Source organism: Eulemur rufifrons, chromosome 7 (assembly GCF_041146395.1).
Source record: "Eulemur rufifrons isolate Redbay chromosome 7, OSU_ERuf_1, whole genome shotgun sequence".
Classification (NCBI taxonomy): Eukaryota; Metazoa; Chordata; class Mammalia; order Primates; family Lemuridae; genus Eulemur; species Eulemur rufifrons.
Genome location: NC_090989.1, coordinates 91,395,870 through 91,467,958, shown reverse-complemented (window position 1 = coordinate 91,467,958; position 72,089 = coordinate 91,395,870). Strand labels below are relative to the sequence as shown.

General features: G+C 38.1%; 3 protein-coding genes and 1 non-coding gene across 6 annotated transcripts; 2 read left to right on the top strand and 2 right to left on the bottom strand.

The window, feature by feature from the left end:
* Positions 1 to 28,719: 28,719 nt before the first annotated feature.
* ACTRT3 (actin related protein T3) lies at positions 28,720 to 30,983 on the bottom strand. Its single transcript, XM_069472950.1, has 2 exons — positions 30,744 to 30,983; positions 28,720 to 30,171 (listed from the first exon to the last, which is right to left on the bottom strand). Exons 1-2 carry the CDS (start codon positions 30,941 to 30,943, stop codon positions 29,253 to 29,255), a joined length of 1,119 nt encoding a protein of 372 aa, XP_069329051.1. The 5' UTR covers positions 30,944 to 30,983; the 3' UTR covers positions 28,720 to 29,252.
* Positions 30,984 to 32,330: 1,347 nt separating this feature from the next.
* TRNAV-AAC (transfer RNA valine (anticodon AAC)) lies at positions 32,331 to 32,403 on the top strand. The gene has a single exon. It is a non-coding gene; the product is annotated as a tRNA-Val (tRNA).
* A 975-nt stretch (positions 32,404 to 33,378) lies between these two features.
* MYNN (myoneurin) lies at positions 33,379 to 48,787 on the top strand. 2 transcript variants are annotated; one of them, XM_069472948.1, is made up of 8 exons: positions 33,379 to 34,053; positions 34,856 to 35,152; positions 39,628 to 40,421; positions 41,516 to 41,675; positions 43,456 to 43,634; positions 44,506 to 44,589; positions 45,669 to 45,755; positions 47,436 to 48,787. In XM_069472948.1, the coding sequence occupies exons 1-8, from the start codon at positions 33,929 to 33,931 to the stop codon at positions 47,696 to 47,698; spliced, it is 1,989 nt and encodes a 662-aa protein (XP_069329049.1). In that variant the 5' UTR covers positions 33,379 to 33,928; the 3' UTR covers positions 47,699 to 48,787. The 2 variants fall into 2 exon arrangements, with proteins under 2 accessions (XP_069329049.1, XP_069329050.1); XM_069472949.1 differs by lacking the exon at positions 44,506 to 44,589.
* A 5,626-nt stretch (positions 48,788 to 54,413) lies between these two features.
* Positions 54,414 to 68,803, bottom strand: LRRC34 (leucine rich repeat containing 34). 2 transcript variants are annotated; one of them, XM_069472946.1, is made up of 10 exons: positions 68,680 to 68,803; positions 68,007 to 68,128; positions 67,843 to 67,907; positions 67,280 to 67,363; positions 63,993 to 64,121; positions 60,527 to 60,622; positions 58,226 to 58,380; positions 57,683 to 57,838; positions 56,931 to 57,057; positions 54,414 to 55,254 (listed from the first exon to the last, which is right to left on the bottom strand). In XM_069472946.1, the coding sequence occupies exons 1-10, from the start codon at positions 68,751 to 68,753 to the stop codon at positions 55,051 to 55,053; spliced, it is 1,212 nt and encodes a 403-aa protein (XP_069329047.1). In that variant the 5' UTR covers positions 68,754 to 68,803; the 3' UTR covers positions 54,414 to 55,050. The 2 variants fall into 2 exon arrangements, with proteins under 2 accessions (XP_069329047.1, XP_069329048.1); XM_069472947.1 differs by lacking the exon at positions 60,527 to 60,622.
* Between the last annotated feature and the right edge of the window lie 3,286 nt (positions 68,804 to 72,089).

Sequence of the window (72,089 nt, the reverse complement as noted above, 5' to 3'; positions counted from 1 at the left end):
TATCAGCTGGGCAAAAACCAAAGTTTGACAGCACCCTTTTGGCATGACTGTGGGTAGACAGGAACTCTTATACAGTGGTTGAATATTATCATATTGCATGTATATTATAAATTAGTAACACTCCTATAAAGGACAATTACATAATATGTGTCAAAATTACAAATGCATGTATTCTTTGGTCCAGCAATTCCACTTCTCTACAAATATATATACTCACATATGTGCAAAATGACACAAGGTTAATTGTTGAAACACTGTTTAAAATAGCAGGAGATTCAAAACAAATGAAATATCCTTTAATTGGGTATTGATTAAATAAAGTATGGTACATCAATATAACTGAATATTATTCAGCTGAAAGAAAAGGAAAAAACTCTGTATGTATTAATATGGAAAAAGTTCCATGACATATTGTTAAGTAAAGAAAGTACAGCATATAAAAGTGTTTAAATATGCTACTATTTATGTACAAGATTGGGCAAATATGACTATATATTCAAATGCATATGAATATTTATAACCAGGATTACTTGGGAAAGGGGGATTTGGTTGTAGGAAATATGAGAGAAGATCACAGATGGGAAGGAGAAATTTTACTATACAGTATAACTTTGTATAACTTTGGATTTTTGAACAACATGAATATATTACCTGCTGAAAAAATGTAAACCAAATTTTAATTGGACATTTTTTCCTCTATGAATTTTTGAAAATAAACCTTTTTATGCCATGAAATGACTTTGTAAATGTATATTTGGCAATCCCTGTTTTTTAGTAGGACCATAGTTAAGGCAATTATATTTCAATTAGTAATATTAATTAGTCTCTCATATTTAACTTTACCACAAAGTTTATAATACAATTGTAATTTAACAAACAAAAAATTTCCAAGTAATTTGAATATACCAACCTCCCTTGACATTAGGGCAGCTATAGAAAAATAAAGAAGGAAATAGATTGATATATTATATTGTATACACATACATAATATAATACATATTTATAAAGGAACCAAGGTTAATACCTTATTATTGGCTTAAACTTGTCACACACAGCTAATTGATTCTTGCTCACATTTAAAGAAATGGTATGTGTTTAAATAGTGCAGTATTTACTGACTAGAAAAAAATAGCACATTGAAATCAGGGGACTTCTGCCCTTGGAGAAAGGTAATGAACTGCTCTATGGAGAAAAGTTACGTGGTAGCTGCCACTTTAGCCTAGTGGTGAAGGGTACAGGATTGTGGAGTAAACTCATATAGATTGAATCCACTGTGTATGTGACCTTGGGTGAGTTACTTCACAGGAGACTGTTTCCTATAGAACAATGGATTCCTCATAGTGTTGTTTAAATAATGCATATAAATAGTTTAGCACAGACATCTGCTTGAAATCAATGAAAGAGGGCTACTTTCATTTCGAATTCTTTGTTCTTTAAATGTCTTTTTCCACATCCGTGTAGATACACGTTTGCAGAGAAAAAAAATAAGAACACAAGATAGGTAGAAAAATGGAGAAACCAGTGGTCCCTGTGCAACAATTTGTGGGAGCTGAAAAGGCTTTCCTAGTCAGACATATCTCTCCAAAGGGGCCCACAAGTAGTCTAGAAGCCCTACTTAAAGAATTCAGTTTATTCCTCAGGCAGTCCCCTGTGAACAAGCAGATATTCTAGAAGGAGATTAATCCATTAACTATTAATATTTAGCATAGCACATTAAACAAATGCTAGTTTAATAGCTAGTGGCAGAATTCATCTTAGTGAACAGTCTCAGTTTGGTGAAAACCAGAATCCTGATGTACCGTTTTGGTTGTGGAAAAAGTCTTGGGGCACAGATAGAATGAGGCAGGAATAAGACAAAAAGAGCAAAACTTTTGCATAAGAGAAGAACAAGGATTTGTGGGGTTTGGGAGCATGAGCTAGCCAGGGAAGAACAGAATTGGAAGCAGGAAGAAAGGAAGCTCTGGGCCCCTCTCCGAGGCCAGAGAAGACTGCAGCTCCCCAGTGGCAGGAATAGCCAAAGGCTTTTCAGAACAAAAGTATCTGAGATGTAATTGTAAGCGGTTTGTGCAGCTTCATGACCCCAAACCTCAGGTAACATCCTAAACATAGCCTTGAGTTGTCAGGACATTGGGCTGTGGAGGGATTTGGGTAATGTCCAGGAAGAAGACACATGCACAAGTGGGCAGAAGATAAATGCACAGTGGAGAAGACTTCCAGAGACAGAAAGGTAGAATCCAGGGGCTTGGGTCTGGAGCACAAGCTCTCCCAAGCGTCCTCAGAGAGAGTGGGGTGGGGTGCGGCTGCGGGTGGGAGGGCAAGGGATGCCTTCTTTCCCACCACAGGTGGGATGAAGGATTGAGTCCATTTAACTAAATCCCAAAGGATGGAGTAACCCAGCTGCATGTTGGTTGTGCTAGCTCTCTCTCCTCTCAGCTCTCTAACAGCTGGGGGAAAGCTACACGGAGGACACAGGGCCAGGGTAACACACAAGAGGTTAGAGGAGGAAGCTTGGGAGGGATGATATGGGCATCAAATGGAGACACCTTAACAGAAGACAGTTGCTGTGAATAGAAAAGGGCACATGCAATTCGGGCAATTCCTGCACAGGTTACGAATTAATGTCTTAAATAGTATTCACCTAAATTTAAATTTGGATATATGTTATGTGGGTAAGTGATCAAATACCAGATTACCTGTGATAAATTACTGAGAGGAAATTAGTCAATCTATAACATGACAAATACAATGAAAAAATACCTGGAATTTTTAAAAAATGAAAATGGTACTTTTTCCTCCTGGAAGTTCGTTTAAAAGAGTTAAATTAAGACCTGAAACAATCATATTAACCCCAATTCTTCTCAGTTATTAATTGAACACCTTCTTGGAAACATGAAGATAAAAGTCCCACTTTGGAGAATGTGAGATAAGAGTGAAGGGAAAGGAAGAGAAATTAGCAGGCTTTCCCAGTTCACACTCACAACTATCATGCTCTGTTTGTTCAAAGCTGCCTACGAATGCATAATATTACATTAAACCTTTAATGTACTCTGCTGTCGTGAGCTTACAATCATAAGGCTTGTACTTAGGTTCACACTTATCTTTGTACATAGTAGGGGCCATAAAACCAGGTGAACAGCAAAAGAATGTTGTGAAACAAGATAAATGAGAGTTAAATGTGTTATAAAGAGATTCAAGCTGCTTCCTATGATGGAAAATACATAGATACACATACATACTGTAGATACCCCTAAATATAATAGATCCCATAATGTGTTCATTTACAGGCATATTAATATGATGAAAGGAATGATGAAATTTGGTACTTTGCCTGAAGAAAGACTTGTTATAAATAGTAAAACTGGCCAGATGTCCAGTGATCCTAAAAATAGGTAAGCTTCCACTGCGAAACCCATCACCTCACAGGAAATAATGAGAGAAACACAGCCTCACTCTATGGAAAACATCCACCAAGAAATAGCCCAAATAATTCCCTTCATTTGACCATAAACCCATCAAAACTTCATGGAATGTGGTTACTTTATTTATGCAGTACCTGTGTTCAGTAAACCACACATGCTGTAGCCTTCTTAAATAATGAGAAAGAGAGTCAGACAGACTGACTTTCATGGGACTTGTTCTCTAATAGAAATTCAAGTATCAATGTAAATCTTCAGAATCCTGCAGGATTCAGGAATTTTCTACTGAAATAAACAGTTGTCAACACAGACTGACCTAGAAATAGATTATATTTCATTCCTCTCTGACTACTCAAAACATTTATTTTTTAAATCCAGCTACTTAAAGTGAGTCACTTTATCCTTTAAAAAAAAAAAAAAGAATCTGAAAGGATTATAGTCAGATTCTGAAATTCTGATTCTGAGATACTGATCATCAAATAGAGGAACAAAGAAATAGTCATTTTTAATGAAAATTGGCCTCATATTAATGTGTGCCATAAAAACCTTTGAAGTCTTTATCAATATAATGTCATGGAAACTAAACCTATTTGATACAACCAGATACAAGCCACATTTTCTTTTTCTTTGTATTTTGTATATGGTTTGATGCTCGCTAATGCGTGGTAGATTCTTGCCATGCTTCCTAGCAGTTCTGTCTGAAAACAGCTGTTTTGCCATCCACAGTCCTCCAAAGAGCACATTTTCAATGGAACAATTTTGACAAATAGATGACTTGTTCCAAAATATAAAACCAAAAGTTATGGCTAATAAACAATCAATTTAGTACCAAATGTTATGTATAAAAGATAGATGTTAATGGAGAATAACACTCATTATGGAAATTCCTAAAAGCTAAAGATTTATAATATGTCAATGTTCTCTCATCATAGTGCACAGTATTATATAATTAGAGCTTTCAAAGGTCTAGATGATGTTAGATGTGAAGGATAAAACTATATATTATCCCTTTTTCGAAAAGCTTGTTTATTGTTGTGTCACAAAAGTGCAGCTGTTTAACCTGTAGAGCAGCCATCATTTTAGATCTTCAGATGTAATTTTTGAGGCTGTAGAGCCATCACTTCAAACCAACGCTAGAAACTACTAACGAAGCCTGACTGCTCTCGCGGAGGGGATCAGAAGGCAGATCCGATCTAAAAGAAACCTCTCCCACGTCCTAGTCTTGGCCCTTCCTGCACTACTCCCTTGAGAAGGAACGAGTAGATGTGGGCCTTGGATGCAAAATTGTCGTTGTTTTCTTTCTTATTTTATTTTTTTTTTAAGGCTGGTCAAGTGAACTTATTTTATTAATTAAAAATGTGTAAAGTTTAAAATTTTCCAGGCAAAACCATACTTTGGAATCTAAAAAATATATATATAGCAAAAAAAAAAAAAACCCTCTGTGGGTATGTAACAAGATCTGAGCATAAATTTTAAGACAGCAAACTAAAAATTGTTAGCCTCAGACCATCCACCTGTAGTTCTCTTTGTTCACCGCATCCAGCAGCCTTCCCTGGAGCCGCCTGCAAGGAGGCATAGTTTTCATCTACTCACAAACTTCTGTACTCCTTCAACCAAACTTTTAAAAGCAATATTGTACTAACATGCAAACTGTTTCTGTCTTCAATTTACAATGTTATATAGGCTGATTTCACTCTACAGGGCCAGAGGGAAAAAAATTTAAGTCTACAGTTACTCATGTGATTGGGCTTTTTGCTACAGGTGAACAGATATTGCCATCTACTGTTGAGAAAAAATAAAATGGTTAAGCCAAAAGTTTTCAGCCTTATTGAGGTTTTGACAGGTCATAAATTTAAAAGGGGGGAAAAATTCCTTTATGAAAGTAGTCAGGTTCTCTTCACTTACACAGCTCTTTAGTATTCATAAAGAAATTTGAGAACTAAAGAGAATTAAAAAAACAATAAACCAGAAGAATTTCTTCCCTAAATTCAGAAACACTGTTATGAGTAATTATTCTTACTTTTGATTAAAAGTTGAAAGCAAATAATGTTTTACTGGTTTCCATTTGGCCCACAATATTAGCTACTCCAGTGAAGGAGAAGAAATGTAAGGAATGTGTCCCTTTTTAATTACCTTAACTTCATTTCAAAATTTCACTTAAGACATAGGTTAATTTATTTTCTTTGTTTCCTCATAAAATCACTAGAAATACACATGAAAAAGTCAGTTTTTAACTTTAGATTGAGCTGTAAGTACGCTTTGGAAAATAGGGTAGTTACCACTTAGCTTTCTGGAGGCCTCTAGTAGTACATACTTAAGCTCAAATTTAGAGAAAAGCCCTTTAGGGCAAAGAGCTACCACAAAAGCAATGCATCTGAGTCAGAGCACCCAGCCACACTGAAACTCTCCCACTAGTAATGGGAGACAGAGTTCTGAGCCTCCAGATCCATCAATGTGAGGAATGACCTGTCTTTAGAGCAGGAGGAAATGATTTGATGGCAGAAATTCAGTTGTTTTTGCACATAAAAAAGTATTTTCCCCTTTAAAGAATATTTATTTAACTCTGTCAACAGCCAAGCACCACGACACGTCCTGTGTCAGCTATCTCGTAGCGGAGAGAAGCAGATGTGAAGGGTGATGTGTGGATGGTGCAGAACAAACCCCCAAGATGAATGTCTGTGAAGAGAGGGGAAAGAGACATTTAACCTTTGCAGCATGTTGGCCAAGTGTGAAAGCTAATTACACACTATGCACTGTGGATGGTGTGTACCTGTGTGCGTATGCATGAGTAGAGGAGTTATCTTTTAAAACCTGGTAACTGATTTTGCTGTATCAACAGTTCTGGTCCTAACAATTATGACTTTTCCTGTTGGTTTCATTAAGGTTTTTCCATCAAAACTAATACTGGTATAGCATGTGCTGTTTATAAAATGCCTTTATGCATAGCACAATTTATTTGCTCATTTAACAAACATGTACTAAACACCAACTATGTGCCTGGCTCTCATAAGCATCAGGAATAAAAGCTAAAACAGAAACCATCCCATGCTTCAAAAAGCTTCACAGTCTAGGGGAGGTGAGAGGGAAGCAAAACTCACAGCTGGAATTTTAAAAAATGTTAGAAGTTCCATGATAGAGGAACGAAGGGCACTACGTAAAATGAAAGACAGCAGACCTGTTTCTGTTTGGAGGGACACAGCAGGGATCTGGGAAAGGATAAGTGACAGAAAACTGAATAGCACATGATCCAGCAGAGAGGGACACTTCTGAAAACCACAGGTCATTGTTGGATACCATACGCTCAGTGGGCATCGGCAGGTGAGTCTGGTGAGGAAGTGTCATGTAGAGGTGTCCCAGGCATGTATGCCTAGTGACACACAGGGAAGATAAAAAACAAAGGCTATAGGTGGAAAGCTTACAAGCAGAGAAGTAGCAGAGTATCCACAATCCCTGAACTCTCATTATCCCACAGCTTGTGCCCTGTGTAGATGGGCCCCATGCCCACGGCTAACGTTTCAATAGAAAGGGGCTCTGCCTTACGACCCTCTAGTGAACAAGGAACATCTATGCACCTACGTTAACACGGACACCACTGGTCAGAGATGTGGCCTTCACAGCAAGGGAGGGCCTCTGGAGCCCAGGAGCTGGTGTCAGCCTGTTCTTCTGATGAGTTAACTCTGACTTGCTGAGCCAATTTCTACCAACCTACCAAAAATGAGAAGGAGATGAGCCTCTGGTACATCCAGATCTGTTGCTTCTAAGAGGAGTACAGAACAGGACCTGAAGGCTCTTGTTTGCTGCAGCAAGGAGTTGATTCAAAACTGTGGTGTCAGGGAGCCACTGACTGTTCTTGGGCAGAGAAACAATAGGATCCGATTTATATTTTAAAGAGGTCACCAGCATTATAAAAGATAGGTGGAGGATAGGAGTCGGGGAGCTACTGCAAGTCAGACTAGAGGGTCTGACCCAGAGCAGAAGTGGAGGTGGGGGTGGAGGGGTCAGACTGAAGAGATGCCACAGGGGGTGGGAGGGACAGGACTTCTAGACTGCTTAGATTGCAGGGTAAGGAAGAACAGAGTCTAACATTACCTGACCTCTGGCTGAGTCACAAGATGGACTGGGGAAGAAGGAGTAAGGAGGGATGATGGAAGAAAATAAGGCTTTTTTTTTAACTTTTTATTTTGAAATAACCATAGATTCACAGGAAGTTGCAAAGACAGCACAGAGAGGTTCCATATATCCTTCACCTAGTTTCCCCTAATGGAAACATCTTACATAATTACAGCACAATATCAAAAATCAGGGAATTGACACTGGTACTGTGTGTCTATGTGTTTAGTTCTTTCTCCTTTGGTCACATGCATACATGTGCAAACAGTTTTGCATACAAGATGCAAAACTATTTCATCACCGCAAAGATCTCCCACACGCTACCCCTTTATTCACCCCCTCTTCCCTCCACCACCCCTATTCTCTGGCAACTGCTAATCTATTCTCCATTGCCACTGTTTTGTCATTTTGAAGATGGAATCATACAGTATGTGACTTTGTGTGACTGGCTTGTTTCACTCATCATAATGGCTGAGATGTACCCAAGCTGTTGCATGTATCAATAGTTTGCTTCTTTTTATTGCCAAGTAATATTCCAAGGTATGGATGTGCCACAGTTTGTATAACCATTTACCTGCTAAAGGACATTTTGTTTTTTTCCAGTTTTTGGCTATTAAAAATAAAGCTGCTACGAACAATTGTGTGAAGATTTTTGCATGAACATAAGTTTTCATTTCTCTGGATAAATGCCCAGGAGTGTGGTTGGAGAGTCATATGGTAAGTATATGTTTAGTTTTTCAAGAAATGGAATAAGGCTAATCTTTCAAGTTAAGTATTATTTTATCCTCATTTTGAAAGCAATAAATGAGAAGTATGATGGTTAGCAGCCCAGGCTTTGGAAACACATAGTCTTGGGCTTGAATCTGGCAATGCCATCACCAACTATGGTATTTGACAAATTAATTAAACTTGCTATAGTTCTTTGTCATTTTATCTCACTTATAGATTTCTGTAAGCTTTCAATGGCTTCAGAATAGCACCACCATGATAATTTCCTGCTTTACTGTACAGTAGGATTCCAGCTATGAAATGCATAAGTAAAGGGAAGCTGGACTGAATGGAACTGAGAATGTAGAAGAAACTGGGGCAGTTTATACTTAGGTTAAGATGAGCAGGGGCTCTACTAGAGACTGAGATGGGAGAGGAGAATGAGACGTTGGCTAAGGCTCATGATGGGGCATCTGAGGGAGGATCTAGAATAAGCCAGTCTCAAGGCTCACACAAAAAATAGTGTGATGCTTGATTAATGAAAGACTCTTCGGTTTAGCAGGGTTCTGGTGGTGTTCTGAGCTACAACTGCTGTAAGAGATTCACAGGTGAAAGCAGAGGGAAGGATAAAACCTGTACATGACCAATTCAGCAAACATTATGACTCATCCTCTGTATACAGTTTAAGGGTAAGCTCAAAGATAAAGGTCTATCATGTAGGGGTGGGGATGGCAATGTCATAAGTCTTTTAAGAGAGGCCAGCTCTAGGTGAGAATCTGGACAAGCAGGAAAGGGAAAATAAAAGCAGAGATTTAGACAATATATGGCCAAGTTCAAGGAGGCCAATAGAAGAAACAAAGAGCAGAAATACACCTGAGTCCAGGCAACCAGAGTCAGCTATTGGAAGGTCAGTAGAAGGATGGTGGGGTGGATGAATTTCTAATTCCAGAACATAGCCTTTTTGCTTTTTATCTATTTTCTGCTGCCTGCTGCCTCTGTGAAGCCCTGGGCCTTTAAGTTCTAGCCAGGAAGAGATCAAAGACCTGCCATAAAATCCTATCTTTGGTGAGAATAAAGGATTGAGATTACTTCATGTAAGATTAGTAGAGGCTAGTGTATTGGTTAGGATGATTTGGGCTGCAAATAACAGTTAAACACAACTGAAGGAGCCTCACACAATAAAGAAATTTATAATCTGATATAACAAAGTCCAAGGGTAGAGGATTCCAGAGGAATCAAAATGGCAGCGTGACAATAGCAGCATAGTAAGCCAAGGACACCATCCATTCATATTTCCCTCTGCAATCTTCACACTTACCCCTCATGGCCACAGAGTGTGGATGAACAATACAGTAATCCCAGATAAAGCCAAGAAATTGCTTTGGGGGGTTTAGAATCAGAAAATGTAAAAATTAATCCTAATTAATTACAGGTCTTGGTTAGTTGAATTCTAACTGATAGAAATTCTTCTTTAGATCATTCTTTGTATTTCATATCTTGTCCAAGATTGCTCTCTAACATCAGGATCAGAAACTTTTCATGACTGTAGGTGAATTTCCTTTATTCTCATTCTCAGGATATGAAGAGATGACTCAAAATACTTCTTTTAAGGAAGAAAGTTCTATAACTTAAATTTGCAGAGCAGTGCACTTTCACATGGTTTGCCTAATCTAATCTTTACAAATATTTGTGAGTTAGAGAGAGCAGATATTAAGAACCTCATTTTAGAGACAAGGAAATAAAGGCTGAAGGTGAAGTGAATTGCCCAAGGTCACTGAGAAACTACTTGGCAAAACGGAGATTTAAGACTCAATTCAGTGTTCTTTCTACTTGTGGGGACAATCAATCAGATTTCTCTAGACCAGCACAGACTTCACATATCAAGTCACAGTGCCCCCATTACCACTCTCATATTTGTTGAAACATAAGAGTTGGTTTTTAAATTAATAAAATACAAGCACTATAATCAGAACTGTGGGAGGGCTCCCAAAGGAGGAATCAGGTCAGACACTTAAGTTAATATTCGAAATGTCAGTGCAATGAAAGGATGGCCGCCCTACCAGCAAAAGGGCAGGAAGGAGAGAAGTTTAATAAGTATTAATAACATGGCACAGGGGGAAGTTGGAAGAACAGAGGTAGTAGCATTGCTTAAGGAAGGGAGTCACAGATCTTGCTCACTCTCAATTTTATCCTATATAAAATTCAGATAATACTAGCTATAATACAGTGTTTTTGTACTGATAATATAATCACTTTTAAGCACTCAATAAAAGTAGTTTGAATATTATAAGAATGAAGGGCTTCTTGCACATGACCTAGGCTCTAACTTCATAGAGAAAAAAGAAGCCATAGGTATGAATCCCCTTAATTTTCCACCATCAAATCTCTTTTTTTTTTTTTTTTGAGATAGCGTCTGTCTCTGTTGCCTAGGCTGGAGTGCAATGGTGTCATCATAGCTCACTGAAATCTCAAACTCCTTGGATCAAGTGATCCTCCTGCCTTGGCCTCCTAAAGTGCTAGGATTTCGGGCGTGAGCCACCAGGCCCTGCCCTCACCATCAAGTCTTTAAACTAGCCTACATCTGATGGCCCCTTTCCTTTCTTCTTGTTCTGTTCTTTTCTGAAGTTAATCCTTCTTCTCTTACACTGCCTTCCTAGAAATCTCTCTCTCCAGTTCCAGTCATCAACATTTTTTGGTCTACAGGCTCTTCCTATCAGCACATGCAAAGCACCCTCCCTCAACCATAACTCTACTCTCCTCTCCTTCACAATTAAACTAAAGAACCGTCTACATCTACCATCTCTACATCAATTTCTACATCTACCGTCTCTACATCAATTCCTACAACTCAATTCTCAACTACTGCATTCTGGCCTTTTGCCTCCCCACTCCACCAAAACTACTCTGACCAGTAGACAGGATGACCATACAATATATTGTCCAAACCAAAATTTTTGAGAATGAAAAGGAGTATTATTAATTACTAATTACTCTGGGATGATAGGGGCAAACAGGGCCTGTCTCATATACAAACTGGGACTTAGGGTAACTCTATAATATTTCCACTTGGACGTTTCACATTTCATTCAACATAGAAACACTGAATCACTAATTTTCCTACAAAATCTGTTCTTCCTCATATTATTAAATCCCACATTTGCTCAAGCCAGAAACCTGGAAATCACTGTGGGAATCATTCCCCTGATTCTCTCATATCCATTCCATAAAATTTCTCTCATAGATCTATCTACAATGTATAACCCAAATATAGCCACTTCATTTCTCCTCCATCAGCTACCTAAGTCCTCCTCCCCTACCGTTCCATTCTGGCATAACACCCTGTTCATTCTCTTCACACTCTCTAATTATGTATTTAATAGTTTACTTGTCACCGTTTTCTCTAATTTACTGTCAAACTTCAGGGACCCTGAAATTTAGTCACCCCAGCGCTCAGCATTCCCAACTCCTAGCATAATGCTGACACATAGCAGGGGCTCAATAAATATTTATTGGATGAATGAAAACATGAATAAACACATAAAAAACAAATACCCTGAGGAACACCTTTGGAAAATAGTGGTGTTAATAGTGTAAACTGAGAATACTACAGCTGGGTCTTTGTGCCCTTTGTGCCCTCTGAATCTCTGAGGCAAAGACCAAACAACCAAGTAAGATCAGAGTTAGTGCCAAGAAAAGGTAAGAATGATAACAGGAATGGAGGGAAGTAGAGAGAACTGGTGAATTCAAACCATTCCCTCTAATCTTCTCCTTTGATATCTGTTTTCTATATAACCTTGTTTTAATTCCATATCTTGCATCAGCAGAGAAAATACACTCATCAACAGGTAAAAGCAATCTCTCTGGTTAAAGAACACCATTCTGTCTGATAGAGAAGGGAGACTTGTTAATATGGAAGTCAAACATTCAAAAGGATTGTCATCAGCAGTGCTATTTTTTGCTATAGTCGGGTTGTTGCAATAAATACTAAATGAAGTTTTATTTCCTAATAGGAATAACAAGTTGGATAGCCATCAAATAATATTTATTTAATTAAATTTAAAAAAAAATTCATTTTAGACATATTTAACTAGATAGAAATTCTCACATCAGTTATAACATCATTCATTTGAATCTCTCTGTAATAAACAATCAACCAAATAAAGTGAGAGCTAGTACTGGGAAAAAGAAAAAGGAGAGTGAGAGATGCAGAAGGGCAAGGAGAGCTGTGAGTTTTCATTATTGTATATCTCATTATTAAAAAGCTACACATTGGACACACACACACACACACACACACACACACGAGTCTTTCACCTCTAAGGATAAACATTCCAAGCAAACATTGTGGTCCCAACTTGCTAGTTTTGGAGCTTACATTCCTGAATACATATAGTTGTTGTCAAGATTAGTTCTGCCCCAGAACTATAGCCTCTGTGCCTTTGCTATTTGATATTATAAATAATCACAAACCACGTCCATGGTATTTGGTGCTTACAAAAATCTCAAATAGGAAGAAATTTACTTGTAAATATAGCATCTGAAAGTTGCATGTCCTGTCTTTAGAAATGGCAATGCCACCTGTCACTGTATCCAGGGAAGAGGAGAGGAATACAAAGTAGGAGAAGAGCAGGTCCCAGAAGTCTCTAAGGCAGGACTCCTGTGTTGTAGAGAACATTTCCTTCTAGGACAGAAACCACCCTAATCTCTCTTCTAGGACAGTGCCACAATACAATTACTTGGTAAGACAGCAATCACACTGCACTCATGTCACTCTTTCTGCATCAACTAAGGTGCTTTTGAGTGGAAACAACAAAACCACTCCCCTCTCCCCCACTCCAACTAGCTTAAACAATCAAGGTGATTTATCAGCTGGGGCAAGTTTTTAAGTTCAGTCCATTCAGAGCTCCACCTCTCTTTCTCTGTGTTTCCCTGAGCTTTGCCTTTCTTTGTGCGTTGACTCTGTTCTCGAACTTCCCTCTTAGTTGCAAGTGGCTGATAACAGGAACACTGGTTACTTCTTCTTTCCCATTAAAGGAGAGAGACACTTAACTTCATTCAACCATTGAACTGAAGTTCAGCTCTTTGTTATGACTGGACCATCCCAGAATCAATCATGGTGGCAAAGAGAGAGAGGATTAGAACCATCCTGGGATATAGGCAAGGGTAATCCATCCCACCCACAATGCAGGGCTGCAACTGAATGCAGGAGGTGGGTGTTGATGTAGAAGAGGCTTCATCATGTCCATATGCAGCCTCTGTACTGATACCCTTGACCCCTGACCCCATGACTTAGAATCACACACAAAAAAAATCTGAGAAATAGACTCAGTGGTTTTAGCCATTAACTCTCTCTTTCTCTTTCTCTCTGCTACCTTTACCTCCTGCTTTGTCAAAACTGTTGGCAGTGAAAGCAAGGCAGGAAAAAAGATGAGGAAAGATAAGACAGGGAAGATATGATGTGCCCATATTTTAGTAGTAGAAGGACTCTGGGAAAGATTGAATGATTCAATCTGCACAGATACTCAAGGTCAGAAGCTGTGGCCAGATCTAGTCCTTTGGACAACCAGATATATGTGGTGATCAAGATAAATTCTATTTTGGACATACTGAGACCCTGTCTCTACAGCCAGGTGTGGTGGCACACTCCTGTAGTCCTAGCTACTCAGGAGGCTGAGCTGGGAGAATTGCTTGAGCCCAGGAGCCCAAGCTTGCAGTAAGCTATGATGACGCCACTGCACTCCAGCCTGGGTGATAGAATGAGACCTCATCACTTTAATAAAAAGGCACTAATCTCATCATGAGGGCCCCATCCTAACAAAAGAAAAAAAGATGAATTCTATTTTGAAAAATTCTAGAAGAGAAAATAAAATAGGCAGATTACCCAGAGATACTATGCAAGTCTGGAAAATTCTCCTTCAAACCAAATACTACTCTTTGTGTTAGTCATGCATTCTTAGTAATTAAGTAAAGGAACAATCTAAAAACAGGAAATTTTGTGCATAGTAATTATTCACAATAGCAGTAAAAAAATTGAAAATAAGTCAAATATCCATCTGTAGGTGAAGTGTTACATAGATTATGGTACATCCATTCAATGGAACATTAGGCAACAATATTAAATAATGGTTCTGAAGGCTCTGTAATAACGTAGAATAATACTTACAATTTGTTACTATGTGAAAAAAGCAAAATTTGAAATGTAATTGTGTAAAATGTACATATCACATATAATTATGTAAAATATACATATAAAAAGAGACTGGAAAGAAACGTACCAATTGATAGCTTGAATTTTACTGAAATGTGATTGTTTTCTACTTGTCACCTTTTTTTTGTGATACTGTTGCATTAATTTTATAGCTGACAAAATTAGAAAACATTATTAATTATAGATATCTACTTAGCCCAGCCTGAGCAAGAGTAAGACCCTGTCTCTACTAAAATAGAAAAATTAGCTGGGCATTGTGGTGCATGCCTGTACCCAGCTACTCAGGAGGCTGAGAAAGGAGGATCACTTGAGCCCAGGAGTTTGAGGTTGCTGTGAGCTAGGCTGACGCCACAGCACTCTAGCCTAGGCGACAGAGTGAAACTCTGTGTCAAAAAACAAACAAACAAACAAACACAGATAGCTACTCAGCAGTTTGCCTCTGTGCTGGTAAAACAGCAGTTACAATTAGCTGGTCTGTTCTTCACCCCAACAGCATTTACTCATTCATTCAACAATTACTGAGCACCTGTTATGCACTAGGCATCAGGGATCTATCAGTGAGATAAATGACTTGGTCCCTGCCCCTATGTTTATAGCCCAGTGAAGAACACAGATAATAAGCAAATAATTTATTACAAATTAGGAGAACATGTTATGAAGATAATCAACAGAATGTCATAAGAGGAGGGGAGCCTGCTTAAAAGAGGGGTCTGAGAGGATTTTGAGGAGGTGGTATGGAAGTTGAGGCTTGAGGATGAGAAAGTGCCAGAGGCTGCGAGTGCAATTTAAGCAGAGGACCTTAAATGAGAAAAAACATGGTACATCCTGGGAACTGAGAGGAGGCTAGTGTGGCTAGAGCACAGTGCAGGAGGAGAAGAGGGCTTAAAAGGAGCTTGGAGAGGTAAGCAAGGACCAGATCATGCAAAGCTTTAATAAGAACTTTGGATTTTATTCCAAGTGCAATGTGAAATCATTGAAGTGTTACGTACAGAAGAAACATGGTTCAGTTTGTCTTTTAATAAGATTACTGGTTTCATCGTGAAGAATGATTTGGTGGTAGGTGGGAGGCAAGATAAGAAGTAGGGAAACTAGTCAAAAGGTTTTTGCAGAAGATAGTGAACTGGATTAGGGTAGTGGCAATGAAGATGAAAGAGACTAAGAGGCTTCTGGCTATGTTTTTGAAATAGACCAGAGGATATGGTGGGGTGAGAGAGGAGTGAAACATCAGGAAGTGTGAATAGATTACTGGCTTGAGCAACTGGATATGTGGCAGTGGCATTTACAGAGATAAGTGAGGAAAATACATATTTGGGGGATAAAATGAAGAAATTAGTAAAATTTAAATAATATAGGACTGCACCACATAATCTGTCTATATAATCTTTCTCTCCAGGAAGACATTTAAGAATGGGGAGTATGTTTTTTTTCACCTCTGAAGTCTCAACAACCTGAACAATACAGCAGGTTGCAGAGTAGGTATTTAGGAAATGTTTGTTAAATGGATATCACAGCTTTACAAATATTTCATTCATTACAGTATGATAAGATTCTAGTTATTGTGAAAAGCCTTTTAAACAGTTTTCCTTACCAAGGAAGACAAGGAAAAATTGATTGACCATTAATTATCCTTTTTTTTTTTTTTTGAGACACAGTCTCACTCTGTTGCCTGGGCTAGAGTGCAGTGGTATTATCATAGCTCACTACAACCTCAGACTCCTGGACTCAAGCGATCCTCCTGCCTCAGCCTCCCCGAGTGCTATAATTACAGGCACAAGCCACTGCGTCCAGCCAACCATTAATTACTCTCAACTTAAAAAGAGAATGAACTAGTATGGGATTCTTATTCTTTAAATTATTTTTTGTTTGTTTAGTTTTCTGTAGCTAAAGTAAAATAGGAGTTAAAAGCTTTAGTGTGTGTGTTTAAATTCTTGGGCCTGCTCCTGACCTTCCTCGAGTGATTTTACCTCCCAGTGTTTCAGTTTCTCCATTCGCAAAACGGAGATAATAGTAGTTGCCTTATCTCACAAGGATGTCATGAAAATAAGTCAGATAAATTGCTTTGCCCTCCTTGGAGAGACTCTAGAAAGTAAGCATTGTTAGATATGATGATGAACACGCACAACTTCAAAGATATTTTTAAATTGCCCCCCAAGTCTTTGAACATGTTAAGCCTACGAATAGGCACTGGGTTAGGTGTTTATACATTTCTGGCAAGCTTTCGCCTCTTGTTAAAGCAGTAAATGGTCTTTGAACAAATGTATTTCTCATTCTTTGATAACTATGCTTCCTTGTTTGTACACTTGAAAGATGATTATCATCTGGCACATGAGGTCAAGTTGAACTCCTTGCTGCCATTACAGTTCAATTGTTGCTTTAATTGACTTCTTCTTCCAAGGTTGAAAATAAGTCATTTTGTTCACTTTAGCAAGCTACTCACATTTTTTAAAAAGATTGTGGGGGAATATAACTATTTTTTGCAAATGGTATGTATAATGTTTTCATTTTAGCTATAATATCCTCATTGATCACAAGAAAAATTTAGTATTTATATTTCTTTATTGCTGCATTTTTTGTGACAGGTTTTCCTTAAATTGCTTTTAATAACTATAATTATTCCCTATAACACTTCTAACATAGACAGCCATGGTATACACATAAATATCACCAAAATAAAAATCTACATCCCTCAAGACAAAATACAGGATAGTCAAACCTCATCTAGGGCAACATTTTTATTACAGGTGTGCAATAAGTTCATAATTGGTGCTATTTTAAAATTTCACAAACCATTAACACTTCCACCCTTCTCCACGTATCCCTTACCTATATACCTAACACAAATCAAAATCACTTCCTGCTGGAGTAGCTGCAATGCACCCATCAGAGTGCTGTAAAATCACTACTTGCAAAGTACGAGAATAAAACAGACCACTCTCATTAATAATATCAGTTGCTCTTATATATGTTACTCATGTATTCTCTTTCAACCACCCTTCAAGGTAAGTCTTAATATATCCATTTAATACGTGTGGAATCTAAAGTAGGGTGAAGTTTCAATTACCAAGTTTAGATTCCCTGAGCTAGGTTAGAAGAGGGTAAGAGTGCTGGACCACAGTGATACCCTTATTTCCATTTCTTCCTGTTCCTCTTATCTCAAGGAGGAAATGAGAATTTGAGGCAACATAAATGAAGACCCTACACATTTTGCTACCTTCCTAGGAGAGAAGATAGAAACCAGTGTAACGGACAGGTATGGGGAAATTGGTGTCATTTCCACTGAGTGACGATCTGACAAAATGGACACGGAAGGACAGGCCAAACCTCCAGGCAGAGCCACTAGAACAAATGCCCTAGACCGCATATGTGGAGAAGGCGTATAATATTACTATTTTCAGAACATTATTAAAGTTTAATTTAAAAACTTCTGTCTTTAGTGATATCCCCAGAAACCTATAAAAGATACCAATAGTATAGACACCTCTCAAATATACTTCTTTTGGGTAGACCTTGAACAGGTAGGGTGGCCCAAACCCCCATGCTTCTAGGGAAGGCATTCTTGACTTCTGCTATCATCGAACCCGCCTAGGCCAAAGGTCACAAACTAGTAGCCTATAGTGGGCCAGATTTTACCTCAAAGGGTTTTTTGATTGGCCCATTGTAAAGACTTCAGATACCAACAACCCAAACTAGGCCAAACTTCACAGGTGAAGGACAAAGTCCTCCACAAAACTGCCCTTAGACACCAGCCCTAAGTTTGAGGGTCCTCAGCCCACCCTCACTTCTGACCAGCTGGCTACAAATTCAGGGGATATCACTGTCCCTTCAGGTCTGATAATTCACTTGAATAACTTATAGAACTCAGGAAAGTGCTACATTTATCATTCCTGTTTCAAAAGGATTCAAAGCAAAAGGATTCAAAGCAGAACTAGCCAAAGGGAGAGACACATAGGGTGAGGTCTGGAAGTGTTCCAAAGGTGAAGCTTCCATTGTCCCTTTCCTCATGTCCTCAGGAACACATTATGCTCTCAGAACATTTGTATGGGATATTACACATATCCAAACCTCGGTGTGTCCAGCGTTTTTATTGGGGCTTTGTTATAGGAATGATAGGTCATGTGACTCAGTCTCTACCCCCTCTCTCCTTTCCCAAGAGATTAGGCTGATATGGGACCCAAGGCCCCAACCCTCTAATCATATGGTAAGTCTTTCCCCACCCTGAGGCATCTAATAAGCATAAATTATTAGATCTAGTCCAAGGGAACCATCAGGAATAAGAAAGACACTCTTACCACTCTGGGGAAATCCCAGGGTTCCTGAACAAAGTCCAACCAAATTCTTTATTATGCACTCATATGATATTTAATTTTTTTTTTTTTTTTTTTTTTTTTGACAGAGTCTCACTCTGTTGCCCAGGCTAGAGTGAGTGCCGTGGCGTCAGCCTAGCTCACAGCAACCTCAAACTCCTGAGCTCAAGCGATCCTCCTGTCTCAGCCTCCCGAGTAGCTGGGACTACAGGCATGCGCCACCATGCCCGGCTAATTTTTTCTATATATATTTTTAGCTGTCCATATAATTTCTTTCTATTTTTAGTAGAGATGGGGTCTCGCTCTTGCTCAGGCTGGTCTCGAACTCCTGAGCTCAAACGATCCGCCCACCTCGGCCTCCCAGAGTGCTAGGATTACAGGCGTGAGCCACCGCGCCCGGCCTCATATGATATTTAAAATTAATTTCAAATTAGCTACCAACATTTTAAAATCAGTAGTGTTCACATAAAAATCTAAATTTCTGCCTTCCCTTGCAATATTGACAATTTTAGTTCTCTAGTCCCACAAGCCTGCTGCCCCCTTAAGAAGGGGCGCTCATTCTCCCAACTGTCTCCGTAATCTCTATTTTCTTATTTCTGGTAGGATTCACTCCTTCATTTCCTTCCTGTTCACTGCAGACATTTAAATTTGCAAACCCTGGCCTAAGCCTTGAGTATTTTTGTTTTTTTTACTTCCAACACACATGATTACCTTAAAAGAATGAACAGGGAAGGAATGGCAATTACCTTTTGTCATTGCATTTTCATCTTAATTTAAAAGCACTCCTCCTGCCACCCCTCAGGAGAAGACTGACTGCTGAGACGGCAGGTCCTAGGGCTCCCTGGGCCGGGCTGATCCCGGGGAGCCTCTGCTCCCCTCTCCACAGCCTCCAAGGGCAAGGTGGAGGAGAGCTTAGCCTGCCACTGACTCCCAGCAGGCCGCCAAGGTAAAGTATTTAAGAGTTCATCAAGGGCCAGGCGCAGTGGTTCATGCCTGTAATCCTAGCACTCTGGGAGGCCGAGGCGGGAGGATCCTTTGAGCTCAGGAGTTCGAGACCAGCCTGAGCAAGAGTGAGACCCTGTCTCTACTAAAAATAGAAAGAAAGTATAGGGACAACTAAAAAATATATATGTATATATTTAAAGTTAGCCGGGCATGGTGGCACATGCCTGTAGTCCCACCTACTCCGGAGGCTGAGGCAGGAGGATCCCTTGAGCCCAGGAGTTTGAAGTTGCTGTGAGCTAGGCTGAGGCCACGGAACTCTAGCCCAGGCAACAGAGTGAGACTCTGTATCAAAAAACAAAACAAACAAACAAAAAAAAAAACGAGTTCATCAAAAAAAGAAAGAGAGCAAAAATGGCAAAATGTGTGGCACATAGAGATGTTTATTCAACTATTCTTTCAAGTTATTCTATATGATGACATTTTTATAGTAAAAATTTGGAGAAAATAAAGATGATTTTTGAAACGAAGAAAGAGAAGAGATGTGCAGTGGCAGAAACTCTGGAGTCCTGTACACCGGGATCTAAATCTCATTGCTAAAAAAAATTAAGGGAGATCAATGCTTTGGATTGAGCTCCTGTACCAGGCCCCAGAAGACCAAACAAAAATGGAATCACTTGTGGTAAATGCCACATAATCAAACTGAAACTTTAAAGAAGCAGATAGATTTTCAACAGACCAGTTTTTCCTGTAAACAGATTCTAGTCTACCTGAGTCAGCCTGAGAAGGAAGTCCCCTCTGCTTTAAACCTTACAAAAAAAAAAAAGCAACCTGAAGTAACCTGACGTCAACCAATCAAGTTTTTTTCTATTGTTATGCTATTTGGTACCACCTTACAGAGCCTACTTTCCTGCCATTGTCTAGTGGGAGCTCAGTCTGTTTTGTAGAATGGAGGCTGCTCCATTCATGAACCTTGAATAAAATCCCATTAGATCTTAAAAAAATAAAAAAAAATAAAAAAAACACTCCTCCTTTACATTTTGTATGAGTATGGGTACCTGCACCATCCATTTGTCTCTTAAGTCTTGGCCAGGCTAATCTGGAATTTTTGACTGAAGAACCAGGACAAGCTGAATTGACCTCAATGTCATCCTCAGTCAAAAACCAGTCAACCCTTAGAAAGCGACCTTAGAAAAGAGGCCTCTCATTCTGAAGGACAAATTAAAATCCATGTTTCTCAATATTTTTAAAGCTATAGCTGCCTTCATGATCATAAAACTCTCACATCCTTCTTTATTATTTGGAATGCAACATAGGTAACTGAAAATAAATAAAGGGGACAAGTATTGTTATTTGCAAACTTCATATAGCCTTTCTCCTACTATGTCCCTTTGAGAATCACTGGTTTAAATCATATCAGAGGCACAAAACAAGCTTAAGTGCTTCAGGGGCCACATGGACACCGTAGTCTCTCAAGTACAGGTGTCACATAGACCTTGAAGTACAGTCAACGCTTAATATTCACAGATTCTGTACCTGCGAATTCACCTACTCATTAATGTAGAGCAGGAAGGAAAACAGGAGTAACTCCATGACAGACTGGACCTCCTAGGATAGGCCTAAGTTTCGGTTTCCCCGACGCAGGCCCTCCCCCTCCCTGGAATGCTGCTAGTAACAACTGAAAGCCCCGGCTTGCAAACTGGCCAATCAGGAGCCAAGGCCCTGGCTTGGAAACTGGCCAATCAGGAGCCAAGACCCTGGAAACTGGCCAATCAGGAGCCAAGGCCCCGGCTTGGAAACTGGCCAATCAGGAGCCAAAGCCCTGGCTTGGAAACTGGCCAATCAGGAGTCAACACTATCAGCCACTTTTGAAAGAGCAAATGAACTAAAAGGGGGGTGGGGGGATGGTGTGCCCAATACATGTAACCTACTGATGAGTATAAAAGCTTAATGCCCACCCTAGGGTGGGGTCCTGGCTCATGGAGAGACCACTGCGTTGGTGCTCTGAGCCTTGGACCCTAGCTCGGGCTAGAGAATAAACTCCTTTGTGTGTTGCAGCCTTGGTGACTCTGCCTATCTGTTCCTGGGGCTGAGGGAAACCGGTTCTAACAATTAAGATTTGTTGTAACCTCAAAATCAGTACAGGCAGGGCTTTCATGGTCATTCGTGGACATATACAGAGCAGTGAAAATTTTGATTCGCCCAACATGCAGGTTCTCAGCTATAAACGTGTGTCCTATTTGTGGTCTATTTAATGGCATGTTTTTCATATTTTTGGTTTTTGGTGATTTTGCTGTTTAAATGACCCCCAAGCAGCATACTGCTTAAGTTCTGTCTAGTGTTCCTAAGGACTAGAAGTCTACGATGTACCCTATAGAAAAAATACTTGTGTTAGCTAAGCTTCGTTCAGGCTTAAGTTATAGTGTTGTTGGACATAAGTACAATGCTAATGAATCAATAACATACATTAAATAAGGTGTCTTTAAATAGAAACACACATAAATCAAAATTATGTATTGATCGGTTGACAAAAATGTGACCAAAGTTTCCCAAGAACTAATCCTGTATTTCCTATAAGGAGCAATGGTTCACTATTCACTAATTTCAGTGTTCACAAAGACTTTATATACTTTATACACACATATATATAAACATATATACTTTTTTTTTAATATTAATGGTGAAAATGAGGTTCAATTCTTTTTTTTGAGACAGAGTCTCACTCTATCACCCTGGGTAGAGTGCAGTGGTGTCATCGTAGCTCACCGCAACCTCCTGGGCTCAAGCAACCATTCTGCCTCAGCCTCCACAGTAGCTGGGACTACAGGTGCACGCCATGATGCCCAGCTAATTTTTCTATTTTTTTTATAGAGACAGGGTCTCACTCTTGCTCAGGCTGGTCTCAAACTCCTGAGCTCAAGTGATCCTCCCACCTTGGCCTCTCAGAGAGCTAAAATTACAGGCGTGACCCACCACCACGCCTAGCCCACAGAGACATCTACAAAAGGTTTTCACATAAATTATCTCATTGGATGACCTCAATGGCCCCTTCTTACTCCAGAATTATATAACTCAAAGAATAGACTCATTCTACCAAAAACAAAAAAATATATCAAATGTTTATAATACTAAGAAAAATTGTCCTTTGGAATGTTTTATACTAGACATTAATCACAGGGAGGACTTCATATATAAGAGCTAGACAACAACTGTGGACTTCTTTTTAAATTGAATTTATTAAATCACCATTTTCTTTTTAAAAATGAGAGAGAGAAAAGCATTCCCAGTGTATGGCCATTCTTGTAGGATTACAAATTTTGCAAATGTGGAGAAGCAAAAGTACCACTAGATGGAGTAGGAACAACACACATGTATTTATCTGTAGTTGGAAGAACTCTGGCAGTCTTGACAAGGGATCTTAACAATTACCTTTTGAGTAAATGGAGGCTTAGTGAAACTGAATTACTTCCTCAAGAATCTAGAGAAGTCATTGGCAAAATCAGAACTAGAACTTCCTTTTTTACTTACCTTGTGTTCTTTCCACAAAAGCATGCCGACTAAATTGTTTTTCCTTCTTAAAGAACATTACCAGCAACCAGACTCCATTTTTTTCACATTTCTTAATTCTAATAGTGCTAAGGTACGTATTTTGTTAGACAACTCCAAGGAACCTACTTTAGGTAATAGGCTGAGATACTACAGACATACACATTCATACATTTACTGACCCCTTCAATAAACAGGATTTGGGCTGAATTATCACCCTAATGGTCTGCCTTTATATGCAGGCCCCCGGGCTGCTATCTCTCCTGGCAACTGGCCTAAGAAGCAAAGGCCAGTAGACTTGGGATGAATCCACACAAAAGACTGGAATTATGTATTCGGGATGAGCCAACGAAGGCCCGTCTTGTCCCTTTTTCTTTTAACTTAGTGGGCCATCAGCTTCCTTTCTTAAAGGAAACTAGACCCAATTCTGGGGGTCGGGGGCAGGGGTTGGGGGGGAAGGGGCACGTATGCACGTATTCCTCTGTAAACTTGGGCCATCAGCTTCCTTTCTTAAAGGAAACCAGACCCAATTCTGGGGGTCGGGGGGCAGGGGTTGCGGAGGAAGGGGCACGTGTGCACGTATTCCTCTGTAAACTTCGTTTCCCTCTTTCACCACTTATTACTTTGCATTTAAATGCGAGGCAAGGCCGGGCGCGGTGGCTCAGGCCTGTAATCCTAGCACTCTGGGAGGCCAAGGCGGGTGGATCCTTAGAGCTCAGGAGTGCAAGACCAGCCTGGGCAAGAGGGAGACCCTTCTCTACTAAAAATAGAAATTATCGGGACAACTAAAAATATACATAGACAAAATTAGCCAGGCATGGTGCCTATGTCGGTAGTCCCAGCTACTCGGGAAGCTGAGGCAGGATTGCTTGAGCCCAGGAGTTTGAGGTTGCTGTGAGCTAAGCAAGGCTTACGCCATGGCACTCTAGCCCGGGCAACAGAGACTCTGTCTTAAAAAATAAATAAATAAATAAAAATAAAGGAGAGGCAAAGATGGGGGGGGAACCAAAAACAAAAAAACGACTGGGCCGCTCGTGTTTGTAATCTCAACACTGAGCGGTCAAAGTGGGAGGATCACTTGAGGCCAGTAGTTCCAGACCAGCCTGGGCAACAAAGTGAGACCATGTCTCTACAAAACATAAAAAAAATTAAGCGGCATAATGCCACACACCTTTAGTCCCAGCTACTTGGGAGGCTGAGCCAGCAGTGAGCTAGGCTCAGCCACTGCTCTGTAGCCCAGGCTACAGATTAAGACTGTCTTTAAAAAAAAGAAAAGCAACGACCATTAAGGAATAGTTTTCCTTTAGAGAACTACCTCCTCTAGTTAAATACTTATTAAATTTTTAATGCTCTCACAAAAAAATCAGTGCTCTCCTGCACCCAACTGAGGGGACTGGTAGAGACCAACTTTGGGAGAGGCAAGCTGTAAAACAAGGACAAAGGGCAACACAAAATGGGGGTGGAGAAAAAAAAAAAACCTACCCAGGACCATCTGGCTGGCAACCCCGGCTCGGTGCCCATTGATGTGGGCCAACTTTGGAGGTACCTTCACGTCACCTGCCAATTCTGCATGCACCCTAGCCCAATCTACCAGGTTTGAAAGTCCACACAACCACCACAAATGGCGAAGGGTCACCGACACGCAAAATCGGCATCCCCTCTTCCAGTAAGAAAGCCGGCTGCAGGACCCCTGCAACACCCCCAGCAAGATGTATGTAGGAGCCGAGTCCCGGGTGCAAGTCCCACAGCTCAGGGAAGCGCACCGCGTGCGGGGACCCGGCTCCGTTACTCTCCCTGCGTTAACAGGCCTAAGCCTCGCCCTTGGCCCCCGAGGGACCCGCGGCTGACAGAGACAAACTCTTCGCGGCGGCAGCGGGTACCTCCGGAGAAGCCCCAGGCCGACCGCGGCCTTTAGGCAGGGCTCGGGGGCCGGGCGGGCGAGCCATCGCAGGTCCCCGGGAGGGGTGAACTAGCCAGTGGCTGACATTTTTTGTTTGCTCCAGACTAGATTGTAGAAGGCGGCAGGCCAAGGCTTTTCCGCTCGCTGAAAGTCAGCCAGAAAAACAGCGCGCGGGGAACAAAAGCACGGCGCCTACGCCCCACGTGGTTAGGGTTAGACTAAATGGCAGCCACCCCTCCCAGGCCCACCCTCCGCAACCGCATCAACCTGCTGCGCGGCGTTCCGCATCTCCTTATAAAGGGCTCAGCCGCCGCCGCGCGGGTTGGTCGAGGCCGTCGTCACAGCTCTCGCGAGAGTAGATCTCGCGCAGCCCCCCCCCCCCCGAAAAATCAAGTTCCATTTCCTGCCAGGAATTTGAATGGCGCCCCTCCCCCACGTGCGGAAAACTCTTTCGTTGCTTTCCTACATTCCTGCATAATCTTTCATTGCTATGTGCTTCGAAGGTGACACAAAGGTTAGGTGCTTCCGAGGGCCTTTTTCTATCCCCTACAAACCAGACGTGGTTTTATCTCGACTACCTTAAAAGGGCATTCACAGAAAACAGAAAAATGTTAGGGCCGAGGACAACACAACAGTGATTCCCAATTCTGATCATCACATTTGTTGGAGAACTTTACTCAAATAGATTCACAGGCAGCACTAACTAAACCAGGATCTCCTATGGGCTCAGCAGGCTGTTCCCTTCTCCTTAGAATGCCTTTTCTTCAGCCTCTTCTTGGACAGAGGATGGGTTTTATTAAGTGTAACTACTTCATTCTTAAACTTATGGGAACTTAAATAAAATCTTAAGGCTCACCCCCACCCCATCGCCCCACCACCTGCTGATTGAATGGACACCCCCCCCCCCCCCCCCGTGGCCAAAGAAATATCCTAAAACTAAATTGCCTGCCTCATCATGCCCACCACCGCTCCCCCCACGCCCCGCCCTGGCTCCCTTCTTGGGGACATCCTTTGTAACCCATTAACAGGCCTAAAGGCCCTCAATTTACACAACAAATATATGTTTGGTGGCTTATCTCTGATAAACAGCTTCTTATCTTAAAACAGTCCAAGCCTCTAGACAATGCTTCATGTCTTTAACCAATTACAAATCAAAGAATTTTTAAGCCAACCTGTAACCTGTAAGCCCCATCCCACCCCCCTTGAGATGGCCCACCTTTTCCTGCCAAACCAATGTATGCCTCCTACATATTGATTTATGACTTTACCTGTAACCCCTGTCTCCCTGAAATGTATAAAACCAAACTGCAACCTAGCCACACCAGGTCCACTTGCTCAAGGCTTCTGGAGCGTGGATCCAGGTCATGGTCCTCAAATTTGGCCTAGAGTAAATATCTTTAAAATTATTTTACAGAGTTCGGCTTTTTTTTTTTTTCCTTTGACACTTAACATTAAGGACTGACTCCCTTTTATTAGGAAAGAAAGGCTTTTCAATCATTGACTTTGCTTTAAAGTAGTGCTGTGTCATGATTAGGTAAAAAGAGGGAACATTCCACCATAAATTGTAGCAGATTTTTATAATGGCCAGGATAATGCGGTTTTTCATATAACTGGGAGGCTGATCTTAAAAGTTTTACTCGTGTTCAGTTGGGTAAACGTGCAGTAGTCGCTATTGGTTCTCAATCTCAGAGAAGAAAAGTGAAATGTTAATGTGGGTTGGTTTAGGACCATTCTAAGGGCAGGGAAATATAACTAAATGGAATTTTTACAACATTTTATTACCTTTCCCTAGATTACTTAAAAGGATCATCTATGATCCCGTGTGTTCAAGACGTTCCAGGATAGTTGCTGGGTTAACTGCCTAAGTAAGACTGCGGTCCCCAACCCCAGGGGCCATAGACCAGTACCCCTCCTCGGGCCTGTTGGGGACCAGCCACAGACCTCTGCAACCCTCCACCCCCATCATCTGTGGAAAAATGGTCTTCCATGAAACCAGTCCCTGGTGCCAAAAATGTTGGGACTTCTGGCCTAAGAGACCATGGTTAAGGACTGTGTGTCCTATCATGAGCAAGCTACTCTGGGATCACTTTAAAAATTAAATCTGTTAAACTCTTTAAATCTCTATTTCTTAATTTGTAAATGAGAATATACCTGTCTCGCCTATTTCTCTGAGATGTTGAAGTTTAAATTGGATAATATATAGCTAACCCTATTTTCTTTATTTTAAAAAATGCTTTATGAATTCTAAAGTGAGGGGTTGGGATTATTCTCTCTACAGTGCTTGTGAATCTAGTGAGTGTGAGCATCAACTGTTCAAACTGCCCTCAGATAATTTCTATACTTTACTCAATCTAGTCTTACAATCACTAAAATGGGAGACACTGTACCAAGGAATGAAATCAGTTTCCTTTGCCAGCAATGTGCTTCCGATCAATTCTATATATCTATATACCTACTGGAAGTGTACCATGGAAGGCATCAGAGAAGGGGGCAGAAATGAAAAGGAAAAGCCCACAATCCCTGTCTTCTAAGAACATATCTAATGAGGGAGAAAGACAAGCAAATCAAAAAATAATGCTGCATAAATAAAGTGGTTAATAGAAGTACAAGTGATAGAATGTGCTGAGACACAAAGGAATAAATACGTTTGATGCTTTGGAGGAAGTAATATCTGAATTGGACCTGTAAATTCTCTAATTCTGTAAGTAAAAAATAACATTTTATTGTATTTTGAAAGTGCCTTTAAGTACATTATCTCCTGGAACTTCATAACAACCCTGTGAGACAGTGATCAGCAACCCCATTTTCTGGATGAGGAAATTTATCTTCAAAATGTTTAAACAATTTGCTTAAGTCATGCAGCTGATGGGTGGCAGGGTTTGGACCTACACCCATATATGTTGCCCTCTAAATCAGAGGGAAAGGTACTCCATTAGGTTTAAATTCTAGCCACATCTACCAAAAAACTTCCTTGTGCTCTCCACTGGTATTGAACCCTTCTATGGACCCCCCCAGAGCATTTTATACCTCTCTTAGGACACTCAATCAACTTGTACCTTAACTTATTGCAATTTAGGTATGAATTCCACCTCTTCTACTAGACTGCCAGCTTTTTAAGGGCAGGATCTGATTCCTTAGCACTTAGCACACTACGCTACATACAGCAGATACTAAATACGTTATATGTCAATACTACCATCATGCTTTCAGCTTCCCACATCATCTCAGACCCTTTCTTCCCCCCTTTATGTCTATCTAATTAGGCACAAAGTCTTGTCAGTTCTTCATAATTTCTTCTTTTAAATTCCCATTGCCTCCAATCTTGAGTGTAAGACTTGACTATTTTATGTCTGGACTATTAACTTTCTAACTGATCACTGAGTTTCCAGGGTCTTCCCACTTCAATTTATTCTCAAACTACCGCCCCATTTATCATAACATAATTTCCTTATGTCTCCTGTTTTTAAATCTTTGATTACTCCCCTTTGCCTATAGGACATTTAGCACTTAAAGCCTTTCAATCCCTGGCCTTAATTTACCTTCCTACTCATAGCTCTTGCTCTGCTCCATATGAGCTCTTCACTGAAACAAAAGCAGTCTACTAAACATGCCTTGAATATGCTTTGTTCATTCTCATCTCCAGCCCCTTGCTCATTTTATTATCCTTGCCTGGATGTCTGCCCTCCCCCACCCATCTCAATACCACCCCATCCATGATAACATACCTCTGTTATGAAGTCTTCCCTCATGACAGCAACCTTCTTTCCCTAAACTTCAACAAAGCTTAAATCTTATCACTCATTTGGCACATAGAATACATACTGCTATGTGCTCTTTCCAAGGGAAATGTAAGCTCTCCAAGGTCAACTTGTAGAAGAAACACTATAGGAAACATCATTTTAACTTGGTTAAAATATTCAACTTGGTTCTACTCAATAAACATCTGTTGTTTGACTGTTTCACCATTATTATCCCCCCCATTACAGAAAAGCAACAGACATGCACATCCCAATAATTGAAGTATTTTCTGTTCTCCCAGAAACATATAATATGCAAAGTTTTCTGTCACATATATGCAAATATGCAAAACATTTTCTTCTAACCATTTTGTTTGTATTTCAGAAGCATCTTTGGTGTATTATGTTGGGTCCAACTTCTTTAAATTCTGCAGCAGTGATCCACATGTCCTGGAAAGCAGACAGGGATGCAAGAATAGAACCTCCCATCCACACTGATATTTTCCTTTCTGGGGGAGCTGTAACCTGCACTGGGGTGTTGGCAGGAGCCACCTTTGCTATATCCTTAACTAGCCGCTTGTCAAAACCAGGGAAACAGGTTGATCCCCCAGCAAGAAGAATATTGGAGAAGAAGGAATTCCTCAGATCTGTATCACATTTCATTATGCTGCTGAAGCACATCTTATCAATGCCAGGGGCCTCAAGGCTCATGAGACAGGGAGAGAAGAGGGCTTCTGGACAACAAAAGAGTTCGTCATGGAGCTTGAAAATCTTCCCATCAGGTAGTCTGTAAATTTTCTCTATCAAGTCAGGTTTCTTGGCCATTTCCTCTTCATAGTTCATTGCCACATAACAAGAGGTCTCCTTAATTTCTGCAACAGTCTTCCTATCTGCAGCAGTAAGCAGCATGATACCATGGTTCTTCAGGAGTATGGTGAGATAGCTGGTGAGGTCAAGGCCTCCCAGATCTAGTTGCTGAACACCATGAGGCAGACAGTAACCCTCAAAGATTGGCACACACTGGGTAACACCAGCACCCGAATTCAGAACAAGGCCAGTAGTGAAGCCAGCAGAAAAGAGAGCCAGCACAGCCTGGATGGACATATAGAAGGCAGGAACACCCAGATGCTCAAAAAACACTTCAATGATCCGTTGCCGGTTGGCCAGTGGGTTCAGTGCTGGCTCGGTAATCAAGACTGGGCCATCACACGCCTTTAGCTTCAGATTATAGTCATAGATATACTTCCACATGATCTCCATGTCCCCCCAGGAAGTAATGAGACCACGCTCCACTGGGTAGCTGTAGGGAGAGCAATAAGATAAATGGCAGCTGTTTATTTTTCCAGTTCCTACTCTCTTCAAACCACGCTTAATCCCCGTATTTATTACCACTACCCCTTATGGGCAATAACTGCCACAGCCTCTCAGAGAAGGTAACTGTCAACAAAAAGTAGCACAGCCACCTTCCTCTGCAATTTTTGTTGCATTCCATACCCTCTCCCTTTGGAAGACTGTTCATGACTAAAAAATTGGGAAATCTCAACATTGTAGTACAATTTTAATATCAGTTAATTGAAGAGAATAACCCAAACGACAAAAGGTACCATGAATTAAGTAATATTCTTAAATGAATTCATATATTATGAACGATAACTTTATTTATACGTCTGAATACATTTGTTTAGACACAGAGAGCAAGTAATGTTCAGTCTTTAAGATGTTTGGTACCCTAGGAGGTTTGTGGCCCGCGCATTTGCAATCAGGCCAACCCGCGGAGCCCTTCCGGCTCCTGGCTTTCACGCCCACGCCGCTCCTCGGGGCTCCTCCTCCCTCCGGTCCCCCGCCGGCACAGCTGCCGCGAGAAGGCGGTACCTGACGGACAGCGAGCTTCTCCTGGCCTGCGCCTGCTCGCCCACGTACAGCTCCTGCTCGCCTTCGGCCGCCCGGCTGTAGCCCTTGGCGCGGCCCATAATGTTCGGGTAGACAAACTGGGGCTCCCGGCTCCCAGCCAGGCCCGCTTTGATCACTCCCGAGCCGTTGTCGATCACCACCGGTAGCTGGTAGAAGCTCATGCCGCCGCTGGCGTCGCCGCCCCCTGTCGCCGGGCCGCTCCGACTGCAGGCTCTGCCAGGGCCTACAGTCTGGAACGCCACGTCACAGAGGCCCCGGCCCGGCCCGGTGAGGCCTGCGCCCGGCTGGCTCGGGCCGGCGGCGGGAGAGCCCCAGGCCCCAGGGCTCTCCGGACGCCCGGTGAGCCCCGTAGTACCGCCCGCGTCTGCTTCTCCTAGGGGCTGGGCCATCCCTACTCTCAATGGCGGAAAACTCGGCTTTCCTACCAAAATACACAAATCTTAACCCTTCACCAGTGCATTTCTCGAACATTCTGAAGAGCCACAAAGAGTTTTATTTTCCAAAGCCACTTAAGTTTGGTTAGCAGGTGCTGGCTGCAGGGAGCTCTGGAAAACTCCCATGTCAATGGGAAAGAAGATTTAATGGGAAAGCTGTAGCAGGAGAGAAGGCACTGTCCTTGCTTCTGAAACACTCAACTTCTAAAAGGAGAAAAAAATGTTAGGATGTAAAATGAGTTTTAAAAGCTTTTAATATTTTTTTCTGTATCCTGAGCAATGCTTTGTTGTGTTTCCTTCCTGTGGTTTCTAAACAAAATCCATACAATTATTAATAAAATGGCAGAACATTTAAAAAAACAAACAAACCAATTTTGTCGGATTATATACCTGTGGTGTAATCTGGAAGCTAATTCTCATTCTCTAGTCTGGATGTTCAGGCATACGGAGGTTTCTGCCTCTGCCGGAAAAGTGAAGCTTCTAAGGTCACAGGAAATTCTTAAATAGAAAAATTTAACCACATTCATGTAAAAGAAAAAAACGCATCTTGGTGTCTGATTTTGCACACCCTGTAGAAGATTTTAAAACCACACAAATTAGAACCTCTGGTTGGTCTCTGGAAGCACGGGGAGGAAATTAAAAAATAATTTACAGGTCCTTCCGCCAGAGGCTGAGGAATCGGTTTTTCGCCGGCTGAATAAAAGCTACGGGGCTGGGGGCTGCGTGCTGCCGCTGTGGCCAGGACTCGGGATCGCGTGCGGCTAGCGTGCCGGCGCCAGCGCAAGCCCAACAACTCTCCCCAAACTCCGAGGAGCGCGAGGTGCGGAAAGATGTGTAATAAAACCCTTCTTTCCTAGAAAAGAAAAAAAGTATACCCAAAAGGAAACGCCTGATTTCTACAGCGGTATCCAGGGAAGCTTTGAAAGAAAGTGCATGCAAATTCAAACTTTTGAAATAGTTTTAGCACTGTTCAATTGAGCATATGGTTATCTTTTCCTTTTCTGTTTGTTTTTATCTTTAAAATTACGTTAATCTCATTTAACTCAACTTTAAATACTTGCGAACTGTATATCAACACATATATATCAAGAGTAGAGCAAAGGCTACTAACAGCGTTTCCGTAGTGTAGTGGTTATCACGTTCGCCTAACACGCGAAAGGTCCCCGGTTCGAAACCGGGCGGAAACAACTTATTCTTTCTCCCCTTTGGGACTGGTGTGTTTAACCTTACAAATACTATAAATTTTTATTCTGATCCTTCAAAGATACGATCTTATAGCAACTTGCAGAACTTTTTGAGCTTTCAATTTGAATATTACTTTACTCGTTCACCAAAGGACTTTAATGAAGGCTTGACATGCGAAAGATCTGCCCCAGGTTTAAAAAACAAGAATTCGACTCACAATCTAATATTGAAAAAATAATGTAGACTAGAAATGGATATCAAAAGCAGTGTAAGAATGGTCGCCTCCTCAACAGTCTTTTTATGTCACTTGGGTTTTCGTAGTTTTCCCCTCGAGATTCCATTTTTCCCTAAACTCCGGGAGACCGTGTTTTAGTCCTGTTCTACATACTGTCCTGCGCGATACCTAAGTTCATAAAAATTTCTTAATAAATTACAGAAAATTGCTCCTACAAAAAAAATGGAATCAGAAATAAAATTATACTCAGAAAGATGAAATCAAGAAAAAAAGCCTCAATATTTCCCTTATAAAGATAGGGCTATTGTTTTATTCAAAAACATTCTTACAGAGAGCAAAGGAAATTATAAAGAGAGCAAGGAGAAAAAAATATTAAGGAGTGAAGAGAGGAATATGTTTAAGCCGACGCTGTCCTTTCAAATAACGTCGCAGGAAGATTCCTTGCAGTCCTCACACATAACTTTTAACAAGAAAAAATGTTGAAGTTCTGGTTTTCTGAGGGTTTATAATGTCCGCGGGTACTACGGAAGAATCCACTGTAACATACCAACAAGACTAATTTTTTCTCATACCTTTATATATTACAAAGATAACTGGTATTTTTTTTCCTTCACTGTTCAAAATCTGAAATCGATGCAAATAATTGTATTAAAATTTTTCTAGTCCAGACGCAGGAAAACCTTTTCCGGTATAAAGCCCACCTTCCTCTAATGTTGCGCATGCCCAGTGTGCTCAACTGCTTTGCTGCGCTTTCGTGCATCTCCGACTTCTATCACCAGGTAAGGGTATCCTGGAAACTGAGCTACAGTTGGCTGGTAAGGACAAGAACCAGAGGGTCCCGAGAGTTTTCGGGTACGTAAACGGGAAAGGGGTGCTCATTGTCAGCTCAAAAATCCAGAATGGCCGAGAGCGCGGGTACACAACGCAGCAGTTCCCACCGGTGGGGCCCTAAGGATGGGGAGGATGATGGGATAAGACGAGCAACTACAAGCCCCAGCATGCAGTGCGCAGCTGGCCCCAGGAGACAGGATCGCTGTGCGGCGCTGCCCGGCCTCGGTCTAGAATCCGGGCTGAGCGCGAAAACGATGACTGTCGGCCCACCGGAATGCTTAGAATGAGTAAGGCAGGCCAAGCGCTGTGAGCGAGTCCTTAGATCTCGTTCCCATGACGCTTGCTGTCCCGGGGTGGGGGGACCCTGGCATGAAGGGAAGTGCGGTCTCCGTGGGCCAGCCAGTCCCAGCCTGGCCAGCGTCGGACCTCCACGGCCCCAGAGGCTCGTGCGTTGCTACGGGATGACAGAGCCGGACGTGACGCCGCGGTGGAGGAAGAAGGGAGAGGCGGAGCGGAGCGCGGTGACGTCCTCCCAAGATGGCGGACAGAGAGTGAAGAAACTGTGTTCCCCCTTGGGTTGCTATCGGTGAGTTCCGACTTTACCCCCAGCCCGCCATCTCCGCTCTCTGTCCAGGCCCTGGGCCATCGGAGGACAGCCTCCTTGGAGTTCGAGCACGGGTCACAGCGAAGGTGGAAAGCTTGGGCGAGGCAGCCCGGGTGGTGGCCTTGGTCACAACCTCTGCTGTGGGAATTCGCGGGAGTGGGAGCTGGGTGGAGAGCTGGGTAACAGAAGCCGAGGATGGACTGGCTTTGGTTGTCACCCTCCGACGCCGCCTTGTGTGGAGAGAGGGAAGGGGGAAAGTGTGGCGAGTAATAGAACCTTTGACAGTCCTTGGCCTGGGGCATTCCCCGCCCCCTGGGCACGCGCCTTGCGTTTTAGTGAAACTGCACTGGGGAAACTAACAGGTTTTGGTGATGTGAGAGCAATTTTAAACAACTTTTACCGTGTCTCGCCCTGTCTGTCCCAAGTGATCATTTCTTACTGGCTTTTAATTTTTTTTCTTGACATGCATACGTCTACTGAGCTTGAAAGTCTGAGGGCTCAACTGATGTAAAAGCGTGAAATTTTGCGGTGTCTTTTTCATCTCATGGAAGTGTTTTCGTTCATCGTTATTTATTGAGGTGTCCAAAAGATTGTGTTAGTTGGTCAAGATAAAACAGAAAGTCACATATCCCTTCAGCATTTTTAACCATCTATGCTTGATGATGATAAAATGAGAGCTAACTTCAGGTTATGTCCTCTGTCCCTTCTCCCCCCATCAATTGTTTGAGTGAACGTTTGATAAAAATGTACGGCTACTGATTTACTATTTCTTTTTGTTTTTTAGATCACGGGTAAAAGTCCATTCTGATATCAAAATGCAGTATTCACACCACTGTGAACACCTTTTAGAGAGACTGAACAAACAACGGGAAGCAGGTTTTCTTTGTGACTGCACCATAGTGATTGGGGAATTCCAGTTTAAAGCTCACAGGAATGTGCTCGCCTCGTTTAGTGAGTATTTTGGTGCGATCTACAGAAGCACATCAGAGAACAATGTCTTTCTTGATCAGAGTCAGGTGAAGGCTGATGGATTTCAGAAATTGTTGGAGTTTATATACACAGGAACTTTAAATCTTGACAGGTAAAGTACACATTTTATTTTCAGTTATAAAAGCTAGTCAGTAGTCTTTAGATAAAGCTAAAGTAGATTTATATTTTTAACATTCATTCTCTGAACTCAGTCTTCAAATATTTATGCACACAATGTTTTAATAAAGAAGTCAGTATTACTGATTTGGGATGAGCAGACATTTCATAAGCACAAAAAGCACAGATGTTAATATAATTTCTGACACATTTATCTACTGAAACAAAGGCTGTGATTTTAGTTACGTAAACTCTAAGATCAAACACAGCAAATTCTAAGTGAATTCCAGTTTCACATTGCTTTCTGGTCTTAGTATTTCTTTGTTTCTCTCCCTCACTCTATCCCTTATCTCTTGAGGTGTTTGGAGTGGAGAGTAGATGGGGAAAGAAGGAAGAACCTTTGTGTTCATATAATAGTGCTCCCACTGCCAACAAAAACAGCAGCGTGTGGGACCTCTTCTTGATCTTGATTCTGGAAAATAACTTCGTTGGAGCATAACATGGCAGTGGTTCCTTCTCTTATCTCTGTTAACTGACCAGTATTAATGCTTAAGTCGGGTCGGAGATGCTAGAATGCTTCTCTAAGATGCTTATTGCTGTCACCGCACTAACAAGAAGTAGGTTCTAATGAATCTGATAATGAATGCAGGCACTGTGTGTCTCACCACTTAATGAATTAATAGCATTACATTTACTGATTGTGGAGGGAATGTGGAGGAGATAAAAGCAAAGAGAAACTGGTCAGATTACCCCTGTCTTCTTAATTCCATCTCTTATGAAAGTATGAATACAAGTAGACTGTTCATAATCTTCTGACATAGATTATAGGCTTTGGAATTAGATCTTGCCTGTTAGTCACTATGTCTCCTTGAGCAAGATGCAACCTCTCTGGGCTTCAGCTTCCCCATCTAAAAATGAGATGGTAATAACTACCTTGGTGTTAACTATGAAGATTAAATATGGATTTACTTGAAGAACCAACTCCCAGTGAACATTAATTTCCCTCCTTTGTTTTCTCTTCTCTACCCTCCCCTCTCTTCCCCCTTTAATTGCACTTTTCTTGGAGAAAAATTAGAAAAAAAAAATGAGAACACTTGAAATTCTGCCACCCACTGATAACCGCTATTAACATTTTTATATATTTTCATTCATTGTTTTCCAGATGATCTCTATGGAGATAGGCACGTACACATTAAGCAAAATCCTTCCCTCCTTTTTATATTGTAGCTTATCATGGAAATAAACTTGTTTAAAAAACTAGAATCAGGGTGCTACTTAATCCTTTTGAAAAGGAAACATTCATGCTGTTCTGGAATTATTTTTAAGTTAGTATAATGAAATCTTCAAGTGAGTCACTTCTGTATAAGTTGATTAAAGGAATAATGTCACAGATTAATCTCACATAATAAATTATTTAAATTTGCTAAATAGTTGACTATGCAGACATCTCTGATCTTAAAATTTAGACTATTTAATAAAAAATAACAAGACTAGTGAATTTTGGCTGACCTTCAATTTAATGGTTTTCTTTTCTCAATTAACTATACCAGAGAAAAATCTTAAATTGATTTGAACCCAGAACAGAGCACCTTTCTTTGAGCCTTCATGCGAAGAACCAGTGTAAAGAAGAGCCAGATATTTTGTTCAATCTTTTCTGGTACATATCTTTCCTGAGGAGCTGGGGAGCTAATTCTTTGAGCCCAGCCAGAAATGTAAGAGAGGACTTATACTAAAATAGAAAGGCTTACAACTTAGTGATTAAGAAAACAGGCAGAATAATAGAATTAAGTAGGCTCTGGTGCCAGACTACCTTGGTTCTAATGCTCTGTGATCTTGGACAAGTTACTTAATTTCTTTGGATCTCTGATTTTTCATTTGAATGTAAAATGAGGATTATAATAGGTTTCGTAGGCATGTCCTGATGATTAAATGAACTAATCTTGTAAACCATTTAGCTATATACCTGTCAATATGTAATTAAATGACCTGTGGCTGTTCAAAAGATGAAAGCAAGTTCGGAAACACTGCGACTTAATACTTACAAACAAAAGCAGATCAATTACTGACGTAAACAAATGCTGATTGGTTCTCTTAACTGACTGAGATTATAGACTATGAAATACATAGTTTGTATGAATTACTATTTTAATATTGTACAATTAGTGTATCACTTAATGCTAGTTTATATTGGTCCCAAAGGCTACCTGACCTTATTATCTGTTTGGTGGTTCATTTTCTGGAGCATTAAGCACAATTATAATTTGAGACCAAAAGATCTTTTTTAGTTACACATAGTGGTAGAATAAATTCGATTTTCATTCTAGTATCACTCATTTATTATACTTTTTAATAAATTATGTGACAAAATCAATAAAAATGCCTAAGAAGAAATGATGATGCTGTATATATGTATAAAACATTTTGTATAAAAGGAGGATAAGATTGTTTTTATATTTGGGGAATTTGTGCTGTTTCTTTGCAAATAGAGAATTAACTTGATCACAAAAATCATTCATTGTATATTTTAAAAATTACAGCCAAGAGCTGTAAGAAAAGAATGTCTCTTTTTTTTTTTTTTTTTTTTGAGACAGAGTCTCACTCTGTTGCCTAGGCTAGAGTGCCGTGGTGTCACCTAGCTCACAGCAACCTCAAACTCCTGGGCTCAAGTGATCCTTCTATCTCAGCCTCCTAAGTAGCTGGGACTACAGGCATGCACCACCATGCCTGGCTAATTTTTCTATATATATTTTTAGCTGTCCATATAATTTCTTTCTATTTTTAGTAGAGACAGGGTCTCCCTCTTGCTCAGGCTGGTCTCGAACTCCTGAGGTCAAACAATCCACCTGCCTCGGCCTCCCAGAGTGCTAGGATTACAGGCGTGAGCCACCGCGCAGGGCCAAAAAGAATGTCTTAGGTAGCTTTTCTCATCTAGGGGAAAGACTGAAACAGATTATATACTAAAAGTTTATTTGTAATATATTTAGGAATTTGGGATGGATTTTCCCAGAGAATGAAATATTCTCCAAGTAGGTGGTCAGGGTTTTTATATAAATCTATAATGAGTTGAAAAATAATTAAGTTTATAATAAAAGACAATTTTTGAAAATCCATTGTAATGCTAAATTGAATAAGAGAAAACATAGAGGTGGCACTTGAGTCAAAGCAGGTTTAATTAGAAGATGATGAGAACATGGCTACTTTTAGAGATCTTAGAGATTCTTGACACTAGTTTTTAATTTCACTTCAAATTTTAGTCCTTTTTTAAAAACAGTATTACCAGTACTATATAAACATGTTTCTGGCTTACAATAAAGAGGGAAAAGATACCATCTTCCTAGAGAACTAAACAATATTTGAAAATGGCAAATAGGAACATTACTGGAAGGGTGGGTGTGTGTGTGTGTGTGTGTGTGTGTGTGTGTGTGTATTTCCATCCTCACATAATTAAAAGGGTCATATTTTTAGTATGAATACCAACCAAACTCTCTAATTATACAGCCAAGAACATTGAAGCCCCTAAAGATGCAGACTTATCCCAATTAATTCAGCTAGTAATGCCAGAGCCACTGCTGGATTAAAACAAACCTTTCACCACATTGTAAACTTCTGAAGGGCAGTGATTATTTGTTGTTTCTTTTTTTTTATTTTTTATTTTATTTTTCATTTTGTTATTTTGTAATGTCTCTTTAATACTACCCATGGTAGATGCTCAGTAAACCTTGACTAGAATGTTGAACATGGTGGCTTAAATCTTTTCTATATAAATCTAATGACAAACTCTCCAGCTTACTTGGGTTGAGTGTCACTAAAAAAGGTGGCAGGGTTGCTAGAAAGAGCTTAACACATTCTAAAACCTTGTTCCTCCAAGTGACCCGAACCCTAACACTAACCCTAACCCTAACCCAGCAGCATTGGCATCACCAGGGAGTGTACTAGAAATGCAGAATCTGAGGTCCCATCACAGACTTCCTGAATCTGGGTCTACATTTAACAAGCTCCCTGTATGATTCACATGCACAGTAAAGTTTGAGAAACTTAAAGTCCCTCACAAGGGAGCAGGGGAAGATAGTAGGAAACAAGTTTTATTACTCTTCCTGTTGCCAATCCAGGAAAGTTGGCTGCTATCTGAAGAGGCCCCACGGTGAACAGGAGGAGGCAGTGAGTTGCCAGCAGCTATTTTTGTGTTCTAAGGTTTTCTTTAAAACAGCCAGAAAATTTAACATTTGATTTTTCTGTACTGGTCCATTGACAGCTGTGAATAGCTATTTTTCATCTTTTCAAGTTCTGTAAAATTGGAGATTTTTATCTGAACATTATTCTGAATGAATTAATTATACAAATGTTTTTCTCTTACACCTTTTTCAGCATTCTGCTTCATTAGGTCTTTAAAAGACACTGAAGTATATTGCAGCTGTGTTTCAAAAATTTTCTTTGATCAGAATATTGTCATTTAGCCTTGTTTCCTTACAGTTGGAATGTTAAAGAAATTCATCAGGCTGCTGACTATCTCAAAGTGGAAGAGGTGGTCACTAAATGTAAAATAAAGATGGAAGATTTTGCTTTTATTGCTAATCCCTCTTCTACAGAGTTATCTAGTATTACTGGAAACATTGAATTGAATCAACAGACTTGTCTTCTTACTCTACGAGATTACAACAATCGGGAGAAATCAGAAGTATCTACAGATTTAGTTCAGGCAAATCCTAAACAAGGAGCTTTAGCAAAGAAGTCGTCTCAAAGTAAAAAGAAAAAGAAGTCTTTCAACTCCCAAAAAACAGGGCAGAATAAAACAGTACAATATCCCAGTGACATTTTAGAGAATGCATCTGTTGAATTATTCTTAGATACAAATAAATTGTCCACACCCTTAGTAGAACAAGTTACACAAAGAAATGATAATTCAGAACTCGAGTTGACATCAGTTATGGAAAATACTTTTCCAGCACAAGATATTGTGCAAACTGTTACAGTGAAACGGAAACGAGGAAAATCACAGCCAAACTGTGCTCTGAAAGAACACTCTATGTCTAATATAGCCAGTGTCAAGAGTCCTTATGAGTTGGAGAACTCTGGGGAAGAGCTGGATCAGAGGTATTCCAAGGCCAAGCCAATGTGTAACACGTGTGGGAAAGTGTTTTCAGAAGCCAGCAGCTTGAGAAGGCACATGAGAATACATAAAGGAGTCAAACCTTATGTCTGCCACTTGTGTGGAAAGGCATTTACCCAGTGTAACCAGCTGAAAACGCATGTAAGAACTCATACAGGTAAGACTGGTTTGTGAGGCAATATAATTATTTTTATACTGTGTCTAAATTTTTTTATATAGAATATATTATCACATACTACTTGTCACCAAAATTTTGTATATTAGTCTATTCATAAAAGTATTTAGCAGTGTTAGACTGTTCAATTTTTTTTTTTTTTTTTTTAGAGACAGGGTCTTACTGTGTTGCCCAGGCTGGACTGGAGTGCAGTGGTATAATCATAGCTCAGTGTAACCTCGAACTCCTGGGCTCAAGCGATCCTCCCACCTCAGCCAGCTGAGTAGCTGGGATTACAGGCATGCGTCACCATGCTGGCCTTTTTAAAAAAATTTCTTTGTAGAGATGGGGGCCTTGCTGTGTTGCCCAGGCCTGGTCTCAAGTGATCCTCCCACTTTGTCCTCCCCCAAAGTGCTGCCATTACAGGTGTGAGCTACCATGCCTGGACAGACTATTGAAAATTTACTTTTAATTGCAACCAACTACTTAATGGCCATTTGTTTTATTATAACTGATATTTTAAGTCCTAATTCATCAGCTCCTTATACCATTTTCCCTCAAAATAAACATAAATTTGGTTCTAGCTTCCCAAATACTTAACAGAGACAAAGATATTAAAACTGATAAAGTAATTACAACTCAGGCCAGTTTTCAGATATTGCCAACATTTCTCATTATATACCTTGTAGACTTTGTTGACTTATGAATATGTTTATTAGAATTACACATAAACATTGTCTCAGCTTCAACATTTACCCTTATTTTGCATGTCCTTTCTGGTGGTAAAGTATTAGCACCCATTGGTACACTTAGATTTGTACTTTTTAAGATGCAGTATGTGTGTATCTCATTGATCATCTTTCACTATTATGAATTAACAAACACTAATTTCTTTTAATTCTACTGGTGTTTTCAGTAGTCTGGAAAGAAATCCTATTTGCTTTTACTTCAGCAGTTAACATTTTTTTTTTTTTTAACATTTTCTGAATACCAAAACTAGTACTGTTGATGAACTCTTTTGAATGCTGATAATTACTTAAGCAACTAAAACAGAATATTTTCTTCTAAATATAAATTTTATTTACTTGTTCCTTTAGGTGAGAAGCCATACAAATGTGAATTGTGTGATAAAGGATTTGCTCAGAAATGCCAGCTAGTCTTCCATAGTCGCATGCATCATGGTGAGGAAAAACCCTATAAATGTGATGTATGCAATTTACAATTTGCAACTTCTAGCAATCTCAAGATTCATGCAAGGTAAAAAAACAAAAACAGGAGTTGTTTGATCTTTTATTCTGTTAATAACCATAGTCTTATGAATAGACTACTCTGTATTAGAATTCAGGACAGCAGAGTTCTAATTGTAGTTGCTCCAAACAGTATTCTTAGCACATTCAAGGAACCACGAGGAAACCATGATGGTTGGAGGGGAATAAGCAAGTAGGGAAAACTGCTAGAAAACAACATCAGACTGCTCCAGAAATAAGATCAGAATGGTCCAAAATGTATTTTAAGAGGATCACTCTGGCTGCTATAATAGGAAAAGACTTTAGGGTTGCAAGAGTGAACAGTTATGAATCTACAGATAAAACCCAAGCAAGAGTGATGATGGCTCAGGCTAGGGTAACAACAGTGAGATTAGTAGTCGGATTCTGGATAGACAATATTTTTAAGGTAAAACTAACAGAATTTGCAGACAGATTGTGAGATCTGAGAAAGAGTCAAAGATGATTGTGAAGTTTTGGGCCTGAGCACCTAAAAGTTGAGTTGCCATTAACTGAACTGGAGAAGTCTTGTGCATAGAGCAATTTAAGTGGTAGTGCAGGAATTTAGGAGTACAGTTCTGTGAACATGTTAAATTTGAGGTGACTGTTATACTTCTGAATAGAGATGTGCAATAGATAATTAGTTAGTCTGGAGTTCTGGGACTGGTTCAAGCTGAAGATATAAATTTGGCAGTCATCAGAATATGGATAGTATTTGAAGCTGTAACACTGAATGAGGTCACCAAGAGAGTGAATGTGGATAGAAAAGAGATCAAAAGACTGAGTCTTGAAGCACTCTAACTTTACAAGTTCTGAGAGATGGGTGAGAACCAGCAAAGATGACTAGAAAGGAGCAGCTGGTATAGGAGGAAAACTTAGAAAGTGGGCTGTCCTGGAATCCAAGTGAAGGAAATTATTCCAGAAGGGAGGGATCAGCTACGTAAAATTCTGTGATAGGGAGATGAAGACTGAGAATTGATTTGAATTTAGCAAAGTGGGAGGTCAGCAGTACTCTTGACAAAAGCGAGTTAGCAGAAGCTAGTAGAGAAGAAATGGGAGAACAGTTAGAGTCTCAAGTTTTTGATAAAGGGAAGCAGAGAAATGGAGGAACAAGTGGGATTGAGGGTCTTTTTTTTATTTTTTAAGATGGAGACATATCAGTATATTTGTATGCTGCTGTGATCCAATAGAGTGAGAAAAATGGATAATGTAGGATGGGGGAAATTGTAGGCATGAAGTCATTGAGTAGGATCTCCAATATTCAAATGGGAGTTGTTGGATTCAGATGAACTGTCACCCTCATGTAATAGTTGACCAGAGGGAAAGCAAATTATATAGGTACAAGTGGCTATAGGTGGAGAGTTGCGATGGTAGAAATTTTCTTCTGATTATTTAAATTTTTCTCAGTGAGATAGGAAGCAGGGATGTGAGCTGAGAGGGTGGGTGAGGAGGTACTGGTGGTTTAAGGAAAGAATTTGGACGAGTGAATAGACTAGTGAAAATAATTGCCTACAGTATTAGGGGCCCACTGACAACCATATAAAGATGATGGCAAAATATTTTGAACTGATCTGAGAACTAACGTTTTGATAATAACTAAAAAATTTATTTTGACAGTGTTTACACTGAAAGAACTATTGATTTTAAATATATAATCTTAGCCTGTTAAGATGAAATAAAGTAAAATGCTGTATGAAAAATGATATGAAAAATGATAGCTGTATAGATTGACCTACAAATTGTTTTACTTACTTAACTTCATTTACTAACAGGAAGCATAGTGGAGAGAAGCCATATGTCTGTGATAGGTGTGGACAGAGATTTGCCCAAGCCAGCACCCTGACCTATCACGTCCGTAGGCATACTGGAGAAAAACCTTATGTGTGTGATACCTGTGGGAAGGCATTTGCTGTCTCTAGTTCTCTTATCACTCATTCTCGAAAACATACAGGTAAGATTTTGATAGGGAGAGACTGCTTAAAATAAGGAACGGTATAAATAAAAGAAAAAGGGAATTAGGGTTTTATAGAGAGTATATTATAGACTTTGTAGTTAGATATTTGTACTTGAAGCTTTATGATTTTCACATACATATTAGATATAAAAGCTTATCTTCTAGAATAATACAAGGTGGGTGAAATTTTTTTATCATGTAAGTTACACATTAAAATCAGTGAGATAATTTTAAGAATATATAAACTTGAGACATGTTTTATGACTTTAGAAAACTTTTTTAGCCTCTTGAAGGTTTAAGTCTTTTGGATAAATAAAATTGTGGAGTGAAGTTAAGGGATAGAGGTTGGGTTTGGGTAGAACAGTGATTTTATAACTTCTTAGGACCTTTCCTACACAAACATTCTGAGATTTACAAATCAAACATAATTCAAATGCAAAATACCAGTTTTGAAGCAACCTGTATTGGTCAAAGATTCTCATTTTTTTTTAGGGTACATTGTTTAAAAGAATCTTCCCTAAATGCTCTTATTCTCCTTTAATAATATAGATAGCAAGAATAGAAATATGGATTGATGAATTTACATGTTCTTAATCATATAAAAATTGACTCCTTACCCAGCTCATCTCCACTAGAAGAGACATTTGCAGGAATGAAGTTTTAATATATGAAGAGTATCAGGTTACGTGAACAGTATGAAATAATTACTCATATTCATTTAAGTTGGATCACTGAAAATACCTCTAAAATACAACATAGAGAGGTTTTAATTTAAATATTTTAGAATAGATTACTTTAGATTATTTGTAACTGATAAATATTATATTGGTATAGTATACCACTTCGCTATCTTTTATTTTCCATCTAGGTGAAAAACCATACATATGTGGTATTTGTGGGAAAAGTTTTATTTCCTCAGGAGAGCTCAACAAACACTTTCGATCCCATACAGGTCTGTGTTTAGGGAGAACGTATTATTTTTTGTTCTCTCTTAATTTCTCTTTATGTAAACCTTGACTTTTAAACCATTGTGGACTATATGGTATCTAATCATACTCTACCTATAGCAATATTTTAGTATATAAATACCAACTTCTTACTTGCTTATTTTTTAATAATTTGGAGTGTGAATTAAATTTAGTAAAGAATTGTATAGGTTTTCCAAGAAATATGCCAGATAATCAGTAGTTTTTAGATGATTCGGATTAAATTGCACAGATTTACCAAGAAATGAAAAGGAGTAGGTAATACCAAAATAACATGAGATTTTCTTATTAAACAATGTTTAGTATGCAAGTTTTAAGAGTAAATTTTAATACTGACATGTTTATTGTAAAAAGTAGTGTATAAATATGAAGAAAATAATGAATGTAAAAAATGTTAAAAACAAAGGAAAATGCCAGTTTGAAAGTGTACTCTTCTGACTTTTTCTTTTTAAAAGTTCCTCCTCATAATTCCTACCTGGAATAGTATGAGTACTTAGTAAAGGTTTATTTATTTATTTTTCTTAATAGAGATTTAATAAATTTACTGGTAATGTCTATATTCTCATGCTCCTTAGTTTACAGTATAAAGCACTGAATAGTTCTTACTTTGAAAGAATTATAATATTGTAACATGCTGTCAATTATTTTTAAGGATTTTCTAATTTGTAAAGTACCTGAGAGCAAAAGCCATAGTTATCCTTATTTTCCCCCTAGCTCTTAGCAGGGACTGGCATATAATTGACACTCACTCTATGTCTGATAGAAATAAAAGAGTAAGTTATTTTTTTAGTTTGCAAACAAATTTCTGTTAATGAAAATGCTCAGTTTTCCCTGAAATAGGGATGCTTTGTACACAGTAAAGGAGTGCCTATGTGTGTAGAATTTTTCATGTCACTATATTATAACAAAGTTATTAAAGTGGTAATTTGAAACCAAATTTAAATAATATAATAATATTTGCCTTGTGTTCATAAACACTGATATTTGTGTCTTAGCTAACAGGTTTTAAATATTGAAGTTTTAAACTTTTAAAATTGTTTTTCAGGAGAAAGACCATTTATCTGCGAATTATGTGGAAATTCTTATACAGATATTAAAAATTTAAAGAAGCACAAAACAAAAGTCCATTCTGGTAAATGCTTTTTTTTTTTTTTTTTTTTAATTCGGTGCTCTCATATTGGTGCTGTTCCTTAAAATATTAAGATGTGTATTTAAACAGTTTAAGTTAAATGTCTGTTTAAAAACTAGATATATAAATATGAGGAAAGTGGCTTTAGAATTTGCAGAAAAGTTCACTCGGGATTTCTTTTCATATTGAGCTTCTCATAAAAAATCCTTGAAATGTTTTTCTTTAAAAACCTGACTCATGAACAATTTCAAGAATGAAGGAATATAGAAGCAAGCTATGTAGCACTGTCCCCCATACCAGAGTATGGGTAACCCAGGGTTTACTGTAGTTATCATGGAGAAAAGGGTTATCATGAACACTAGTCAGAAGTGCATAAGAGGAAATAGGGAAATGGGTAGCCCCACATTGTTATATAAAAATGGAAAGCCAGACGTCCATTGCTTAAAAGAAATCCTTGAAAAAATTTTACTGTGCTTACCATTTTATTGTGTCATGATTAGAAACGACACTAGGCTTCTTTGGTGTATAAAGATAATAGTAAGTTTCTTATAATAAACAAACATCGTAGAGATTAAGTTAGAAACTCAAAACTGCAGTGAGTCATTAATTCAGCAACTATTTATTAAGTTCTTATAAAGTACATATAACTATGGGGAATATGAAGTTGAACAGGGCATAGTCTTGGTCCTCAAAGAGCTTACAACCTCCTGTGGGAGACCAGAAATCTAAATAAATAAGGGAAAATGTAGGACATAATAAATGCAAAAGTGCCAAAAAGAAGATACTAAATATTTCTGAGGTGAGTATTACAAAAGGCTTACTTTTAGGGCACTTGAAGGGTAGAGAAGAGTTCAAAGTATGGAGATGGGGAATGGAATGGACATTCCAGGCAGAGAACATTGTGAAGAGTCATTGGGACAAGAAAGCACAGGCTGTATTTTCTTGGCTCGTTGAACTGAAGAGTAGTCTGGGAAGAATACAGAAAATTATAATTTTATGAAAGCAAATATACAGTTTTGTCTGTATTTAACGAAGATGGTGAAACTGAAATGTTTGGACTAACACTTTGGACTAACAGGCATGTTAAAGCTAGTGGAAAATTTGAAGGCAAAAGTATATCTTTAATCGGTATGATAATGCTTCCTTGAGTAGAGCAGAATTTTTACCTCTAAAAATATGTGAAAGTGCCATACTTCTGAAATTGAACTCACAGAATAGTATGAACCACTCATTGAAACACTGAAAGAACATTAAACATTCAATGAATAACTTGAGTATTTCTTAAGTTATATCACTGTTCAGTATTTTGAAGGAATTAGAGAAGTATAACTTGACGTTTACTGTCAAGGAATTTACAGTCTAGTTGAAGATTCAAGGCATACCTGAGTAGAATGTTAAATAGCAAGAAGAGGGATGAAAATTGGCAAATGTGTAATAAAGTACATAAGAAACAGCTCACCCTGTTTCATTCTTAGAATGATTAAGTCCATTTTTATAACAGTTAATACTTGAATCTAGCCTTGAGGCCCAGATTGAATTTGTATAGATAATGAAGAGGGCATATCAGCAAATAGAAACAGGTTTAGTAAAGGTGTGGAGGTTGGAGTACAGTTCTGGGAATCTACCTCATGGATTTTGTTTTGTTTTTAAGAGATAATATAAATTTTTCCCCTTCCATTTTAGGTGCAGATAAAACTCTAGATTCCAGTGTAGAGGATCATACCGTGAGTGAACAAGATTCCATACAAAAAAGTCCTTTATCAGAAACTATGGATGTGAAGCCTTCTGATGTGACTTTACCACTAGCTCTTCCACTTGGGACTGAGGACCACCACATGCTTCTGCCTGTCACAGATAATCAATCTCCTATATCAGATACGTTGTTGAGGTCAACTGTGAATGGGTATTCAGAACCACAGTTGATTTTTTTACAACAATTATACTGACTTTGTGAGGAATATGGAATTGCTAAGACATCCCTGGTAATACACATAAACATCTCTGGTGAGGTGCATATATTCACATTAAATTCCCATTCATTTGAGTTGTGACCATTTTTCATTCACTGAAGTAAAAGCACCTGATGCAGCATCATAACTGCAATACTTGGTTTGATTTTTGGCTTTTATATCTAGACCTAGACTTACACACAACTTCTTAAGGAATGAATTATACTACAGTAGCACTATTTTGGGTAGATAAGTTTTATTTTCTTTTAAAGCTGCCTTAATTCACTTTTATTTTGCATTTTTTTAAAGGAGGTCTTGTTTTGTTGCCCAGGCTGGGGTGTAGTGGTGCAATCATAGCTCACTGCAGCCTTGAAATCTTGGGCTCAATTGATCTTTCCACCTCAGCCTCCTGAATAGCTGGGACTATAGGCATGTGCCACCACACCCAGCTAATTTTTTATTTTTTGTAGAGATGGGGTCTCTCCCAGGCTGGTCCTAAACTCCTGGCCTCAAGTGATCCTCCTGCCTAGGCCTCCCAAAGTGCTGAGATTATAGGTGTGAGCCACTGCACCTGTCCTATTTTGCATTTTAGAATTGCTCTTCATTTACTGAAGTAGAATCAGTCAGTTTATGTGATTCAGTTTTGACCTGTGGGATTTTTTTATTTTCCTCCCCTCAAAATTTAAGCAAAATCTATGATAGTATTAGCCCAAGGGTGTTGCTATTTGTAAGCACCATAGACCAATACATAAAACTGTGGGGAAAAAATAAAATTTCCTGTTTCTGCCTGTGAAAATTTAGGGACTGAATAAGAATTGTGCTATTTCTCTATTACTGTATTCATTAGAGGCAACTTTTGTAATGAAAAAGAAATGTTTCTCTTAAAAGCTAGAAAACTGCATGTAAATTTTTATTCATTTAGAACTCAGTATTCTGGAGGACACCAATGGTCATTACTTTTGGTTTGAGTTATTTGAGACTATATTTTCAAAATGAATTTTAGATACATACTTGGTGTTTTTACCTTGTCAGAGATAGTTTCAAAATTGATTCAATTTATGTTTTATTAGGTTTCTAGATTACTGGAGATGAGAAAAATATACTGAGTTTTGAAAAATTTTGATAAGCCTCTCATACCTGTTATGTACTTTTCAAAATAAAAAATTCTAAAAAGATTTTTCTAGGTATAAACATAATGCATACTAGAAATTACTTGACTTCTAAATTTGATATATTGCATAGAAAGTTAAGAAATTAACTCCAATTACAAGTAAACATTTTGGGTTAGCAGAAAGCCAGTTTATTAAATATTTTGTATTTGAGTTTTCTATAAACTGGGTTTTTTTTACATTTTATAAATTAAACCACAACTTTCAGTTGTCATTGTAATTTGACAATGGTCCTTTTCCTTCCAAATGAATGTAGAAAATTCAGTATTACCCTGACATTTGCTACCACTCTCCCCCATCTCACTTTTCTCACATATTAATTTATTTCACTGCTTGACCTTTGGACATGAAATTATTTATCATTTCCACAAAGTTAGTGCCTATAGTGCTGATCGAACACCATGGTGATGTCATTTCTTATTTTTGCCATGCATTAGTCACAGCTTATTTATTTTCTGGTTTTAAACTACAGCTGTAATAAAGTTAATGTGTTTTTTATTAGTATTGATTTAATTGTGGTTTTTCTCTATTTGAGGTCCAAGTCATAGGAAGCAATTAGAGAACATAGTACATACACTTAATTCTTATAGACTGTAGAAATCTTCACCATTTCATAGCATGCACAGTATATTCATAATAAACTGCCACCGGTGGGACTGACTTTAATATGGTAAAATCAAGCTTAAAGTACCATGTTTGTATAATACAAACTTAATATTTGATTATTTAAGAAATCTAATTATGCATGTGTATTAAGTTAATATACTGAGTTTAAATAAGATTTATAAAGTTATAGAATGTTCAGTCAATCTATTCTGGCTTGGATTTGATAGGAGTTTATTGGAATGTGAAGAAATTAAAGAAAATTAAAAGACTCAGCCTCTTTAAGAGTCTGCTGAAATGGAGAGGTTATGTTTAAGTTTTTTTCTTTTCTTTCTTTCTTTTTTTTTTTTTTGAGAGTCTCTCTCTGTTGCCCAGGCCAGAGTGCAGTGGCATCATCATAGCTCACTGCAACCTCAAATTCCTAGGCTCAAGCCATTCTCCTGCCTCAGCCTCCTGAGTAGCTAGCTGGGACTATAGGCACTTGCCACTACACCCAGCTGATTTTTCTGTTTTTTTGTGGAGAGGGAGGTCTTGCTCTTGCTCAGGCTGGTCTCGAACTCCTAACTTTAAGCAATCCTGCCTAGGCCTCCCAGAGTGCTAGGATTACAGGCATGAGCCACTGTGCCTGGCCTAATTTTCATCTTCATTAATCTAAGCATCTAATGAACAAAACCTCATTTTAAAAGCTGCTACAGTGATGTTATAATTACATGAGGGCAATAGTTGCCAAATTGCCTCTAATATAATTAGCACTTTGCCTTTGTATAGATTAGCCTTCAAATTTATGCTTTGTAGTACTATTTGATAGGATTGGAGTGGCTGAAGTTGACTGATTATGCTTTTCTTCATCACATTATCTGCTTCTCAGCTAAAATAATTTTATTTTAAATTTGACATGGCTTGAACCATCATCTGCTCTTCCAAAATGACATGTACAGAAAGCTTGAAGCCTGAGTTTCCCTTCTTGTCATTCTTCTCATAATGGTGTGCTATTATTTATCATAATATGCATGTTCTATTTAAGTATTAGAAAGTTTTTTTGAAAGTCTTTGGAATGTAGATCTTACTGAGAAACTAATTTTCTAAACAAATTTAATTTTGTATTAGATTATTCCTACTATATTGTTAGATTTTAGACTGTTTTAAAGGAACCATAGATTATGTATAAATGTTTTTCTACTGTTTTGAAATGGTATTTGTCTTATGTTTAATTTCACAGGATTATTTTGATAGACAAACTGTTTTTCAAAGTTAAAAGTTTTGTCAGTTCCATTGCAACAATAGTTTATCATTTCTTTACGTTTCAATCCTACAGAAATTGTGCAAATAAGTAGCTGAAATAGACAATGTACATGTACTTGTTTTTTGAAATATCCTAGACTACTAGTTCTAGCATTTGGTACATACCAGAAACATGTTTAACACATTAACTGCCATGTGAGTTGCATTTAACTCACACTAGTTTTGAGCCTAGGGCCTTGTGAAGCATTTGAATTCACACATCTCTTCACCTTGGGAGCTGCAAGAACTATTTTTCAAGTTGCATATAACTCACACACAGAAAGCAATTTAAAAAAACAAATTTTTCATTAAATTAGAAAGGACTATTTTGTTTTGTTTTCAAATTTTTATTGTTTTCCTAATAAAACACTGTCACTGCAAGGAAAAAAACGGTTTTCTAGTGTGGCAGTCAATGATAACAATATCCAGGCCCACCCCACCTTATACCTACCGAAGCCCCACAGGTGATTTTAATGTATACCAAACATTGAGAACTGTTATCCTTGACATTTCTTGTTCTACCTTTGGGTAAGCAGTTAAAAATGCAGCTCTTGAATATAACTTTCCATCTTTTACCTAGAGATTTTGCATATCTAAAACTTGGTTAGAAATACCAACAAGTAAAAGAAATATTTTAATGTAATCTTAATTTAATTGCATTAGAATACAATTTCTTTAAATTATATATTTTTACTTATTTATGAAAAATATTGAGATATAGTTATTGAAGCATTAATTTCTTGAGACAATAATATAGTCTACTCTTCTGTCATCTGCACCTCCTGCCTCCACTCAAGTTTGATGTACAGAGCTCCTTGACTTAGGATGAAATATTAAATATAAGTACACAGCTGAATATACTGAATGCATATTGCTTTTGTAGCATTGAAAAGTTGAGAAATTGTAAGTCAAACCATCTTAAACATCTTAAGTCAGATCATCTGCATTTGTTTAAGGAATTAGATAATTATCACGTAAACATAGTAACCTTCCAGAAATAGGGTATTTAATTTCAAGAGGAATATACTAAAATAAACATCATGGATGTGAACATCTACATACTTGAATAAAAATATCTGACCAGTATTTCAAATGCTGGAAAAATATTGAAATCAGAATACATAAAGCTACAGAGATAAGTAAGATGAACTCTACCCTTAAGTTTGTAGTCAAATGAGAAAGCCAAGCCTGTATTAACTAGCAATAAAACTAGACTGTTGAGTGTTATAGTGGGGGAAGGGAAGAAAGGAAATGCTGAGCAGTCAACGAAAGTTGAATAGAAAGAGCAAGGACCATTGCTCACCTGGATAGGCAAATGAGGAGAGGGCTGATGGCAGGAATTTACCTGTAGCTGAGTGAGGAGTAAGGTAGGCAGAATGGAGAGAAAGCATTAAGCGGGGAGGAGATAGGAGTCAGATATGTCTAGCACTACACCTATACCATCTTATTTGAAATAGTCTTCTACTCTCTGCTGAAGGTGTGGGATTGATTAGATGGTCAGGTTTATAACCCATGATCACACATGCCAACCACAATTGACTGCTGGGTGACAGGGATTAGACAGCCATATTTGTAACATGTGATTCCATAATTATGACTACAGCTAACTGGACACCTTACTAGGGAAAAAACAATTCATAGGCCAGGCTGAGCTAGTCAAGATTCTTTCTGAAGAATATGAGCTCTGAAATTCAGAGACAATCAGGTAATGATACACCCGTAAATGACAAGATCATTTAGAACTGGCCCAGAAGTCAGCGAAGCAAGCTAAAGTCTAAAGGAAACTATAAAGAAGCAGAGAAAGCTGATCTGTAGAGAAAAGCTAGGGAATGGAGCAGGTTTGCAGAGCCAAGAGACTTGCCCTAGAGAGATTAGAGATTGGTCTTGGTTTCTGGCTTTGCAATCTCACTCTGAGGGGCACAGCTGTGCTTCATTTCCTGCCCCTGGATGCCAATGATTTTGGCTGTCTTATCCTTACATTAAATCCCCTTTTTCTTGACCAGGCTTGAGTCAGTTTCTCTTCCTTGCAATCAGGCAGCCCAGAATTGGACGCCTAAGCTTTGATCATTGGTGATTGAGAAGATAGTGATGCTATTGACTGTAATAGGAAAGACAAGTCAAGGAGCAGTTTTGGATGTACCAAATTTAATTGGTGGTGTGAGATACACATGAAATGTCTAGCAGTTGTTGGAAATGGGGCCTGAAACTCAGGAGAGGCCAAAGCTAGAAATGCTGATCTTGCAACTATTAAATAATGTATATACATAAAAATGATTAAGGCTGCCTTGGAAGATGGTATGATAAATGATGAGGACAAAATCTTGGGGGAAATGCACTTAAAGGATGAGCAAAGACAGAAGGAGATGGAAAGTGATTAACAGAAAGATAGGAAGAAAACCAGAGGGGGGCAGATTTCTCAAAGACAACAGTGGCTTTGTAATGGTCACATGGTACAGAGAAATAGGATGTAAATCAAAGACAACATTGGGTTGAGTAATTGGAGCATGCTGATTCTTTGGAAGACAGCTGCTTCTGGGAGCAGAAGCCAGATGGATATGGTTTGAGTAGTAAATATTAAGAAGACACAGTGAATGAATAATATAATACTATAGCAAAGTTTGAAAGGGAGAGTATGTAAGACAAACAAGTTTGTTATTTTATCAAATATCTAAAAACTATATAACACTTGATTTTTTACTTTCAAATTTGAAAAATGATGAGAATATGATCTGCAACAATGTAATGAATGTGAGGCAGTATTTGAGCTGGGTCTTAAGGGATGATTGCTAAAAGGAAAATGGAAGGAAACTTACAACACATATAATCGTTGCAGATTTACTCATTGTAATTCATATGTGCAAAGGAAATGGAGTTTTCCAACAGAACTTATATGTCCTTCCTCTTGGACCCATTCCCAGTGGTAAGTCTGGAAAAAGATTAACTTTTAGTCTTAGCCAGTTTAAAACCTAGCCTGATATAAAGGGGACATAATTTATAATATTCTTAGGTATCTTAAGGTAATGCTTACTCTTTCAGGAAAGCACTATCTTATTTCTGCCCTTTGTCTTCTCTCTAAAATGGTGTCCAGATATATGGGGGAGGGGCTTATAAGACATAATGGCATCAGAGTAGAAAGGGTCTTTAGCTCTTCCATTCTCTGGGCATCCTGCTAGCCTCTGCTGGACTAGACAGCAGCTTATAAAATGTGCCATCAGGTCTTTCCTAGCCTGGTCAGAGAACCCAGTTGTCCTTGGCAGAACTGACCTCACCTTGGTTCTCTTGGATGTGGAGAACCTGCAACTCTGTCTCAGCCAATCCAATGCAGGTCAGATTGGAGGTTTACCACATGCCACCCCACTGAAGGCTCAAGATAAGCCTACTTGCTTTCTCTTCACCTATCTTCCCATGGAAGAATATGGGGACTTGTGTGTTCCTTCCATAGCACACAGGAATAGGTTAGTAGCCTGGGAAAGCAAACTGCATTGCTAAGATTTAATGTGGCTGTGTCTTACTCTGAAAGGCTCTCTCTTTCCAAAATACAGTAGACTCCTACTACTCAGCATGTGATGGAATGAAAAATGAATGGACTACTGCTACATTAAACAGCATGAATGAATCACACTAATAAAATACTGAACAAAAGCAGCCAGACACAGAAAGAGTACATACTCTTTTTGTATGATTCTGTGTATACGAAGTTCAAAAACAGGCAAAACTACTCTGTGGTGTTAGAAGTCAGGATAGTGTTTGTCTGTGAGAGAAGGGTTGGAGGAGCTGGCAGCACTGACTTATTTGGAAAGGGGTATGTGTATTTTATATATATTTGCCTGTATTTGTGAAATTGTCATTACACTCACCTGTATTAACTAAATGGGATATGTAGAATACTTTTTAATTTCTGAACTTTGAAATTTACTGGTAATTTGCTACCAGAAACCTTTTTACCACTTCATAACAACTTTTCAGTTAAGATATCTATAATGACCTTTACTTGTAAGCTTGTTTTATTTTCATTAGAAAAAGAAATTAGTCTAGTTCCTTCGTTTCTTTCTCCAGGGTTAAAATTGTGGTCTCTATATTATAAAATTATTTTTAAAAAATTATCCTACTGTTTTTCATCATAGAGGATTATACAAAGTTTAACATAGGCATTATCTTTTACACATTTGAAAAAAGCAACTTGTTTTAATTTATGAAAGAAAACATTTAGTAGGCTTTAATAGGCAAATTTAATTTAAATATTAATCTCTGAAAATAGTAAGATAAATGTACGAAAATTATCTTAAAGCTTCTTTTTCATATATGTTGACCTACTTGAGTAAGAGCAAAACCTGCATTAGATGAGGGACCATAAGCTTCTCCATAAGCTGGTGTCCAATAATAATGCTTTTTAAGGCCATTGGAGACTTCTGAAAGATGCATGTGTCCGTCCACCATGAAAGGCTCCACATCTGTATTATCTGGTTTTAGACGGCCCATTTGAATTAAGTCTGAATATGCCTAGGATTTTTAAAAAAAAAAAAACCTGTATCACTGAGAAAATAATTTATTCAATTTACAGTGTTTAAATTTAAAGATTCAAGTTAGCTATGCTAATTTATAGTTTAAAATAAAGTATTCTGAATAACATTGCTGAATTTTAATATTTCCCAGGTATTATAAGTAGATTTTTATTCATTTAATTATATACAATGAAATAATACTGTAAAACTTATTTCTAAGTTTTAATATATTAAGCATGTTTTGTCATTTTGTGACTCCTAGAGTTAGTTCTCTTTACTACCAATTTTGTGGACCAAGGGTCTTATGATCAAAATTTTCAAGTCCCAACAGGTGTTCTTAAATTGGGATGGGGTGGCAGTAAGAGAGCTTTTGTATACACTCTGAAAATTCTGATGATAGCTAGGGACCCAGAAAAATAAAGGGAATTCCAGATTTGGACATACAATTATATGGAATTCATCATCCCCCTGAAGCAAATCTACACATTTAGGCTGAGAGAGACAATTCTGTAGTATAAGATACTGGCCTATTAATTATTTTGTCATTGTAGAATTTTCTCTGTATATCTCTTATGGATCCTTGGTACCCATGTAAAGTTGTCATACAAACATGTTGAACTGGTTGCCGTTATAGAGAAAGAGGCAGAAATTTAGACATTAAAAAATTTAAAAGTCTAGTTTGCTTTCTCCTTTAGCTTGTCATTCATCATTAGTTCCAAACCCAACTTACTCAGCTTCTAGTGTGTAGAGGTAGCTACTAAAGGATATGGATGTTTTTCTAAAATTAAGAGTTATTCTTCAGACAATCATGTACATTTTATTAATCTTTTTAGTGGTGGAATTTTGGTTAGTCCTTTTGCTAATTTTTAGAATTTTAACATCTACTTTCATTCTTTCCAAATGAAAACTATTTGTTACTATGCTTTTTGTTGGCTCTGAAAGTAGAATCAAGGGCTGTCTGTATTTATATAAGCAATGTACCAAATATCTTGACAGCTTGTACCATCTCTTTCCAATTCCATATTTTTATATAATTATTACGGAGCAGATTGGAAATTTTACTATATTAAATCAACAGTTGTGATTTTTTTTTCTTTGAGACAGAGTCTCACTCTGTCGCCCTGGCTAGAGTGCCATGGTGTCAGCCTAGCTCACAACAACCTCAAACTCCTGGGCTCAAGCAATCCTCCTGCCTCAGCCTCCCAAGTAGCTGGGATTACAGGCGCACGCCAACATGCCCGGCTAATTTTTTCTGTTTTTAGTAGAGATGGGTCCTGCTCTTGCTCAGGCTGGTCTCAAACTCCTGAACTCAAGTGATCCTCCTGCCTTAGCCTCCCAGAGTGCTAGGATTACAGGCTTTAGCCACCACGCCAGGGCAGGTGATTTTTTTTAACTTCAGAAAAATTGGAACTGTGTAATTCAGTGATCTTTAATGCTAATACATGGTATTTGATATCTTTTGTTATTCAACCACAAAATTTTCTTTTTTTTAATTATTTTTTTTCCCAAGTCTGTCAAGATTTTCTTTTTCTTTTTTATTATTATTTTTACTTCAAATTTTCTAGTAGCTAATTTTTAGGACTTACGTTAAAAACTATCAAAACTACAGTGTCTCACTATACTTTGTAACCATTACTAAGGCACTAAAGACTTCAATGAAGAAAAAAAACTTACTACACATGTAGCCTCATCAAATTTGTTTCCCCAAATGTAGATATTAGAGAATATGGGATTTGTTTTCATTGATTTTGAAAGTGCAACAAGTCCTTCTCCCTCTATGTTGTTGCTCACTACTGACAACCTGTGGAAAAACAAAAGGTAAGAACCCTGAATAGCAACAGTTTTACAAAGAAAGAATGCATAAGTTAGCAACAATATTTATTACAAACATCTTCTTGTGTAAAGTCTTAGCATTATTCTTTGCTATGTTTTAATGTAGTATAAAAGCCAAGAAATTGAGTTTTCTAACTTTGTATACCTAGTAGAGCTACCTACATTTTGAAAACAGTCTTTTGTTTTATATTATTCAGTAAATATTTGGGTAGATATGTTATATAGATATATGATAAAATATATACAGCTTTCTGAATAAAGTCACCTAAATAGTATTTTCTTCTTTAATTCATTTTATTTTTATGTCTTGATCATATTGAATGTTTATGGTTTTTCTATTAGAATTCAGGATAAATAATATAATAAGAATTTCTCATTAATTTTAAGAAGGAATCATAACTAGTATTTACAGTGTTTTGTAAAAGACAATACTTTTGAAAAATAGAAATTGAAACATTTACTGTCAGTACAATTTCGATTTGGAAACTGAGTTTTCATATTTCATCATATTCTTAAGAGTTAAGGGGTTTAAGGTTAGTACTTAAAAATTTAAGTTTTTCTGTTATTTTGATTAAATATAAAACCATACTAACGCTTTAAGACTCCTGTTGTGTGAAGTAAGAGTTTCACTGAGATAGTTTGCTCCTGCATTTTCTATTCTGTTGAAAGAAACATCTAATACTTCCAAGGTAGTGTTGCTTTTCAGTACCTCAGCCAAATACTCTATTCCATCATGAGTTATTTTATTGCTGGGAAAAGAAAAATATGTTTGAAAATATGAAATACTGCTCTATTCATAGAAATAAGATGCTTGAAAACTGTTAAACAGTACTTTATATTTTAGTAAAGATTTATTTTAATCATTCAATTTCCAAGAAAGTTAATGAAAATTCACCATAAAATAGTTTTCATTCCAGTATACACAACCAAATTTGCTCATTCAAGTTATTGAGAGACAGTAGTATAAACTAAACTAATAATTATTAAGGCTTAGGATAAAAGGTTGATAACAATGGTTGCATTTTCTAGTCATTGGGAATAATGTCTTAACAGAGTACCCCATGTAATATGAATATTTACATAGATTATTCTCATGACTTAACTTTCGAATTACTAATATGTAAATTATCACTTACCAGCTGACATCCAGGTAACGCAGACTAGTGTTCAGATACAGAGCATTACATAGCCGTTGTAAACCACAGTTTTTTATACCATGCTTACACATGTGTAGTTCAACAAGGCAGCGATTTTCTTTCAACATATGGCCTAGATGGACTGTGGACTCTTCCTAAAAATGGATTAAATCTTGTTTCTAAAATATAATTTTGAAGCAGTACATGTTACTCCAAATAAATGCTGTTATTTAAATTCACTTTTTTAAAAAATTATATTGGTTAAGACTATTAGTCTACAGTTTGTGTTTGGCCCTATCTGAAAAAAAAAATTCATCTTTGCCACAAATAATATCTTTAACCTCAGAAATAGGTAGCAGGCACTTGTAAAATACCATGACTAAAAGTGATGTAAAAGAGTCTGGTTAATTTGGTTTATAAAAAACAATAATCAAACATGCATTTCAGATGGAAAAAAAAATCAAAACATTTGGGACCATCCTGTACTGAGCACATATACTGTCCTTTCAATAGTCTCTAAACCTTTCTGGTACTCTCTGTATGTTCCTAAACCTTGCTCCTGGTCTCCATTTCTTGATGGTTTTTAGACAAAATATAAAGAAATTTCCCAGTCTTGATTTTATTTTAAAAGTATACTCATTAACCCTGTGATATATCTGATTCCTCCCTTTTATAATTATCCCAAATTCCTAATATGTTTTACCGTTGTTTTCTGGTCATCAAAATATTTTAAGTTCCCCAATGTAGTTGCTTCTAGGCAAAAGGTATTTAGCCACAATGAGGATTTGAATACCAAGTATTTTAGGTTTTTAACAAAACCAAAGCATATGTTGAAATGAATGGGCCAAAGTATTTTGTGACACAAGTCCTCTTGCATGATTGCTATATATAACATATAGTAAGTTTTATAATCACTGGAAATGTTGATGAACATGGATAGCTTTATTTTTTCTTATTATGTAAAAGTACTTTGAGAAAAATTTTAAAAGTAAAAAAAAAACCACCTAGCAATAGCAGAAAATACATGTGAGCTTTATAGTAATCAAAACTGTCTAGATGCTAGCTTTACTAGCTATATAACTTTGGGCAAATTATTTCATCTAGCTGAGTCTTAGTTTCCTTTTCCGTAAAGTAGGTGAGATTTTGCTTCCCTCACAGAATTAAATATGTTAACAAATAAAAAGCATCTAATACAAAATAAGTGTTCTATAGCAGACTGCAAAGCATTTATTATTATTCAGTATCCTATAATTCTGTGTTTGATTTGTTGAAATTATTGCTTTGACACTGAAAAGATATACCCAAGGGAATGCTATGTAGTCTGGGGTCTTAAAAAATGCAAACCAACCACTTGGGGAGGTCCACTTAGTGCCTGGAATGGAGGACAGACTCAGTTCATTTTTGTGTCTGTGCCATAATTGCAGTTTTAGTCTAAAAATCTTGAATGAGGGACTATCCTTATTAAAAGGAGGAAATACTGTCAGAAATAGTAAAGGGTAGTAGCCTCATTTACTGAGTGTGTGACCTAATTTGTCTAGAGTGGCATCTGGCATTGGTATTTTTCCAAGCTCTCCAGATAATGCCAATGAGCAGTCAAAGGTGGGATCCAACATTTCAAAGCTTTTTTTGTTATTGCTTGTTCTGCATGGTAATGAACAGTAAAACCCCTTAAATGGAATAGGTTTTCAGGCTTATATTTGGAAATGGCAAAGTATGGAGAAGCATAAGAAGATTCCACTCCAACCATTTAAGACTGGAATAGTAACCTCTGGGATAGACAGGGTGGTGGCTGCCCTGGGGAAGAATAAAGCAGGCTAGAGTCTAGCTGGCTGCCAGAAGCACCAGGTTGAGATCAAGGGCGTGGGCCTGAGAAAGGGGTCCTGGGTATTTACTAACATTCTCAGATGAATTTGGGAACAAGGACACCACTCAACATATTTAAAAAAGGAATTATGCTTACAATGTGATTTCATAAACTTAAACATACTTATTTCCACAGGGATACAGTCCATAAAGATTTTTTTTGAGGCAGGGTCTTGCTATGTTACTCAGGCTGTTCTTGAATTCCTGGGCTCAAGTAATCTTCCTGCCTTGGCTTCCCTAAGTGTTGGGATTACAGGCTAGAGCCACTGCACCCAGCCCTAATTTTCCTATAAATGAAGGTTTTTATTTGTAAACAGGAGTTTACAAGATATAGTAGGCATAATTCTAAAAATACAATGTATTCATGTACCTTGACATAAACTTCAGTGGTGCCTTAGTTCACATGTTATGTTAACTATCATTACTTCGAATACATACCTGTTCTCCATACAGTATAGGTCGGTTAAGGTTTATTCCTTTAATTGCTTGGTTTTGGGTTAGTACTGTAGCAAATGCTATCACACTCTGCATCCCCTAAAAACAGGTAAATTCATTAAGGAAACTGACAAAGTATATAAATTAATCTTCCTATATAAATATTTCAAGATCAGTTATCTGAATTCTGATAAATCAAAATTGTGTGTTTAATTTTTAAGTATTTCCTACACTTTGAATTGTAGGTTGATCAAATTCAAAAATGCATTGTTGCTGGGTGCAGTGGCTCATGCCTGTAATCCCAGCACTCTGGGAAGCCAAGGCAGGAGGATCACTTGCGCCTAGGAGACCAGCCTGGGCAATATACCTAGACCTTGTCTCTAAAAAAAAATTTAAAAATTAGCTGATATGGTGGTGCATGTATGCAGTCCCAGCTACTTGGGAGGCTGAGGCAGGAGGATTGCTTTAGACCTATAGTTTGAGGTTGCAGTGAGCTATGATTCCACCATTGCACTCTAGCCTGGGCAACAGAGCAAGACCCTGTCTCAAAAAAAATGTTTCTGTGTTCTTTTCTCCCTGCCCTAAAATCTATCTAAAACATGCATGGGGAGTTTCTTAATGTTTCAGTGTCCATTTCCTGGGTGATTGCCTCTAGGTTTATTCCGAAGCCCTCAAGGTTCTATGTGGATCCCAGCTGGAGCTTATATTACTTATGCAACACATATCCTGGTGCCAGCACTCTTTTATATTCATACTAGTACTTTAAGAGTGTATGTGGTGGTAAAAAGTTACTAATCACATTTTTCACAGTTCCCACAGTCCTCCCTCTATCTGACTAGAAGAACTGAATCCTCCCCCATACCCATAATGGACACCAACATACACACCCAGATGTTATGCCAGAAAACATGGGTTTCCTCTCACTCCGCCATTCCTCTCACCCTCCCATCCAGTTGGTCAGTACGTCTTAAAGATTCTGCCTCCAAAAGATGTCTCAGATTATTCTGTTCCTGTCCATCTCTAGAGCTACACCCCAGCACAAGTCCTCATCATGTCTCACCTGGACTACTGCAGTAACTATCTAAGTGGTCAGCTGGATTCCTCATGTTACCCTTTAATTCTCCACAGAGAAATCAGTGATCTAAAAGCACCAGTCAGATCATGTTACCCCTTAACATAAAGCCTTTCCATAATTTGCCTTTTCCATAATTTGCATTTGTAATACAATCCCTCTTTTTCCCCTGACCCATGACATACCCCACACGACCTTGTCAGATCTGGCCTCTGAACCTCTCCACCTTTACTTTGAGATATTATTTTAATTTCCTCTGCTCAGCCACTCTGACTTTTCAGTTCTTAAAACCTGTCAAATTCACCATTTCATTATTCATGTACCTCATGATTTTTGGCATATCTGAATACGTAAAATATTTACTTAATGCTTCCATTAAGCCAACTTACTTTTTTACTTATATTTTATTTATTTATTTATTTATTTGAGACAGAGTCTTGCTCTGTTGCCTGGGCTAGAGTGTCATGGCATCAGCCTAGCTCACAGCAACCTCAAACTCCTGGGCTTAAGCAATCCTTCTGCCTCAACCTCCCAAGTAGCTGGGATTACAGGCATGTGCCACCATGCCCGGCTAATTTTTTCTATATATTTTTAGTTGTCCAGATAATTTCTTTCTATTTTTGAGTAGAGACAGGGTCTCGCTCTTGCTCAGGCTGGTCTCGAACTCCTGACCTCGAGCAAGCCTCCCGCCTCGGCCTCCCAGTGTGCTAGGATTACAGGCGTGAGCCAGCGTGCCCAGCCTATTTATATTTATTTTAAAATAAAACTTTGTATCACTGTCACATGGAAAACCACAATCCCTTGAAATAAATAGAAAGCACCTGTAAAAATAAATACATGAGTATTAAAATTACCTCATTCTGCAGCAGTAGTGCTACCCATACCACACTTAGGGGAGCACTATTTTAGTGCCTATGCATGCTGGATCCCCTGCCTGCAATGTTCTGCCGTGGATCCTCTCCATGGCAATTTTTTCTCATCCTTCATAATTCCTAAATATTGTATTACCTCCTCAGGCCTTAGGTGACCAGCTTATCAAGCAGAATTACCTCCTCCCCATTATCAACATAATCATTTTTGTAGCATTTTTCTTTCTTTTTTTTTTTTTTTTTTTGAGACAGAGTCACCCTGTCACCTCGGCTAGAGTGCAGCAGTGGCATCATAGCTCACTGGAACCTCAAACTCCTGGGCTCAAGCGATTCTCCTGCCTCAGCCCCCCAAGTAGCTGGGACTACAGGGATGTGCTACTACACCCAGCTAATTTTTTCTATTTTTGGTAGAGACAGACAGAGTCTCACTCTTGCCCAGGCTGGTCTCAAACTCCTGATTGACCTCAAGCGATCCTCCCTTCTCGGCCTCCCAGAGTGCGAGGATTACAGATGTGAGCCACCGTGCCTGGCCACTTTTCTCTATTTCTTTATCAATGTTTTCCCAATTAAAATATAAACTTCATAAGGGCAGAGGCCATATAATTCACTGTTGTATCCTTAGTATCTAACACAGTAACTGGTATGTGTAGATAATAAATACTGAATTAATGCTTTCCCAGAACCATGCTGGCTACATCTACCACCTTAAAAAGATAGTCATTCAGAATCTATTACCCCAAAGAGCCTATCGTCCCATCTTATTGTTTTCATGTCACATTGATATTGCATTAATCTGAGGCTATACAACAGGTTCCCAAGAGTAGACCTGATGATTTAAAAGCATGTTTTAGAAAGTGAAGCCTGGAATTTGAAGACATACAAAAAACACACGTTTCTCATTATCAGGCCAGATAAAGGCTCAGAATAGCTCTTATCTTATTCCTTTTCACATATGGGGTCTGAATACATTACCCAGGCTGGCATATAGTGGCTATTCACAGGTACCATTACAGTGCACTACAGCCTGGAACTCCTGGGCTAAAGGGATCCTCCCACCTCAGCCTGCTGAATAGCTGGGACTACAGGCATGTACCACCTTGCCCAACTTCAGAGCAGCTTTTAGTATCTTCAATTTAAGTTTTTAAGCTACGATATAAATAACTACTCACTGAAAAATATTTTCAAAAGTAAAAAAATTTATACAAATGAGGTAGTATTTGTTTAATTAAAATGAACATGATCTTTTTCTTAAAAATTCCATATAGGTTAAGATAAGCTATGGATAGAAGTTTAAGAATATTTTTATTAGATATTTTTCTATGGTATTATTTACCATGATCTGATTTATTAACAGTCTGTACTATTATATCTAGGAAAAAAACACCTTTTCTCTGGTATTGGATATTAGATGCAAAATTAATCATTCCTAAGACTGTCATTTAGCTGGTCTCTTGAACAATTCTCTAGGCTAGTTTCCTAGGAGGATGACCCACGATCTGAGTGATTTTCTTATAACCAATTTACTTACCAGATCACAATCACTCAGATCTAATTTCTGTAAGCATGAATTAATTTGCAGCATTGCAGCAAAAAACATTCCACCCTTATTTTCAATCTTGTTTCCAGTCATTCTTAGGTATTTCAGAGTTGTATTTTTCTGAAAAGGAAAATAATCAAAACTTAGTTACTTAAGTTTTTAATCCACAGAATTCTATAAATTACATGAGTTGGAAGACCGTATTACTATTTGCAAACTCATCAATTTTTCAAGGAGCTAGAACAGGATATATTCCTTACAGGTAACATTCAATTTCCCATAAGAGATAAAAATCTAGTTTAATAGAAGTTTAATCTACTTTAATAGAAAGAATGTCCAAGAAACAAATGCCCAAGCAATAACCAGTAAATAAAGCAGATTTTAATAACACTTTCATTTCATTGGAAATGCTGTAAATTTATTTTTTAAAAAATGTATACCACTTCACTTTTTTTATTGAGGTAAAATTCACATAACATAAAACTAACCACTTTAAAGCATACAATTCAATGGCATTTAGTACATTCACAATGTTGTGTAGCCATCACCTGTAGCTGGTTCTAAAACGTTTTCATCACCCCCAAAGAAGGCCCCACACCCATTAAGCAGTTGCTGCTCCCCATTTCCCCTATATCATTTTGAAAATAAAATAATTTCTCAGACATTTGCAAGGTTTAATTCCATCTCTTATATTCTTGATAAATATTTCACAAAGAAAATTATAGATGTTTCATCAATCTAATGAATAAATATTAGGATATATAATAGTACAAATAACTATCTCTCAAATGAATTCAAGCCCCCCTATGATCAGGAAGAAGATAAGGATGTCCACTATCACCACTTCTGTTTAACACTGTACTAGAGGTTCTAGCCAGGGCAATTAGGCAATAAAAAGAAAAAACATCCAAATTGGAAAAGAAGTATAACTCTGTACATGAAATGATCTTGTGTATGGAAAATCCTAAGGAATCCACTGAAAAAAATCAGTTATAGCTGATAAACTAGTTCAGCAACACAGCAGGATACAAGATCAGTACACAAAAATCAATTGAATTTCTATATGCTAACAATGAACAACCCAAAAATGAAATCAAGAAAACAATTCTACCAGGCACCCACGCCTGTAATCCAGGCACTTTGGGAGTCCAAGGCAGGAAGATCGCTTGAGCCCAGGGGTTTGAGGCCAGCCTGGGCAACATGGTGAGACCCCCCAATCTCTACAAAAAAAAAAAAGTCACTCAAGCTGGTGCGTGCCTGGAGTCCCAGCTACTCAAGAGGCTGAGGTGGGATGATCATTTGTGTCCAGGAGTTCAAGGTTACAGTGAGCTACAACTATGCCACTGTGCTCCAGCCTGGGTGACAGAGAGAGTCCCTGTCTCTTATAAAAAAAAAAAAAAAGAAAGAAAGAAAAGAAAAATTCCATGTACAATAGTATCAGAAAGAATAAAATATCAGGAATAAATTTAACAAAAGAAAAGCAAGCCTTATAAATTGAAAACTACTAAGCATTGTTGAAAGAAATTAAAGAAGACCTAAATAAATGAAACACATCTCACGTTCAAGATTTGGAAGACTTGATACTGTTAAGATGGCAATACTCCCCAAATATATCTACATATTTAATACAATTTCCTATCAAAATCTCAGGTGCTATTTTTGCAGAAATTGATAAACTGATCATAAAATTCATATGGAAATGTAAGGGACACAGAAAGCCAACATAATCTTGAAAAAAGAACAGAGTTAGAGAATTTGCTCTTTGATTTCAAAATTTACTACAAAACTATAGTAATCAAGATAGTATGGTACTGGCATATAGACAGACATGTAGTTAATACAATAGAATTGAGAGTACAAAAATAAATCCTCACATTTATGGTTAACTGATTTTTGTGACAAAGTTGTCAAAACAATTCAGTGGGGGAAAGAATAATCTAACAAATGGATATCCACATGCAAAAGAATAAAGTTAGACTCCTATCTCACATTATATTCTCAAATTAATTCAAAATGGATCAAAGAACCAAATGAAAGAGCTAAAACTGTAAAACTCAAAGGAAAACATAAATGTAAATCTTTGTGATTTTGAGTTAGGCAAAGCCTTCTAAGATATAACACCAAAAGCATAAGTAACAAAAGAAAAAATAGATAAATTGGGCTTTATCAAAATTAAAAGTTTTCATGCTTCAAAGAATCCACCAAGGCAGTGAAAAGGCAACTTACAGAATGAAAGAAAACATGTGCAAATCATATATTTGATAAGGGACTTGTATCTAGAATATATAAAGAACTCTTACATCTCAAAAAGACAACCCAATTTAAAAATGGGCAAAGGATCTGAAGAGACATATTTCCAAAGATATACAAATGGACAATAAGCACATGAAAAGCTACTCAACATCATTATTCATTAGGGAAATGCAAATCAAAAACCACAAAACCTTTTCATACCCACTAGGATGGCTAAAATCAAAAAGGTAATAACAAGTGCTGGTGAGGATGTAGAGAAATTGGAACACTCATATTGTTGGTAGAACTATAAAAAGGTACACTCACTCTAAAAAACAATTTGGCAGTTCCTCAAAATGTTAAAGAGTTACCATATGGCCCAGCAATTCCACTACTAGGTATCTAACCCCTAAAATTGAAAACATATGTCCACAAAAAAATCGTGTGAATGTTCATAGTAGCCAAAAGGTAGAAACCCAAATGTCTGAGAACAAAATGTGATATATCCATACTATGGAATATTATTTCGCAATAAAAAGGAATGAGGTATATTACAACAGAGATGACCCTTGAAAACATTAAGCCAGTCACAAAAGGCCACATACTGTATGATTCTGTTTATATGAAATGTCCAGAACAGGCAAATATACATGTGGAAAGTAGATTAGTGATTGCCAGGGACTGGGGAGAAAGAAGAATGGAGAGGGATTGCTAATGAGTATGGGGCCTCTTTTGGGGGTGATAAAAATGTTCTAAAATTAGTGATAATGGTGATAGCTGCTCAGCTCTGTGAATACATTTTAAAAACCACTGAATTGAGGACTTTAAAAGGGTAAATTTTATGTATGGGAATTATATCTTAATAAAACTTTATTTTTAAAAAATGACTTTAAATGTATTCATTTAGTATCTATACTTTAACTGAATTGCAATAAAAATATACATTCCTACAATATTAATACAAGTTCACATTAACATTTGAGTCTGTTGGTTCTAAGCTATCAGAAGTTAAAATTCCCAAATAAAATGTTTGTATAAATGCTTACATGTAGTGCTTTAGCAATCAACTTTCCACCTTCAGGCCCAATATCATTAAACATAAGGTTTAAATAAATGAGATTAAGTTGCTTCTGTAATAAGGAGAGAAGAGATGCTATTACACATTATTATTGAAAACTGATCAATTATATATATGTAAAAAACACACTTTATGTAAATAAATGTGCTTACCTCCAAAGAAAATACAACAAAGAAAACCTGAATTCCAGCAAAGCAACTACCATTACAGAAAAAAAATCACCATTCTCATTTAAACAAAATATAATTATAATATAAATGAAAGAGAAAAGACAACATTCGGTTTTGACTAACAATTGAAAGATGGATGTGCTTTATGTATTTAATCATGGTATACAAGTTTGCAAAAGACTCAGGAGCTCTAGGTACCAGCTCTATACAAATATAGACCAGATATGCAATGGGTTTCCAGTGTATTTCAAGAGTTATAAATATAGCACAGAGTCAGGATCCCATGACATTTTGCAAAACTTGTGTTTTCTGTGTGTCATTAGACTAAGTGGTTTCACTGTAAACAGAACTAATATAATACCTGAAGCAGTTTTGCAGCATAGTATGCACCATCATCACTTAGGAGGTTATATCTAACATCCAAACCTAAAGAACACAGAAGAATAGAAGCTGATATTCATTACAAAGAATACTTAAAATTAGAAAAATGAAAAGCAAAAGGTATTGATTCTTAAGGAAACATACCATTAATATATAGATGTTTCTTTAAAATTCTGGAAAGAATCCAAAAATCTTCGCCTGTTACTCTTTCTACTGGCACTAAGCGATTGTTACCAGCAATGGTTAATGTTATTTCTTCTTCTAGTCTGTTAAAGTAGAAAAAACGTTTTGAAATACAAAGAAACCCAGTAAAGAAGTAAAAGTATCTTTGCTTTATTTGTAAATATTAATAGTAACATCACATATAACATTACTGGAACCAAGTATGTTAGTAGACTTACAAGTACATAGTAGATTTACACCAGGTAACTTAAAACTACTGAACATTCTGCAGCTTTGCAAAGCACTTTAGTATGTACTATATAATTTAATTTCCCACACATGAAAAGTATCCCCACTTCATAATGACATTGAAAACTTCAATGATTTTGCTTAAATTCACCCAGCTTTCAGTAGTTAAATATGAATCGGGAGCCCAGGCTTGGGAACTCCTGGTCTAGTGCTCTTTGCAGTATACTATACCACCTCTAAGACCTACTAACAGTGTTGCTTACTGACTTACTTACCTGAATCAAAAGATATGTCCATTTTACTAAGCATTTTCAAATGGCTATAAAATCATTCAGTATTCCAGGATTTTCACACAGATGAGTATCAGTGAACACTATAGATGTAACCAAGTATTTGTCTTCCTTACCCCTTTTTAAATTTTTCATCCACTTCTTGGAGTATATGCGATATAAAAGGATTAATTTTCTGGGATTTTTCCATACACAAATTATAATAATCTTCCTGGAGACCGGCAATAGATTCTGGAGCTTGTGAAAAATAAATGCATCCTTCATCACATTATTCCAGAAGCCTTTTTTGTTAAAACAAACAAACAAACAAAAAACTACACTTCTTTCAAATATATGAAGTATGTGTGTATATAGTAGGGATGGAATAGAAAAGGAAACAGACTTAAGGATAGAAGAGAGAAATAAAAGGAATGGGAGAGAATAAAAATGCTGTTTGGAGAACTAGGGCCATAGAAGAACCCAGTGAGGGTGAGCAGACACTGGCTTGAGTCAGCACCCAAACTTGGAAGTGACATACAGGGAGAACTAACCTCTATTATGTGCCAGGGCCAGTAGCTAAGGAAAATGACATTCAGAGCAATTAAATATTTTGTCCAAAACCATGCAGCAGATAATGGGAGAGTGCAGAATCAAACTGACTCAAAACCTCTTTCCACTGTACCATTTAAGGTGACTCGGTGACTCGGCTGGCGGGGTGGCTCACGCCTGTAATCCTAGCACTCTGGGAGGCCGAGGCGGGTGGATCGCTCTAGGTCAGGAGTTCGAGACCAGCCTGAACAAGAGCGAGACCCCGTCTCTACTAAAAATAGAAAGACATTATATGGACAACTAAAAATCTATATAGAAAAAATTAGCCGGGCACGGTGGCGCATGCCTGTAGTCCCAGCTACTCGGGAGGCTGAGGCGGTAGGATCGCTTAAGCCGAGGAGTCTGAGGTTGCTGTGAGCTAAGCTGACGCCACAGCACTCACTCTAGCCTGGGCAACAAAGTGAGACTCTGTCTCAACAAAAAAAAAAAAAAAAAAAAAAGGTGACTCAAGGTTTCTTAAAATGGGTTCAAAGTAAAGACAATTTTATACAAGAATATATCTCAAAATGAATCTGAAAAATCATTTGTCTCACAGGTTTCTTGGGTACCCTTTACACCATCCCAAGTTGATAGCATCTTCAAACATAACTGTCAATTCTTCAATACCAAGTTGAGGTCTAGCTCACAGGAACTCTTTACCTATCAGACTTTCCATTTCTCTTTCTAAAGGTGATTTTTCCCGGTTAAGTTCTTAAGAAGATAGAAACAAAGCAGGAGTTGAGATCTCATTTCTCTAATATATGTGCAGCTTTCCTTAATGGTGTTAGTGTTTTCGACGTTACTTTATAAAGCATCATTTTTGCAAGGCCCAGATCCTTCCAGTATATAAGTTACATTGTTACTTTTCTTAGAAGTACAGGCCACTGTCTGTCTTTGTTTCCTGTCCTTCTGCCTTTTGTGCATGTCTCCTTAAAAATCCATGCTCAGAGATCTCACTACTCAACCAGCCTGGTGTTTTAGGAGGTAGCTTCTCCTCTAAGTCTCTGCATCTCAGAAATGTCCTTTGCTGAGTGTCTTTTGCACTATTATAAATTACAGAGTTTGCTAAACAGATCTGCAAAACAAGATTTAAGGTGAGGAACATCATATTTAAAAGGAAAGCAAATAAAATTTTCTTATAGTTGTGGGAGTTTTGTTTTGCTTTGTTTTGAGACAAGGTCTCGCTATGTTGCCCAGGCTGGAGTACAGTGGCATGATCATAGTCCACTACAGCCTCAGACTCTTGGGCTCAGGGATTCTCCTGCCTCAGCCTCCCTAGCAGCTGGGACTACAGACATGTGCCCCCATGCCTGGCTAATTTTTTTAGAGGGGGCAGGTCTCACTATCTTGCCCAGGCTGGTCTTGGACTCCTGGCCTCACATGATGCTCCTGTCCTGGCCTCCAAAACCGCTGGGATTACAAGCATGAGCCACCACACTTGCCTCTTATATTTTTTAAAAATAACCTTTTAAAAAAGAAATTTAATACACATTTATTGCAGACAATTTGGAAATCTCAATTAAAAAAATAAAAGCACAAGTTCATCAATAATCCCACCACCAAAGAACTACCACAACTGAGGTCTGAGAGTACTTCCTTCCTATTGGTTTTATTTTATAAGTATTTTTTAAACAAAATTGGAATCTTTAAATATAATTTTATATTCAAAGATTCAAATTTATATATGGGTTTTTTTTAGCTAACATTAGCAGTTTTCCCATTAGATATTCTCTGAAAAAAAATTTTTTTTTTTTGAGACAGAGTCTCTCTCTGTTGTTCAGGCTAGAGTGAGTGCCGTGGCCTAGCTCACAGCAACCTCAAACTCCTGGGCTTAAGCAATCCTCCTGCCTCAGCCTCTCGAGTAGCTGGAACTACAGGTATGCACTACCACCATGCCCGGCTAATTTTATATATATATATTTTTTTTTTTTTCAGCTGTCCAAATCATTTCCTTCTATTTTTAGTAGAGATGGGGTCTCGCTCTTGCTCAGGTTGGTCTCGAACTCCTGAGCTCAAACGATCCATCCGCCTCGGCCTCCCAGAGTGCTAGGATTACAGGCATGAGCCACCGCGCCCGGCCTGAAAATTTTTAATGTCAACATAATTTCTGTCATATGAATGGATGTACATAATGAAACCTCCACCTATTTTAGGACATTTTCATGTATTTAAATAAAACTGTAGCACAATATTCCCCAAACTGTGTTTTGTGAGATACTAATGTTCTACAAGATGATTAAAGACGTTCCAAATAGAATAGGTTTTATTGTCAGATAAGTTTGAAATGCGCTGAGTTAAACAAAGCTAAACAGAGCCTCATCTACAATTTAAAACACTCTTGTGCACAGAGACTCTTCAAATTGTTGAGCTTGGTGGGGAGGGAAGATAAGAATGCTGCATTTTCCAGCCTTATGTGACCAAGACTCACTTGGAGTACAATCTAGAAAATGCTGCTTTAGCTGCTTGCTAGGAAACAAAGCAGTAGATACCCCCAACAGAAGTTGGAGCTGGGCTCCCACTGGGCTTCCTTCCTCCCTTCTGGCTACTATCTTCCTTGGTATTAAAAAGAGAATGAATGATTGCCCTGTGAATTTGAGATTCAGTGCTGCCTGAACCACACCCAGGACACACAGAATTGTGTCAGATTTACAACTCATTTTTGTGAAGGCATAAAGGAATCTTAGATTACAAGCTAAAAATAGCTATACAAAGTTACATAAATATTCTTATTTAATTAACTAGCCATAGATTTCAAGTGTTTAAAAGTTTCTGCTATATGTTTCTGCTACTCGCCCTTTGATTTAAAATTCATCTTTGTATTGTATGTCAGGATTTTATAGCACCAATATTTCCTATGCTGTATTCATATTGGGAGAAAAATAATCAGTCTTCAACTTGTAAAGTAAAAACTAGGGAATAACTCAGCTATGCCAGAAAATGTCAGGAATCTAACCCAAAT

Bases quoted from the DNA above. Each gene is read 5' to 3' on its own strand.
- MYNN (XM_069472948.1), top strand. From the start codon at position 33,929: ATGACAGAGCCGGACGTGACGCCGCGGTGGAGGAAGAAGGGAGAGGCG. The intron at 35,153-39,627 runs GTAAAGTACACA...GTTTCCTTACAG, and splicing joins GGAACTTTAAATCTTGACAG to TTGGAATGTTAAAGAAATTC. The intron at 44,590-45,668 runs GTCTGTGTTTAG...ATTGTTTTTCAG, and splicing joins ACACTTTCGATCCCATACAG to GAGAAAGACCATTTATCTGC.
- ACTRT3 (XM_069472950.1), bottom strand. From the start codon at position 30,943: ATGAGCTTCTACCAGCTACCGGTGGTGATCGACAACGGCTCGGGAGTG. The intron at 30,172-30,743 runs GTACCGCCTTCT...CTCTCCCTACAG, and splicing joins AGAAGCTCGCTGTCCGTCAG to CTACCCAGTGGAGCGTGGTC.
- LRRC34 (XM_069472946.1), bottom strand. From the start codon at position 68,753: ATGGAAAAATCCCAGAAAATTAATCCTTTTATATCGCATATACTCCAA. The intron at 67,908-68,006 runs GTATGTTTCCTT...TGTGTTCTTTAG, and splicing joins GAAACATCTATATATTAATG to GTTTGGATGTTAGATATAAC. The intron at 58,381-60,526 runs GTATGTATTCGA...ATCCATTTTTAG, and splicing joins CTATACTGTATGGAGAACAG to GAAGAGTCCACAGTCCATCT.